At 34.6% G+C, this 63,880-nt stretch overlaps 1 protein-coding gene across 1 annotated transcript; it reads right to left on the bottom strand.

Moving 5' to 3' along the window:
* Positions 1-27,931: 27,931 nt before the first annotated feature.
* On the bottom strand, positions 27,932-31,982 carry LOC110457999 (uncharacterized PE-PGRS family protein PE_PGRS54-like). Its single transcript, XM_021509519.1, has 2 exons — positions 31,864-31,982; positions 27,932-28,661 (listed from the first exon to the last, which is right to left on the bottom strand). Exons 1-2 carry the CDS (start codon positions 31,980-31,982, stop codon positions 27,932-27,934), a joined length of 849 nt encoding a protein of 282 aa, XP_021365194.1.
* Between the last annotated feature and the right edge of the window lie 31,898 nt (positions 31,983-63,880).

The raw sequence follows: 63,880 nt of genomic DNA, 5'->3' as shown, positions 1-63,880 counted from the left end.
TTGTTAAGAGCTGTACTATGTTATATTTTGTTGTTGATTGGACGTCGACTGTTTCTCGCGTGTCGTTACGTGAAGAGTAACAGCTATAACACGTTACTGTACATATGCTAATATCAATAAAATCTGCTTTCGTTAAATATGATAAGGAGCTAAACACTACACGTTAACAACGTATGAGACACTATGCCTATCCCTACAGGCATAATCGTGTCTCATTTTGTTTCAATAGTTGATACAAAGATGAAACAGATTTTTTTGTCTTCTAATTTGTTTATTAATCTTTATTATACCACTCACACTGAAACTTCTTTATAGGTACATTTATAACTCTGATATTTGTTTTGACGTTTCTTTTGTTTGTTTTCTTTCTCATTTTTTCATATTGTCATATTTTTCGTACCGAATTGTTTGTGTAAGCGTGTATTCTCTGTGGTTTGTTTTGTCCAGAGGTATTGACGCTATTTTGTCATTTTGTGTGATGTTGTGATGTATTTTATACCTGTGAATGGACGATGTGCTGTATTTTATATTTGTGTATGGATGCTGTGCTTTAATTCATGTTTGTGTGTTGACGACGTGCTGTATTTTATACCTGGGAGTGGACGCTGTGCTGTTTTTTAAATATTTTTTTGTGGACACTGTGCTGTTTTTATATATTTGTGTGCTGACGCTGTGCTGTATTTCATAAATTTGTGTGTAGACGCTGTCGTATGTGCTATAATTTATATTTATATTTATGTGTTAACGCTGTGGTATATTTATACATATGTTTGGATGCTAAAGGATGCACTAACGCAATAAGAACTTGACCTGTATGTCATAAAAGCATAATTATCATTCGATTTGAACTAAACTTGTTAATAAAATTATACAAGCTAGCATACAATTGCGTAAATAATGCTTTTTATTTCAAAAAGAACTATTGTGTATTTAATATACTATTTTTAATATTTTAGTGAAAATGTGTACAAATGAATTAAAATTATTTAGATCAAAGCGAAAACCTTGATAAAGAAACCGTAGGATCACAATTACCATAGTTCGCACTGTTGTATGCTTAAATTGGTGAATAGAGTACGTACGTAACACTAAGGCGAATTCACCTAACGAGGCCATGCAAGCTGCCATCTTAGTATTCGGGAGAATGTCGTTAGAACGCTTGACGTTAAAGCCATTTGTAATGTTAGGTTGTTTGTCGTGAGGACGAGCTGTCGATGGTCGACGAGAGGGTGTGTAAGAGAGGTCCTTGAGAGGTTGTAGTGATGTATAGACTGTTATACTTATCACAGCTGTTGAGATCAAAGAAACAAGTCCAGGACAGACATCAAAATGACATAACTGTTACCGTAAACACACACGCGACACTCATCGCGGTCATTGTCCTCAGTCGTTAAATGTGCTGTGTAGGGCATTAAAAACCTTTCACATACCACAATGGGAAATACTTATGTCACTAAATGTGTGTCCTGTTACTGTAGCTACAAACACCAGAACCATATCGTCATCAGTCTGGTATACTGTTTTATTGTGTAAATATATCACTATATTAGTATATGAGTGCTCATAACTCATAATAAGCATGTTAGATATATTTATAGCCTATGATATGAATATTAATAAATCATGTTAGATGATTTAAAAAAATATGTTAAAAACATCTCTTACACATCTTTGATATAAAATATTTATAACTCATATATTAGTGCTTTTAAATATCGTGTTATGCTTATGTGAGTTATAATAAGATCACATACCAAATGCATTGTAGGGGCTACGAAGCATGTTCAAATAAAAGCTGTAATGGTACCAATTAGATGATTTTATATGGAGAATTAATTCAACATAGAGGAGTGATTCATCACAGAAAAGTGACTCGACATAGAAGAGTTATTCGACACAGACGAGTTATTCGATAAATGGAACTTATTTAGGATTGAAAAGTTCGACATTGAGAAGTGATTAAACACAAATGAAAAGTTCGATACATATAGAGATAGTCATTCCGCATAGGGGTTATATTTGAAATAGAGGATTGATTCGACAAAGGAAAGACATTCGAGATATCAAAGAACGCTAATATCAAGTTTGACCTAATATGTTTTTGTGATTGAAACTTTTCGTAATTTGTTTATATAATGTATCGGCTACAAGGATGCTTTTAGTCCTTTGTGAAACGTACTGCATCTGCTGGTGGAAGATCTCTCGTCACTTTTACCATGTTCATTCATGACCTGAAGGAAATATTTCGTCGCTTGTGACATGCATTGGCTCGGAAAGAAGAAAATATCTTGCCTCTTGGGACAAGTTCTCAATTTGCTTGAGGGAAACGTTTCGTAATTTTGAGGGTAGCTTGTGACATGTTTTCACACGTCTTAAAGGAAATATCTGATCACTTGTGACAGGCAAGGACTCAGAAAGAGGGAATCTTATACGTATTGCAAAGAAACCTTAGGTTTCATGGGGACCACATGACGGGCGCTACATGTGGTGTTTGACGTCATGAACCATTCATAAACAAAACACAGCCATTAAGAGTTAAAGTATTAAAATCCACCAACGGTCAGATTTGAGGTCTTGACGGTTTTCCAGGTTTTTAACTTCGCGATAAGTTTGCTTGCAGCCGCGCGTTCGACTAAATGTAGGGACATAAGGTGACGTTATGACGGTCCTTGACACAGCGTCTTAAAATAGCATACTGTTGATTTCTTGACAGTCTTCGGCAAAAATTTTAATTGACAGCTTTTTTGTTTCTTGATTTAAGACTGTATGGGAAATGAAATGAAATCTAAATATGTTCAAAAGATACTTTCGGAAGGTCACCATTGTTCCCTGTAAAAATGATCACTTAAATGGAAAACAGACTTTTTAACAGCAAACGTAATGTACAAATCGCTTGTTATTTTATCTACAAACAAATTTTCCTATTCCTGTAAAACATGTTATATGATATGTTTACTAAATAGACACCCAATCCTGATCTTGTTAAGAATTTGGCAGAAACAATGACGAAGGGGAAATCAGTTACTCGAAACATGCTAAGGATTGTTATAACTACCATGCTGGCTATAACAAGTACCATCAACTCGCCATTGCAGATAATTAATGCTCCCTCGTGCACGTGTAAAGACACATTTTATTGACGCACGGTCCTCCTTGAATCTCACGCATCCCTAGAAAACAGCAATTAAGAAGACAAAGAGCCCGACCCTATTTAATTCTAACTTCAGGTCATGTCTGTGTGTGCACTATTTCTGTTAGGCTTTGTTAAAGTTAGTAAATGTAAAACACATGCACCACAGTAGCATGACACGATCCTTACTTTACAGATTCAAACATACGCAAAATAATTCAATAAATAAAATATATGAAACTACATAAATTAAAATGAATAGTTTATCATTTGTCAAAGATTAGGCTTATTAATTCTAAAATGTTTGTCAAATGTGTTTTTTAGTTTGCAAAAATGTAAACAGTACACAAAACAACATATTTTTAAAGTAGCTTAAACGATTTATCCTGTCAGTGCCTAGTATGACGCAATACAGAAAACTAGATACCGAGGAAAGGGACAATACTTTGATGGAATGCGTTTAAGGTGTAATACTTCTGATATAATATCGATTTGAAAAATATAAAATGCATTTACTCGAAGACGCTTGTATCTGCTACAATCCTAGTATCATACGAATATAGAAATGCTTCACAGCAAATTAATTTATATTAGTAATTAATTATTCTGAATGAAAAAGATTTCATGAAGGTTTCATCATTTTGTTAATTGTAAAATAAAATGAAAAAATAAAAACAAATACACCAAACACACCAATCCTGCCTGAACCCATTAGAAAACATCCATAATAACTATATTTTGTACGATCCCAATACCGTCTAGATATTCAGTTTTTGCAAGTGTTAATGTTTTGGCATTTTTTAATTGTAAGATTTGGTTTGATTTTTTTTTCAATTTTCATTTTTGAATGTATTCCTTTCAGATTTTCAATATTTAGAGTTTTCAGGAAAAAGGTTGAAACAAGGTATGGTGTAGTTAATAATAGCTCGCTTTACATATTTTAAAGTATAACATCCATGTTACCTGGGTAAAAATACATATAAATATAATATATTAAAAACAGCCTGGATTGAAATAAAGGAGACATCCAATGGGAAATTGGGAGCTGGAATTTTGCGATTGATTTTGTTGATGCCATAATAAATCCACAAAAATGATAATAATTAATACCTAATAAAAAATCGCTAAATATACGGCTTCATGAAACAGTCATGGTAGCAATACACCAACAGTGTCTCAATGTCAGTAGACATCTTGTACACATGCATGACGCCCAGCACACATTACTGTCCCAGACAGGACAGGCGGACGTTTTGCTGTAGTACTGATTCACTCCACTAGAGATGAAAGGTTAGATTGGCAGGAACCACAAATAAGTTATAATGTGGCTACATCTTCACCGAAACATGATATCTTTAATATCACAAGATCGGCCATCCCCTACCCCCTCGCGCATTACACCCGCAACAGATGCTGTCATCATTCCTATTTGTTTTATTGTCAGACATAGCACTGTTAATCGTGTCAAATCAGATATAGGCGCGCTGATTGTGTTTGTGTTCAAGTGTTATTACATTAATTGTTTTTGATGTCGCGTGCTCAAAAGATGTAAATATACTCTTACCCACACATGCCGGACCACAGGTGATGCTTGTCAACTTTCACGCGAAACAGCGCGATAATGACGTCATTTATCGCTGACATTAACTCGAAAGCTCGCTATATCTGCATAGTGTATGAAGGATCATTTAGTGTCGTTGTTTGTCATTAGCGACTTAGATATGCTTTGATGTAGTTTGTTCAATATTCACCTTAATCATGATAATGGCTGTCCCCTTTACACTGTTAATACCCATTGTCTCTTTCAGGATAAATATTAATTTATAGCTCATATATGCGAACTAATTATATTATCTAAAATCTCACGCGACAGTCTACTTACACAAACCTCGTTAATATAATGTTGTAGCAAAATCTCGTTTCGGAATGCTTCGTTTGATAACAAAAGTATTATTATATAGTTTGGATTATGTTAACACTCCTGTTAGTTACATGATATAACATGTTAGATAATCAGTAAATCATATATACTTCTCCATGACAACCAGTAGTGCAGCAATATAGGTTTCTTTTACAATATATTTAAACATAATATTTCATTTCATTTATTACTATAATTATAATCATGCATATTTTTTATTTATATTGTTAACATAAACAAATTCTGTAAAATCATGTATACTTGCAGCTTTATCTACAATTTTTATAGAAGTTTCTACAATATATAAAACAATGACGAATAGTATCGAACTTTTTTTCTATGCGTATCACAATTAGCATAATCAGATATAATATAATAAGATATATTATTTTATCGGTTCGTAAAATAGGACAGTCAATGGAATTATATTTTTAACATAACGTGTATTTATCTTTCAACTGTGGATTCGTGTAATAAACAGATTTGTGAAATAAAGATATTAAACGTAGGTCGACACACTGATCAATTACCTCTTGGTTAACTTTTACCACGAAAGAAAAAATATGTCATACCAAAAATGAGATCACAGATGTTTTTTTATAAAGATGACTTCGAAAAATTAATTTACGATGTTGAAGTGACATGTATATGTCAGCTAAAAGATTATAGAAACATGTTTTATCACATAAGATGTAATATAAATGAGCATGGTGAAACATCAACAAACAAAGGGTGCGCATGTTTCTCGTGCAGCCTTCAGGGTTAGTAAATGTGCATAGCATGCATAACAGCATGTGTGCCTGCGCATGGCCTTTCGTCACCAGCTGTGATATGCTGTCATTTTCTGTTTTTAATCCACAGATATCTACTTGGAATGTTGGTAACTGATCAGACTTATGCAGAAAACATTTCTACTGATACATGTGTGTTCTATGGGTATTGTGTACTTTAGTCATTTTCAGGAAAGACGAAACAGAAATGTTTGGTTTATAATGCATGTCAAGCTTGTTAACGTGGACAATATGTGTCTGTGTACTAAATTTGCAATGTTTCGTTTTATCTGTCCTGTAAACAAAATTGTGATATTTTGTTGAAATAATCTTTTGTAATGACTTTGATATTTCTGAATGATTTATATATATTATTTTTCAATAGTGTTTTTGTTTGTTTTCCGTCCTTACTTTTTATATTTATTACACCATATTTCCAGTGTGATAACTTTGGTATATTTATTATACCATATTTCCCGTGTGATAACTTTGGTATATTTACTATCCAATATTTCTCGTGTGATAACTTTGGTATATTTATTATACCATATTTCCCGTGTGATAACTTTTGTATATTTACTCTACCATATTTCCCGTGTGATAACTTTGGTATATTTACTTTACCATATTTCCCGTTTGATAACTTTGGTATATTTATTATACCATATTTCCCGTGTGATAACTTTGGTATATTTATTATACCACATTTCCCGTGTGATAACTTTGGTATATTTTTTATATTTTGAGTACGATCTTTGTTAAGGGTTTTAATTTGGAATTATTTGTCTTGCGTACCTTTTTTATTCATGCGAACTATTTTGTAATGTTTTATTTTATCTGTCCAGCGGAATAACTTTGTTAGAATGTTTTCATCTCTCCCGTCTTGTGTCTATCATTTAATACGCTATGTTTAGTTCTACTTACTTATGGTAACGATTGACAAAACAACCGATACCTTTATCATTGTCTGTAAACACTATTACATAATACTGCTTGTAAACAAACCACTTACTTGATAACCAAGGAGAACATTTTTTACTTTATCCTTTTTGGGTTAGGGTTAGGGCTAATTACAACGTTATTATGCTTCTATATTATAACATGTCCACATACCTGATAATGATAGAAATAGTAAATTGTGGATTTTTTTAAGTGTTTCTGGAAACAGCTAGGGGGTTCATTGTTAGATCTATAAATTGTGGGTATAGGAAAGGTTTGATATCAGTAACACAAAGGCAAGGTATTATAACATGTATCCCCAAGGGAGATAAACCTAGGCAGTTCATAAAAAATTGGCGACCCATAACATTATTGAATATAGGAATATAGAATAATTAGAATTATGGATAGCAAAATAATGTCACCGAACTCAGCAAATATATGGTTGATTTTGGTGTGACAATATTTGTCTAGAGAACAATTAATTGACTCTGTTGATCGTATATACCGTCCGGAACTTGGAATAAAGGACACTACTGTTTCTTCAAAATGTGACACTTAGCCATACTCTACTAAATTTAACCAACAGCGACGCCTTAATAATGAGAAGTACGAAAAGCGTGTCGATTTCACAGTTCTGATCTTGTTTTAAAATCCCTGATATTCCCCGGCCAGCTGTGATTAATTGTCGCAGTTAATCTGAAAATCATAGGCTTTTGGAAACAAAATGAAAAGAATTGTGCGGAGATGTGTGTTGACGAAGACTAAAGCCAGTTGTTTTTTGATCGAAATCATGATTTGAAATCACTATTTTTGACTATACTCATTAGTGTGTCTTGAATTTTGTTGCCACTACCCATGTACTCTCTTTGAGAGCGTGGCATTTTTTGGATTTTATCTAGATTGACGTTGTCAATTAACTCGCAATAAGACGCTTTCCCTTCAAGGGATTCTGGTCGTATTCTCCTTGTATAGTTTCAAGGGTCTCCGTGTGAATTTTCTCTTTGTTCAAATTTTGTCCCGGTTTCATTGCTATTGAGCGGGAATAAGGCTTTTTACACGTTGATATTTTCTTGCTTTCTTTGTTTTATTATGTTTTATTTTCCTGTTCATCTGTCCTAAGTAGTTCTTTATCGTGTGTACCTTTTAGATGTGCTCACTTGATTTGTGTTTTTTTGTGTTATTTGTCATCTATTTGATAATATGGAATGTCCATTTGAAAGTATAATTTGCATAATTCACTCGATAAGATAATGGTGATTGCCCAAGATAAAATGTTAATGTTAATTATTTCCACGATGCCTATTTCATGCAAATTTAGTTACAAAATATGCATTGTTTTATGAGGTGAGATAAATAAGTAAGATACCAACTGAAGTCAAAACTTACAATTTATTTGAATGTATTCACTTTCGCAGGTTGACACTATAACATTTTAAGTTTAAAATTTATTCAAATTAGTTTTCTTACGCAAATACTGTTTATCGGAAACTTGCCAGTTAGATTTTGCCTTTTTCGCCTTCCATCACAAGGGAGAATTTATCCTGAGAGCTAGTATTAATAAATTACATAATTTATATTGTTATATGTAAAGGTGAAATAAACAATGGGCAAATATGGATTTTACCACTGAAAGGCGGAAGTGTGACTGGGCGGAAGTGTGACTGGGCGGAAGTGTGACTGGGCGAAACGTTTACGTCGTACAGTATCATTTTACGTGTTACACTCATTTTGCACTCTTTTCTTGACAAAGGAAACATACATTATCATAAGCTTCCAAAATAGGTATTTAATTACTAAATTTGTTCGAAATAAACTACGCATTTAGTATTCCACTCGTTGTTCCTTATTACATTGATATTTCGTATATGTATATTCATTTCAACATTTAACTCTGCCAAAACGAAAATAAAAACTCACTGATTGTAAAAATACATTATCGTTTTAATTATAATGCATCAAACTGTAGCAATGTTAATAGAAAGTATGCGTCATTTAGACAAGTGGTTTGTTATACAAGTCTAGTTAAATACCTAAGGTTGATCTTTTTCGAAATTGTATTGTGTATTGAAGATGCATTTGCATATTATAGACTGTCCTTTATTATACCGTTATAGAAGGGGAAGCGTATCTAGTACATAACATAATGGAATCTCCAAAACCGGTCCTACAAATAGTTTGTGTCTTATCTAAAATTCAGTATATAAACAATTAGTGTCACAGAGGTTCTCAAGTGTGAAAACCAAATATATATTTCGTGCAAGCATTGTCAACTGCACGCTTTGGTGTATAAATACTGCAAAACCCCTATTTATAGCGATAACGTTATGACAATTTGGTTATTTATCGTACTCAATAGGTCAACGATAGGCAGGGTAAGAACTAGTAATGCTGATGAGAAATATACTAGTGAGTTTTCATAAAATAAAAACACGAATTGGTAAGCCTAAATATACTTGAGTCTCAAAGATAAGTGTATGAGCAATGAGCGACGCACGAGAACCCGATTCTGACAGGCATGTACTTTACATATTAAAGGGTCACGTGACGGGTCTTGTTGACAATTCACTATTCTAACGGGACGCTGGGGCGGTGATAATGTCATCTAAATAAGAAAACCACTTAAAATCAGCTGAAAGATAACCGAAAGAACTCAAATAGAAACTCACAGACTATAAAAACAAAATTACCAGAACATCCGTTGTCAATACGAGTTTTATACCATATGTTCTTATATATCGCCTTTAGTTTGTCATTCTTTGCATTTTGCGGACAATTTAGGATCAAAGTAAAATAGTAAATTAAATCAGTGGTCCATTTACCTCGTCGTTTGACGATTCACTACCATTATAAACCACGTATAAATGGTCTGACTACAGATAATGAGCTACTTTCTCCTCCAATGTTTCTCAAATGAATCTATGGATTGTTATGCCAGTAGATTTTATCGTTAACATATACTGTTATGCTAGGAACTCGGATATCATTGGAACCCATTGCTTTTAACTTTGTGAGTTTATGAGAAAAATTGTGGCGAAATGTTTTCCATTTCTGGTTTAAATATATTCAGAATGTCTTCTACTATGACACTGTTCATACGTAAGAGAACATTATTACATCTGGCAAAAAGACAATTAGTAAAAGCCACGTGGGCACATAGCACATTATAGGGACATTAGGAGGGCGCAGTACGTAGAAAGGCGAGTCACATGCTATCTCTGTTGAAACCAACACAAGATTCAGATGCTCAATAATTAAGGAAGCTAATGCCTTTTATTGAAATATATGTTTTCTTGCATTGCATTATAAACATTGCGTCATCCATACATTTAAAATAGGATCATGGGTATTTTGTATACTAATAGAAAAATTATAAAAAATATAAACTTAAATAATTTAAAATTGTAAGATATATAATCATATATCATAGCCGATTCAGAAGAAAACTTGTAAAGATATATTTCTATCGAAAACTGTCAAAAAGCTTAGTTATTCAAACAGTAATCTAGCACTATTTTCTCCAAAAAAAAGGTATGACCGGACTGAAGGTTCTTTAAATAAAGTTGTGGTGTTCTGTCGTTTATACCAGTTATTTAATCTTATTTAATGTGTCTTTCCCCTGATATGTATGCATTGCACTTGCCCAAAAGTATAAAACGGCCTTAAGAGTTTTGGATTTAATTATTTTTTTATTGATAAACAAACGTAAAAAGCATCTTAAACATGTAATTTTTTATCAAATTTGAAACTACATTTTCAGATCAAGCATTGATCTTCTTATTTTATTTTAATATTTGGAGGTAATCATATTCTTTGTCAGAAGACTTTTTTGGTGATATTAATTTAAAAGACAATAAAAATTAATAATTACTAATAATATTGTTCATGCTTGTAGTGTAGAACTCTTTTGTAAACGAGGTACTTTTTACGCTCATGTGGTATATATCCTTAAAGCTGCTGAGAGCCGTAACATGCAGGGATGAGGCGGCTCCATCATCAGCACAGAACATGTATGGACAGTGACAGGGAAAACTACAAACACGGAATATATCAGGAGCATATTGAGTCGTATCAAGATTAAATCAAGATCGCATGGCTACGTATCGCAGCTAATGATTGTCCAAGCCACACAGACAGAATACCGCAAACTCTACGTCCGCCGCAGAAAGTAGGTCGCGCATTGTGAAACACTAACATACTCAACCAATCAACGTATCTGATGTGACGTGAGCTACCATCACTGTCATCCTAACAATGTTATTGGCTTAGAGCGAGGTCAAGTGTAAGGTCATGCACCATTTGTGTCACCTGGAATATCCGTCCGCCGAGATTGTTTACAGCGATACGGATGCCCGACGTTTTATATTTCATATTATCAGGGTTTCTCTAAAATAGAGTACGATTGAAATTGTTCCAAAGAATGCGTGAGACACAGGAAAGAGAATATACGTGTTTTCTTACAAATTCCTATGCTCCACATGTTCACTCTGGCCTCTCGGAAATTCAGACCCCATCAAGCGATTCCTAAAAGCTATGACTTATCAGTCGTTTCCAATGAAAGACAATGTTGCCGTGAGGAAAGCAACCTCAATAGTTGACGGATTAAATTGTCAAGTACAACTTTCCAGAATCATAGATGCATTTTTGGTCATATTCACTTGTCTTTTAATGAAACGCTATGTTGTCGAAAGTGCAGCAGCCTCCAAATTGACGGATTAAACGAGCAAGAACATTAATTCGGAATAATATTGTGCTTGTATTACTTTTCATCAGTATCTACACAAATGCTAGCATTTATTTATTTGTTAATAATGTATTTATTTTTCAAGCATTTGATATAATTATAAAATTCATGTAAACAACTTGAATTCTATAGATTTTGGTCATGTACTGTATCATTTATAAACTAGGTTACACGACATAATAAAATATTTTAAGTCCATATTTCTGTCCGTAGTTGTCCTATAATTATCCATTAAATATTAACGCATACATCACACAAACTATTCCTGGATGGTGCGTCATTGATGACTGGTTGATCTTGCTCATTACACATGTACTGAGAAACCTATATATCGTCCGTTGTAAAACGTGGTATTAAATTACAGTAATAAGTCTACATGTATATAATGCATATACTAAAAGTCCATTAATGCATCAACGAGTTACATAGAACTGTGTGATAATCAACCCACCAAACAGTAGGTTGTTACAATCCTACAGTAATATAAAGGGTTGTTAGAAGGTTGGTGTTTATATTGTTTAGACATTGGTAAAACTAGAACGGATCTCAAACATAGTGTGTTTCTACCGTAAATAACTACACAAAAGTGTGCACAGAAACAGAGATCGAACTGCCAATCCTAATTAAGCACGGCAGTTTTATCAACCAGCGATCTACTATACTTGCAAGTGACGCACGTGCTACACACATCGGCTCTGCGTATCTTTATTTGTATCACATGTTTTGTACAGATCATAGGAATTCCTAAAATTGTAAAACAATAACTTTCTCCAACGATGTTAGTATCTGTGGGCTTATGTAACGATAACGTGTCTGTTTATCTTTATCGTCGGAAAGGAATCCATTATTGTTTCTGGTAAACTTCAGTTGATTTGTCCAACTCTTCGTTATCATGAATGTTAAAGGTTATAGTTGTAGGGAGATCAGAATAAACATTGATAGATACCTGGACAAATGGTGTGATACCGTTGATATAATAGAGCATGGCATATTACTATTATCATGTTCTACTAATTCAGTCAACTAAAATCTACAGACTTGTTTATATTCTATAATAATAATAGGGATAACGCCGCACATATTTTTTAACTATATTTCAATCTCAGGTGCTTTTGTATTGTTTTACGGCCAATCGCAAATTTTAGTCTTTTGTGCTAAATAACAATGCAAATATTGACGTTCACAGGAAACATGAAACATCAACACTGTCAACTTCAACCCCCAAACAAAATATGACGTTATAACACTAAAGTATCTTTTACTGTTGTGCCGTGGTATGTAACAACGGTATAATGTCACAGCTGGGATTTTCTCCTAATTTTTCTAAATTTGATATTTTTTGGAGCATCCCTCTCATTGCTAAAATAGTGATATTATCATAGGAAATGCGTATCTTTGTGAAATATTATACCAGTGAGTTTTTATCTAACGAGATTAGAAACATATTTTTAAAATTACCCATAACACGAAATTTCATTCGCCTGTTTATTCCAAGGTGTTCAGCTGTAAACCAAAACATATCTTTTTTTTTGTGTATTTGAGTTTAATTTTGTTAGGTCACATATATGTTTTATGTCACTAAATCACAAACTGTTCGTTGTCGTTGATTACAAAATAGAATTATTAAATTGTTAAGTTGCCGTTCCTAAACGAATTTTTCAAATAAGTACCGATTAGAATAGCTCTTCACAAATATTATCGTTTATTTTATATACAAACGTCGTCTTTAGTTAGTAGCGGAATAGATAAAGGTTTCGAAATAACTTTCGTCACTGAAATAGACTTTTAAATCGATTGTATGCTGAAACAAATGTGGTATTTGTTTTGAGCTGAGCGCTAATAGTTTAAACGAAAAATAGATAAGATCCATTGTTTCAGTAGAATTGAGAGTCGGTATGGCAGCTACCATCCAGGTTTTACTAGGTATACCAAAATAACTTTTTTGACGTACGTATTTTGAAACATATGGGCTTTGCTTTTTCTTATCTACAGTTCTTTAGTTTAAGGTTTCAACACAAATGTACAACAAACATAAATTATAGCTTCTGTTTGGAACAAACATGTGCAAAAAATAATTTTACTTGGTTTCTGCGTCATAAAAATAATTGGGAACAAGTAAAGGGATCTTGGACACACGGTATCGAAGTTATCTGCCTTTTGTTAAAAGTGTTAAGTGTTTACTTTAGTCCCAAGCAGAATAAGCAATACGAGTATCTACTATGTTACTTTAAACATCATAAAACCAGCTCTGATAATCTTTTGTGGTTTATCGTTATCAGCACGTTATATCATTAACATGTAACAAATAATTAATGTTAGAGTTCCCGTATCAGAAAAAGATAGTCTTAAAAATGAATTCATTTAAAATAGTTAATAACTGAAAAATGAATTGTTCATCATTCAGGACTAATTATGGTCCATGACCTCCAATGAACAAAGAATAGAATCCGAGCAGAAAGAACTTTTTTCAAGTGCTTACGTTTGTGGATTGAGAAAAGTATTTTTTTCAACAACTTTTTTAATAATTTTAATAAGTGTGCATAAAATTGCTACAACAAGATATAGTAATGCTTATATTAAATCATGACTTAATTATCAAACAATGATAAAATGTATCAAATAATAATAATATTCTATTTTGGGAAAACTTGAGTATTGATTGAAGTTTCGTTGCGATACCAGCATTATTTATCTTCGTTATGAAAAGAGTTTTGTAAAACGAATTGTGACCGATACAAAAAGCATTTGCAAAAGGCGAGTTACTTAATCGTGTATGGATGATGGGATTATCTTTACCTATACATTCGACATGCGTTACAGTTTTCTACATTTTGGAGACAGTTTTTCCTGTTACAATATCACGTGACAATAAATATTATTTCAGTGCAAAGACACGCTTGTTTTGGTACAATAGCAGCTAAAATCACTATGTAAAAAACGTGACTGGCTTTTTTGGAAATATAATCATGATTAAAAATTGGTTACTGTATTAGAGCGAAATGAAATGTTACCTGCAGACAATTTCTCTCATATATGCAGAGAATTTCGATTTAAATATAAACGTAGCTGTCAGACATTTGCAGTAGTCATGTTCGTACTGTAGATATATATTTTCTCATTGTGTTTTATATAGATTATACAATGTTATCCTTGTTCGTGTTCTCTCTGGTTCATGATTTGAGTTGACTTATACGGCATTTTTTCGTCAATCGTATTTCAAGTAGAATAGTCACATGTTTGATGATTTCGGTTCTTATGATACCTAAACGAGTCACGTGATCCCTAACACGTGCTGTGTTAACAGCTACCCACGTTGATGTCAAACAGTGCGTGAAACCCCCGTATCAGTGGTCCATTTTAGGTTATGAGACATTGTTTTTTAATTACTCAAGTACAATTTTCACACATTTGAAAACACGTAATAGTTTAGGAGTAATTAGTAAGGACCCTCTGCACAAGGATCCATGTAGAGAGAATTCAAGAGGTGTGTTTAAAGAGCGCGCGGGGTGCGTTTGATAAACAAGTATAACTCTCTGGCCTAGTGGCTGGGGTATGGTACTGTGGAGAGAATCGCTTGACTTTGGAGTGTATGTGTAATGATACACCATATGTGACGGTATTTGTAGTTCTATAAACAGCACACCGTTTCATGTTTATTTGAAAAGTGATATATTTCTTATACTTTATATCAAAGGTTTTGAATTCCAGTTTTCGACGTGATACCACTTTGTTGTTTGTGATATTATGTAGAATGCTTGATGGATATTAGGTTTTAATTACATGTAACTCGAGTGGCCATACCGTGTAATAAAATATATTACATACATAACTGTTAGCCATTGGGTTCTATTTTCCTGAGAATGAAAAGTGGTTGAACATGTTGATGGATTACTCCGTTTGAAAAAATTTGAAAAAACGTTTTCTCGTTTCTTTGAAATGATTTTAATTTGTTGTGGGATGGAGATGTTACATATGTCGGCTGTAACGTTAATGGTATTTCATGATAGAAGATCGTTAGGTTTTCACATGCTAAATTCCTAAATAATCTCAAACAAAAGAATGGTTTTAGGAAGCATATGTTTTATCTATATCTTGACATTTCAAAGCAGACCTAATCACCAAATCAACGTAAGAGCTATTCAGAAGTTGCGTTGGGTATTTGTGTTAGAAATGGGAACTGAAATATAATAATTATTATTACTTAATCCAGTATGTTGAATGTGCTACACAATAAATGTTACGGATGCAAAGTTTCGCCAATTCTGTTTGGTGGTTTTCATAAGAGCGTGTCAAAGTGGAAGCATAAGCACTAATCAGATGAAAACATTTTTTATCGTTTATTCTTTTTGTATTCAGATAAAAAAGCAGATGTATATTATATATAGAACGCATGTCGGATGTTTTCTAAGCTTCAAAGCCTTATAAAAAAAACCGAAATATATTATAATAGTTTAATGTTTACAAAATACCATACCTAAATCTTCAGTAAGAGTGAACTTGTCGGCAAACTTTTATCCTTTTAGTGCTATTGTTTGATTTATTTCCTTCTGGTTTTTTAATGTTGGTTTTATTGTAAGTTGTGAAAATATGAAAGAGTTTGGTATTATTTTTTTTAATTTATGTTTGCAACAGTTTAATTTAGGGAATACTTTACATTGCGAAATAGATAACTTGGTATTACGTCAGCACACAAAGACAAGAATAGTAAAGTCGACACCAGAACTGAGGACACCAGACAAATTCGAAGACATCATCAAGACCACAAACAATAAAGACAAACAATGATGGAAACAGAAACATGCTCAGAAAACTCCAGGGGGCAAACACAGGTTCTTCTGAATGTTCAATTGTTGTAAAATGAATTTTATTCGAAAAAGACAAAACATAATGGGTGAAATTCATCAAACAGGTATCTGTTAGAGATAGAGGGCTTGGGGGAAAACCTTGTCGGATGAGAACACGTGTCACCTATATACCAATGTGTGTTGTGAACGTGTCACCCATATACCAATATGTGTTGTGAACGTGTCACCTATATACCAATATGTGTTGTGAACGTGTCACCTATATACCAATACGTGTTGTGAACGTGTCACCTATATACCAATACGTGTTGTGAACGTGTCACCTATATACCAATACGTGTTGTGAACGTGTCACCTATATACCAATACGTGTTGTGAACGTGTCACCTATATACCGATATGTGTTGTGAACGTATAACTTAAATACAAATATGTGTTGTGAACGTGTTACCTTTATACCAATATGTGTTGTGAACGTGTCACCTATATACCAATATATGTTGTTAATGTGTCACCTATATACCAATATGTGTTGTGAAAGTGTCACCTATATACCGATATGTGTTGTGAACGTGTCACCTATATATCGATATGTGTTGTGAACGTATAACTTAAATACAAAGATGTGTTGTGAACGTGTTACCTTTATACCATTATGTGTTGTGAACGTGTCACCTATATACCAATATTTGTTGTGAACGTGTCACCTATATACCGATATGCGTTGTGAACGTATAACTTAAATACAAATATGTATTGTGAACGTGTTACCTTTATACCAATATGTGTCGTGAACGTGTTACCTTTATACCAATATGTGTTGTGACCGTGTCACCTATATACCAATATGTGTTGTTAACGTGTCACCTATATACCAATATGTGTTTTGAACGTGTCACCTATATACCGATATGTGTTGTAAACGTGTTACCTTTATACCAACATGTGTTGTGAACGTGTCACCTATATACCAATACGTGTTGTGAACGTGTCACCTATATACCAATACGTGTTGTGAACGTGTCACCTATATACCAATAAGTGTTGTGAACATGTCACCTATATACCAAGATGTGTTGTGAACGTGTCACCTATATACCAATACGTGTTGTGAACGTGTCACCTATATACCAATACGTGTTGTGAACGTGTCACCTATATACCAATAAGTGTTGTGAACATGTCACCTATATACCAAGATGTGTTGTGAACGTGTCACCTATATACCAATATGTGTTATGAACGTGTCACCTATATACCGATATGTGTTGTGAACGTATAACCTAAATACAAATATGTGTTGTGAACGTGTTACCTATATACCAATATGTGTTGTAAACGTGTCACCTATATACCAATATATGTTGTGAACGTATCACCTAAATACCAATATGTGTTGTGAACGTGTCACCTTTATACCAATATGTGTTGTGAACGTCTCACCTATATACCAATATGTGTTGTGAACATGTCACCTATATACCGATATGTGTGGTAAACGTGTTACCTTTATACCAATATGTGTTGTGAACGTCTCACCTATATACCAATATGTGTTGTGAACATGTCACCTATATACCAAGATGTGTTGTGAACGTGTCACCTATATACCAATATGTGTTTTGAACGTGTCACCTATATACCGATATGTGTTGTAAACGTATAACTTAAATACAAATATGTGTTGTGCACGTGTTACCTTTATACCAATATGTGTTGTCAATATGTGTTGTGAACGTGTCACCTATAGACCAATATGTGTTGTGAACGTGTCACCTACATACCAATATGTGTTGTGAACGTGTCACCTAAATACCAATATGTGTTGTGAACGTGTCACCTGTATACCAATATGTGTTGTGAACGTGTCACATATATACCAATATGTGTTGTGAACGTGTCCCCTATATACCAATATGTGTTGTCAACGTGTCACCTATATACCAATATGTGTTATGAACGTGTCACCTATATACCGATATGTGTTGTAAACGTGTCACCTATATACTTATATGTGTTGTGAACGTGTCACCTATATACCAATATGTGTTGTGAACGTGTCACCTATATACCGATATGTGTTGTAAACGTGTCACCTATATACCAATATGTGTTGTGAACGTGTCACCTATATACCGATATGTGTTGTAAACGTGTCACCTATATACCAATATGTGTTGTGAACGTGTCACCTATATACCGATATGTGTTGTAAACGTGTCACCTATATACCAATATGTGTTGTGAACGTGTCACCTATATACCGATATGTGTTGTGAACGCAGCATAAGCTTGATATCTCACCCAGCTGAGAAATCGTGGCTTAGCATAGTCCTAATAATGGCTGTGGTTGTAATTTTTTATATGCGACTGACAAAAGTATGACAAATAAAGTAATGCAAGGAAAAACCATTACTTAAACTATTTGTTTGTTTGTTTGTTTGACTACGGAGTAGTCGGTTATCCTGAAGACGAAACAATTAAAATAACAGTTGAAATATAAAACACCTATGATAGTTCATCTAAGGTCGTCCCCGTTACGACATGTGTGATGTTAATTTGTTGTCATGTACTGGTTTAAAGGTCTAGCCGATATACGTGTCATATAAAGAAGATATTATGTTTACAACGTGTAAGTAAATATAACGTATTCTCTATAAAGTACCCTAACTAAACAGGTGAAGAAGTACAAATGTTAGGTCAATTAAATCCAGTTTCAACCTCCTTCCATCTTAATACAAACAAGTCTTTATTTCAAAAACATATTTCGCAAAGGGCAGAAATGTTTGAATGTACAGAGCACATGTCTAATTACCCGCGCGCTCCTACCGAGGTGGGCTTTGCTACATTTCACTCCAAAGGTTCGTGGCGACGTTTTTGTGTTGGGGAGGTAGACACGCGGATTGTATAACCAGCGGGGAGGTCTGTGTATACAGAAGTTTATACAAACAAATACAGGTAGACTTATCTTTCTGACATTCCGTAATTCTATTGTAAAATGACTGGTTAGCTTGACGCTTGTGTTTTTCTATCTATTCTCATCTAAAACATGAATTAAGAAAACTCACAATGTTGAACCAAAACACAGAACTAACATGATGGTGATACATTTATTGACGACATTAACATTATAATCATATTTTTTTCTATTGATATGTTTATTTCTTCTCATCTTTCCTTATAAAACGGTACAAACAATTCAACATTAAACATTAAGATAAAAACATCACAGTAAATAAAGTATAAAGTGCCAGAATGATTCAAATTACTTGCGATGTTTCATTCCTACAATATTGCTTTTCCACACGAATTGCGGCAAATCATACAACCAAACGTGACGGCTTCCTATGAACAAAAATTAATTATTTTAAAATTATCGTCTTTTGTTTATATTATATACAATACCCCTTGAGTCTTACACGCAATTTCCGTCAGTTCTTGCGGTTTTAGTGCGTGGTTCTTGATGACCCATGCTATCATGATAGCAGACAACTTAATATACAGCGCTGACGTTAACACAAATATAAATATAAAGGGCAAAAGGTGACACACTGGATTGATATTTGTCCTTTTAGATATACACGATCGAGTCTTTCTTTCATTGGTTTTCATACATTTTCTAAATTTGTATTAAGATATTATTTTCTCCATGTTATGAAAAACGTCAATGTATGACAGAAACTGGGGGAGTTAACAATGCTTACGACTATCAGTAGTTGAAAAAAAATTGTTTAGAAAATCATCTGTACCTTGCTACGTCCTTACACCCTTCAATACCTACGAATTGTTTACTAGCGGCCTGAAATGTCATTATAATGACGGTTTCCGTGCCGAGTTTCCCTAGTTTACCGTTCAATAAGTCATCCTGTACACTCCAATTAGTTTAAGACACCGTGGCAGTGTTTTGAGTTCCGTCCGGTAAACTCATCACATGTATACTTGAATGACACTTAAAAACGTTACCTTTCCTTCATGTAAGGTTCTTACCGTTTAACGCTTAACTGTCTAACAAGTACGCACAATCAAACGGTAGGACGTTTTCGAAATCCCGATCTCCGTTCATTTACAGAAAATTTTAAATACTTCAGTTGCTTTTGTTTATGCAAAACATGTACATGTATGTTAAATGTTTCATTATTTTAAAATTTAAATATTTTAGAATTTACATTTTTTAGTTTAACAATAATTACCAGTGTTAAGTAACCAGATTTGATATGTGTATCTGTGTCTATGCTGTGTTCACAAAAAAATATGATTGGTATAACCCTACCTGTAATTTATTTCATGCAGTGTGTATACGCTCCCTATCGATAGGTGAAACATCCCGGGTCGAGTGACTTAAACAATGTACGATTTCGTCACATCGTTGTACATGTAAACAATACAAAACAATGATATACAACAACGTTAATCTACAATAACAATTCTGACTTCCTCTGCTTTAGCCTTAGTATATCTGCCAACACTCTCAGTTACACGATCGTTACATTTTCTTGCGCAGCTTTAATGTAACAGCCCTTCCTCCGGTTACTTGAGTTTCTTGAAACTGTAGGTAAATGTGGAGTTATGAAACTGAAGAATGGAATTCTGGTAGATTCAATTTCACGATCGGAAAGATCAATGAAATGAAAGTGATTCTCTAAATTCTTCATATTCTAGGACAAAACGTAACATAAATGTATGTGTAAATACAGGATTGGACAAGCTGTTTGTTCTCTTTCAATAATAACCCTTGTATAAGGTCAATTCTTAACGATACAAAAACACAGTTCGCCTAGACGTTGTGCAAGATCGATTCTTATTGGAATAAAGAAAATCATTTCAAATAGTTTCTTCAACCGAATTTAACCAAAACCAAAAAGTTTTCTCCTCGTTTTTTTGTTTTGCAGGACGTTATTCACAGATTTCATTTCATTTTCGTTATTCACGACTTTGTGATTTGTTTTGTCCAAGCAGAAAACAAAATGTCACAAACTGACCATGAAGTTACTAACTGACCCCCTCTCAAACAACCAATAATTTCTGTATAAATACATATTTAAACGTATAATGAACAATAGAATGCCGCCTTCCCATAGTCCTGTCAGTTGGTATGCGCATGACCGGAAATACCGCATGTTTCCATTTAAAATGGTTGTAGGCTAATAATAATAATAGCAAAAACATATCTTGACTAGTCTCGATGAAGGTCGAGGATGGCTACGCTACTGAAGACTCAGTGGAGAGATGGGGGAGGATAAAATATGAAAAATCTGTAAACTTGTTACGTGTATCCGTCAGATGATTTGTCGTAGCGTAGCGTTCTAATCAGAGTTTTGTTCTTTTCTGTGTATATTTGCAAGTTCTAGTCCCATTCGTATTACAAGTTTTCCTAATAAGGTACTGTAGATATGTTAAACTTTCATATCAAATACCTGGCTTCATAAATAACTCTTCGATGACCCCCGTTAAGTTCTTTGAAATGCATGAAAACTGTTTAAGGCGTTGCATTGACGCAGTGTTCTTCGTGCAATGTAGAATTCGCGTCAACAGTTCAGCTTATACAGTGGGTTTTTTCGTTAACCTCAATTACTGTCTAAGCTATAGTTTAATATTAACATCCAAAGCTGGTTGCTATCTTTCGCGATATTTTCGCGTTCTTGGTGGTGTGGTATGAAACTTGAGTTCTAATTTGTCATTGTTTGTTAATGCTATGGTTTTCAGCTACATTTCAAACTTTAGTGTATTGACGCTGTGGTATTAATCCCGAACTCCAATCTGTTTTTGTATATTGATGCTGTGGTTTTCATTTCGAACTCCAATTTGTCCTTTGTGTTGAGGCTGTGGTATCCAATTCCATGTCCAATATGTCTTCAAGTGTAAGATTTGAGATCCGTTTGTCTTTTGTGTGTTGACGCTTTAGTGTAAGATTTGAGTTCCGTTTGTCTTTTGTGTGTTGACGCTTTAGTGTAAGATTTGAGATCCATTTGTCTTTTGTGTGTTGACGCTTAAGTGTAAGATTTGAGTTCCGTTTGTCTTTTGTGTGGTGACGCTTAAGTGTAAGATTTGAGTTCCGTTTGTCTTTTGTGTGTTGACGCTTTAGTGTAAGATTTGAGTTCCGTTTGTCTTTTGTGTGTTGACGCTTTAGTATAAGATTTGAGTTCCGTTTGTCTTTTGTGTGTTGACGCTGTGGAATTCAACTCGAGTTTCAATTTGTCTTTCTGTATTGCTGATTTGTCGGTCAATTAGTGTTTCAAATTGTCTCTGTGTGTTGACGCTGTGTTGTTCAGTTCGAGTTCCATTGTTTGTGTTTTGACGCTGTGGAATTCAATTCGAGTTCCAATTTGTCCTGATGTGTTGACGCTGTGGAATTCAATTCGAGTTCCAATTTGTCCTGATGTGTTGACGCTGTGGAATTCAATTCGACTTCCAAGTTTGCTTCATGGGTTGACACTGCAGTATCTAATTCGACTTCCTTCCAATTTGTATTCACGTGTTGATGTTTTGGTATTTGACCTGAATTCCAATTTGTCGTTTATTCGAGTTCCGATTTGTCTTTTACATCGATGTTGTTGTAATTAGTTATAGTTCAAATCTGTCGTTATGTGTTGACAATTTGGTATTCTATTCAAGACTGAGTTAGAGTTGTATGTGTTAACACTTTTGCATTCGATCTGAGTTATAATTTGCGTCTTGGTTTTGACGGCTGTGGTATTTTTATTTTAAAATTTTAAAAAGGCCTTTGATACGGTGTGGCGAGCAGGCTTGTGGAGAAAATTACAAAATAGTAACATTACGGGCAAAATATTTAAAGTCCTTTATAATTTATATCAAAATATCAAATCATACGTAATTAATGGTAATATACATCCGACTTTTTCATGTGCAATGTCGGGGTAAAACAAGGAGAAAACTTATCGCCATTTTTGTTTTCCCTCTTTCTTAACGATCTAGAGGATTTCCTCAATCAACGTAATGTTTCTTGTTTGAATGAAGTGTATGCTCTTAGTCATCAAAATTTAGGTTTGTACTTAAAATTGTTTATTATTTTATATGCTGATGATACAGTGCTTTTGTCAGAAACACCAGATGGCCTACAGAACGCATTGAATGAATTCCAAAATTATTATAATATATGGAAATTAACAGTTAATACCCAAAAAACTAAAGTTTTGATTTTTGAAAAAAGAAAAAGTAAAAGAGACCATCACTTTACGTTAAATAATGAGATTTTAGAAATACAAGATTCGTACACATATCTTGGAATAATATTAAACTACAATGGTGTTTTTACAAAAGCCAAAAGTAAACTACTAGAGCAAGCAGAAAAAGCTTTATATGCATTGTATATTAAGATTATAAATATTTCCATTCCTGTAGATCTTCAACTGAAACTATTTGATGCACTTGTGTCACCTATTTTATTATATGGATGTGAAATCTTGGGCTATGAAAATACAAAAAGTATCGAAAAAATACATTTACAGTTTTGTAAGGAAATTCTAAACATTCGGAAGAGCACCCCAAAGTATATGGTATATGGTGAGTTAGGAAGGTATCCCCTAGAAATTGAAATCAGTGTTAGAATGATTATGTTCTGGCATAAGCTTATAACAGGTGGATCGAAATTATCTAGTGCAATGTATAAGTTAATGTACAGTTTGCACCAGATTTCTTTATTAAGTTTTAAATGGTTAACGTATATACGAGATATCTTAAACAATACTAGACTTGATATTTTATGGACTTTCCAAATATCATGTACAATTAATAGACAATGCTTGAAAAATATCATTAAGCAGAGATTATGCGATCAATTCATTCAAAGTTGGTTTCATGATGTTGAAACCTCCTCGCGAGGATAAGTTTACTCCTTATTCAAATTTCAGTTTAATATTGAACCATATCTTTTAAAACTAAATCGTAATGAACGAAAAGTAATATGTAAATTTAGAACATCAAATGTAAAATTTCCTATAGAGACAGGAAGATGGAATAGAGTCCCACGCGAGGAAAGGTTATGTCCCCTATGTAATAACTGTGTTGGGGACGAATACCACTACTTATACCAATGTACTAATGTATCTGTTGTAGCTCTTAGACAACTTTATATACCAACTTATTATTATGTCAACCCGACTTATATCAAAATAAAAGGTAAGTTCTCAATTTGTAACACGGTACTCTTAACAAATGTAAGTAAATTTATACAAAGAGTAAGTAAGCTAAAAGAATGATTGAAATTGGTTGTTATTGTATAAATTGTATCATTTGTCATATTATGTGTGTACTATGTCCATCAATGTATACTATGTATTATGTGACCTCTTGTTACGCACGTATACATGTGGCGTGAGTGTAAAAAATAAAACTTGAAAAAAAACCTTGTATTACTATTTGACTTCTCACGTCACCAACAAGAGATATCATCGATCGCTCTCAACATTTTTTTTCTCTCAATAATTTTTCATTGTTTCATTTCTTTTAACACGATTTTAGTACCATTGCCTTTCCTTCAACAGAGATAGATTTACGATAGCTCAGTATTGCTATACAGTACGTTATCACAATACCGTAGAACAAGATTAAATATTGGCTAATCTTACAAATACTATTGATAAACTATAGTTGTTAGTGTTGCAGAACCAATCTTTAATATATAGTATCACGTATCAAATGAACCACTCTTGCATCCAAAAGAAATGCAACCTTTATATTTATCAAAATTCGTAACATTCGTATTAAAGTTCCCACTATTGTCTTCCTTGCTCAATACTGAAATAACAAATACGTAGGTAGTTAAATACAATAATGAAGGCTAAGTTTGTTTTTAACACAAACAGTACACGAAAACGGATTTTGCGAGCTTTCGAAAATGTATGTTACCTTTGCCGAGCAAAGAGTGAACTGGTGTCTCGAGGCTAAACCGTTGAAAACAGCTCACTAATTAAGCCTCACACTATTATTTGTACAAAACTGATGAATCTTATTACGAATATTAAATACGACAATGGTTGACTATACCACGTTGTCCAATACGAATATAGTAAAAACATTAAAATGAAATTGAAAATACTTGATTAATGTTGTTTGTTTACGATGCATCGCTTTAGTAAGTGCATTTCTGTACAAGTCACAAAAACAAAACCTGGAAATGTACATTAAATCAAAAACGAGAAAAAATTGAAACCATGCAATTACTTAGAATCTATTTGTCAGAGACATTCCAACTGTTCACTGATGTACTAAGATGTAAAGCAGCCAAACTAATTACATGTTTCATTTGAGAGTATTAACGGGACTTGGTCTGTATCAGGTAGCCGGTTGATGGACGAATCAGTGCCGTACTCACCACAGTGTACATACACGCCAACTGCTCCAGCCCATGGTTCTCTCATCTTCTCCCCAGCACCACTCACAAACTACTGTCATGGTAATTTGATGAGCATAGAGAAACTCACAAAGACACAGCATCAAAACCTGTTTTTTTCACAATGATTTTATGGTTTAGATTAATGTACTAAAGTTTCATATCAGGTCTGACTTTTTCATGTTTCTGAACCTTTGTGACACGGAGTGTTCGCGCGGGAGGTACGGTTTATATCTAACATCCTTCATGCTGGGATATTGCAGTTTTAAATGCATTTTAATTCATGAGATATTCTCTAAACGAACAAGCAGAATTGTCATAAGTATGATTAAACGATGTCCAGACAGACAGTAAAGATTATGAATTTACATAGAAAACAATTGTCTAAGTACAGCTAAGTGCAAATAAATATATAATAAAAAAGAACGTTTTTCTTAATATCAAACAAATATACTCGTTATTTAAATAAAGGGATTCGCAACCGATACATGTTCATACATATGATATTTTCTGTTAAGCTCCTCTGAAGAAGTATCATCCTTCGGATACCTTCTTCAATTCAATCCCATTGAAGAAGTACTCTGGATACTAGTTAACAATCTATTTACTTCGTAGGTAAAAGTGTTGCAAAATAAACTGCTTTAAAATGTGTTGATGGAAACTTTAAAGTCCAGAAATGTGTTTAATATAAGGATTGAATGACATGTTTTCAATAGTCATGCCGGTATGAAAGCAAATCGGTTGCATACATATTCCACGAAGCCCGAAAGGTAAATGTCTCTGTAACCGATTTGTGTTCAAATCGCTTTGCACATTGCAAAATGACATTCAATCCTTAAATTTACATGTACATTTAAAATTTTATTGGTATTATTAATCTTAATATAGGTAATCATTTTTGTTTTCGAAGTGTTTCTGTCGTCAGTGTATACGAGATTCCTGGAAAAGAGCTTAACATCTTCAAAATGTTTGTCTAACGTCTCTAAAATGTTTGATATTTACGATTGTCTCTCGTTATCCGAGGCGTGAGTAGAAGCTCCGAAATGACGCTGATCAATTTCCTTATGGTAACGTTTATAGAGGACCTTGCAGCCAAAATGTAACTTTGCGATGCATGCAAGGAATCAGATCTGAAACATTAAAATACGTAGCTTACTCACAGTGGATATTTCAACATTTATTCCACCTTTTCTGATGGCAACGTAACCATCAGCAAGCTGTTTCTACAGGGTTTTCTAAAAAAAAGGTTATTGAACATGTAAATCAATTTAACAGCGACATTATCCTCTTCTATAAGATCATTTAGGGATAGTTTAACTCCAACTATTATAGCAGTCTAGTGTTCTATATTTGTAATCAGAGTGAGAACTAATACCAAATATTTAAATGGCAGGTGTAGCCAAGAGATAATCTTTCGCCATATAACTAGACAAATCGTTTCATTCTGAAAAGATTTACACCTGAGTTTAAAGTTTAATTAAAACTTCATTTGGTATGTTTTTATACCTTTATCTGCCACTACCTTGAGTTATCCTCCTTTATCCAATACGGGTGTAAAACGGGTGGCTGTATACTACGAGTTGTTTCCCCTTCAGTACTCGACACGGATAGGGTTACAAGTATACAATATTTAAATAATTTTCTTCAGTTGCTTGTGTTCTCGTGTGTGTGTTAAAGGGAAAAAACTTGACACAATTGCATGTCAGTAAAACTGGTTTCACACTGTCTGAGTATTATGTTCACAATTTAACTTGGTATATTTCCAAATATAGATGATCAAACATCCTTTTATTGGGAATTAACGTTGTTTTAGGAATCAATGCTAAAAATGTTATTTATTTGTTAAAGGTGCAATTCATACATCTGATCGTAAAAGTAAGTAACACAGAAACAAATACGTCACCGTAAAGCATTATAATTAATTGAAATACAACCTCCCTCCCCCCCCCCACCACACACACGTATGTCCCTTGTAATCAGGGGTCCTACACACCCAGTACATGTATATGTAGCGGTGTATAACATGCGTTACTAAAAGTGTACCTAATACGATATTTAAAGATGATGTATAACCGATTTGTCAATCTGTCTCCTCGACCGATTCCACTAAACAATGTCCGTCTGTCAATTCCACTGATCCCACCATACACTGTCTGTCTGTCTATTACACCGATCAAACCATATTCTCTCCGTCTGATTATTCCACTGATTCCAACCAACGCTGTCTGTCTGTCTATTCAACCTATCCCACCATACAATGTCCGCCTGTCTACTCAATCAATCCCACCATACAATGTATGTATGCCTATTCCACCTTTATCACCTATCCCACCTTTATCCCCTTGTCCACCTTTATCACCACCTTTATCACCTATTCCACCTTTATCACCTATTCCACATTTATCACCTATTCCACATTTATCACCTATTCCACCTTTATCATATATTCCACCTTTATCACCACATTTATCACCACCTTTATCACCTATTCCACCTTTATCACCTATTCCACCTTTATTACCTATTTCACCTTTATCAGCTATTCCACATTTATCACCTATTCCCCATTTATCTCCTATTCCACATTTATCACCTATTGCACATTTATCACCTATTCCACCCTTATCACCTATTCCACCTTTATTACCTATTCCACCTTTATCACCTATTCCACCTTTATTACCTATTTCACCTTTATCACCTATTCCACATTTATCACCTATTCCACCTTTATCACCTATTCCACATTGATCACCTATTCGACCTTTATCACCTATTCCACCTTTATCACCTATTCCACCTTTATCACCTATTCCACATTTATCACCTATTCCACCTTTATCACCTATTCCACCTTTATCACCTATTCCACCTTTATCACCACCTTTATCACCTATTCCACCTTTAACACCTATTCCACCCTTATCACCTATTCCACCTTTATCACCACCTTCATCACCTATTCCACCTTTATCACCTATTCCACCTTTATCACCTATTCCACTTTTAACACAGGTAGCACAGTGTGAGTGGAGGTGATAACACAGAATTGGTGGTGTGATAACACAGAGTTGGTGGAGTGATAACACAGTGCGAGTGGAGGTGATAACACAGAGTTGGTGGAGTGATAACACAGAGTTGGTGGAGTAATAACACAGAGTTGGTGGAGTGATAATGCAGTGATAAAACAGTGTGAGTGGAGGTGATACCACAGTGTTGGTTGAGTGATAACACAGAGTTGGTGGAGTAATAACACAGAGTTGGTGGAGTGATAATGCAGTGATAAAACAGTGTGAGTGGAGGTGATACCACAGTGTTGGTGGAGTGATAACACAGAGTTGGTGGAGTGATAATGCAGTGCTAGTGGAGGTGATAACACAGAGTTTGTGGAGTAATAACACAGAGTTGGTGGAGTGATAATGCAGTGCGAGTGGGGTGATACCACAGAGTTGGTGGAGTGATAAAACAGTGTGAGTGGAGGTGATAACACAGAGTTGGTGGAGTGATAACACAGTGTGAGTGGAGGTGATAACACAGAGTTGGTGGAGTGATAACACAGAGTTGGTGGAGTGATAACACAGAGTTGGTTGAGTGATAATGCAGTGCGAGTGGGACTATAACAGAGATCTGGTTGGATGATAACACAGTGTGGGTTGGATGATAACACAGTGTGGGTGTGGTGGTAACACAGTGTGAGTGGGGTGATAATACAGTGTGAAAGGGTTTGATAACACAGTGTTGGTTGGATGATAACATAGGGTTGTTTGGGTGATAACACAGTGTGGTTGGGGTGGTAACACAGTGTGAATGGGATGATAACACAGCATAGTTGAGGTGATACGACAGGGTGAGTGGGGTGATAGCACAGTGTGGTATAGGTGATAACATAGGGTAAGTGGGTTGATAACACAGGTTGAGTGGGGTTATAACACAGTGTGAGGGGTTATAACACCGTGTGGTTGATGTGATAACACAGTGTGGTTGAAGTATTAACACATGGTGAGTGGGGTGACAACACAGGGTGAGTTGGGTTTTAACATATTGTGGTTGAGGTGATAAGACAGGGTGAGTGGGGTGATAACACAATGTGGTTGGGTGATAACACAGTGTGGTTGAAGTATTAACACAGTGTGAGTTGGGTGATAACACAGTGTGGTTGGGGTCATAACACAGTGTGGTTGTGGTGAAAAGACAGGGTGAGTGGGGTGATAACACAATGTGGTTGGGTGATAACACAGTGTGACGAGGTAATAACACAGTGTGGTTGAAGTATTAACACAGTGTGAGTTGGGTGATAGCACAGTGTGGTAAAGGTGATAACATAGGGTAAGTGGGGTTATAACACAGTGTGGTTGATGTGATAACACAGTGTAAGGGGTTATAACACAGTGTTGTTGAGGTGATAACACAGTATGGTTGGGGTGATAACAAAGTGTGGTTGAAGTATTACCACATGGTGAGTGGGATGACAACACAGGGTGAGTGGGGTGATAACACAGTGTGGTTGGGGTGATAACACAGAGTGGTTGATGTGATAACACAGGGTGAGTTGGGTTTTAACACAGTGTGGTTAAGGTGATAAGACAGGGTGAGTGGGGTGATAACACAGTGTGAGTGGTTAATAACACAGTGTGGTTGAAGTATTAACACAGTGTGATTTGGGTGATAACACAGTGTGGGTTGGGTCATAACACAGGGTGAGTAGGGTCGTAACACAATGCGAGTGGATTTGATGAAACGGTGTGAGTTAGTTGATAACACAATGTGGATTGGTTGATGACACAGTGTTGGGTATTAAGACAGTGTTGTTGGGGTTATAACACGGGGTTCGTCTGGTAAGTATGGACGAGTAAAAGAATACGAGAATTGTGTCGCCTGCAACGCGAAGCGACATCTATTTTTTGTCGGCGTCGTCGTCGGTTGCGTCGTCCGAAACAAGGTTTTCTTGCAATAACTATAGTTCCCCTGGGTTGATTGAGCTCAAACTCGGTTCACATCTTGCATACCAATATAGCTCGGATACGTACGTTGGTGGAGTCATGCCCCTTTTNGGAGTCATGCCCCTTTTTTTGCCAAAAAAAAAATTTTTTTTTTTTTTTTTTTTTTTTAATTAATTCCTTTCAAAGTTTTTACGGTAATGCTAGAAGCAATAATGTTCAACCTATATCACGGGTTTTTCTGTCGAGTTTCAACTTTCCACGTATTGGCATATCTGTTCACGCGATAACTCAAGCCAAAACACTTTTCTTACCAAAAGCGCTGAGCAGGCGACACATCCACTCCCGTGGAATTCTTATTTTTGGTTTAAATCGATGTTTTCATAAATTGTACATGTATCATATACATATAATATTACAATTAACAGTGCATTATCTTATTCTCAAACCCATGTGTTAAAATTGATTTTATGGATACCATTTTCTGACCGCAATGTACAGCACTCATATAACTATGAACGCAGGGAACTTATCTACCCCATACATAGGTATATCATACAAATATCTTGTTTCAACTGAAAAGATCAGTCGGAGATCCGTCTAATGGTTAACTACGTAGAAGGATAATTGATACGTCTACTTGAAAACAGTCGCGTATACTCAGTAATCGTTTTACATAATTGGTGACCGTCGTTAAACTAGAGGAAGATTCATATTAAATAGATAACGGCTGTCTATCAAAGAAATGTACATGGTGACGCAGGCGTGGAGTGATAACCCTTTGATTACAATATGCCTTTAAATTATCACACCTATTATATGAAACAGAAAAGAAGTAAGTTTATGGCCGTATTAGACTATTTCAATTACTCATATATCCTGTAATGAATAACTTTGATAATATAGTAATTGACAGGTTTTAACGTGTGCATTGTAAAATATATTTTTTTCCTATCTTTTTGACCGAACTGAACTTATTTTGAAGGACGTTTATCCTTGATCGTTTGTCTGCTAACCGCATGTAAGAGCACTACACTTATCTGTCGTACTGTCATCAGTAAATATTTGATCTCGTCGTTTCATGAATTCTATAATGAAAAGCGATATCCGGGAATAAAAAGAGAAGAATAATATATACGAAAGATATTATATAATGAAAACTTAAGGGAATATGTGTTTACCAACGATTAATACAAGCGCTAAAGTAACGATGGGGTAAACCAAACCTGACCCAGTCGACGCGTGCTTCTCATAAGCGCTGACCCTACCTGAACACCAAGTCACCTTCAGTGACGTATTTCTTTTGTTTAATTGTTTCCTCGGTTCCTGTTGCTATCTTTCGAGCTCCAATGTGTTTGACAATGAAGTAATTTTCCCTCCCTTTCATCGGTAGTAAAAAGGCAGAACATGGACATACATTTACATGTAAAATATCCACATCGTTGTACAAATCCTTCCAAATAGAATTTATAAAATTAAGCTATCAAAACCCATCCAACATGTAAACAGTCACCATACAGGTAAACAATTTCGCACGAGCTAATGTTCCTTATTTACCTGTATGCGACGTTAAATAAATTTTCTTGGATCACATAAAAAAATATATCAGATAATTTAACATTCTTACTATGAAAATATATATCATATAACAAACGCATTAATACAACCTTTCAATAACAATCGTGCAACTAGTTTTGAATAAACACAACACTATAAAACATTATCAGTTTACCAACTTTTGAGTATTAGGTCAACATATGCGACTACTTAAGTACTAATTAACTTTAACTGATCAATAGAAAGATACTTCACGACTAAAGATGTATTACAAAAACAACCTTCGGATTAATATCCTTCCATATACGAGATCAATCAAATTGTGATATAACTTATATAGTCAACAGTATCGGAAATTTAAATCGTTTACCTTATATAACGTGTTTGACCTTCGTATGACCTTACTTAGAAGATGAGAAAGTGATCACAAGATTATCAGATAAAAACTTGTTAATTATAACATTCAAAATACATCAAAGAATCTCTTTAAAAAGAACAGCATATTACTGTCACAGAGGACCGGGAGGGGATATTCTTTCTTGTATTCGGGAAAGCACTCCTACATCTATCTCAGTGTCTTAGTATTCATCTTTAACCCATTCATAAGGCATGATGACTGTGAAAGATAATGTATCCTGATAGACAATTTTACAACACACGATTTCCCGAGACGCAGGTTGATAAAAACTACGGTTTGCGCTTACAATCACATTGGGAAAAATTATATACTTTGCGAGATTTGAGGGTCGATACTTTTGATTAAGGTCATTTGCGTGACTAGTGGTGGCATTGTCGCTATCTCGGTTCTAAATTTGAGGACATGATATTATTTGGAATTTACCTGCAATTGCATGGTGTCTGTCGTCAATGAAGCAGATCACCATTTTGGAACACCTGGTCTGATTGCCTTGTTAAGTTTCGTCAAATGTCCGCGTGTATTTTGTTCTAGTTGCATTAATTATAAGTCCGGTTATGTATTCTTCATTAAGCAAAATTAAATCCTGTTTGCCGAGATAGTCAAAGTCTGTTCTGTCGTAAGCTGGAAGGACGCCCATTAATTACTTCCTAACATGCCGATTCTAATTGAGCAGCATGATAGTGGTAGATTATGGTCATTGTAAGGTGAAAAAGCGAGCACAGAAAAGATACAATGTTTACGTCTTCAAATAATGTTTGTATTAAGAAGGACCATGTCTGAAGCCGACGTCGTTAGGGAAAGGCAAAATCGGCCTCAAATGAAAAATAAAGGTTAACCAGGTGATGTTCAGGGTAAGGATTTCCCGCACTTAGTTCGCAACTGTTATAATATTACAAATTCCAGAAACAAATCCCCATGATTAATATAACGTTCGTTTCAGAACTCCTTATGGTGCCTCTAATGATAATATACGTCGATGAAAGGCAGTGGTTTGCAGAGCTATGCACACTGTGTCACCTTTATGTAAGACCATTTACGATTAAACGTATATAATGTGTAGGATAGCCCTCTAATACACTTAATCCATAAACGTAATGTGAGGGGGAAGCTTAATAATGAGGTCAAAGGGGGGCTCCATGATATACCATACAAAAGATCAAATGATGTCAAAATACCGTCCGTCCATTAAAAAATCTATAGCAGTTTTTTTAAAGGCAGTGAAATATCAAAAGAGCTGATGTTTAATCAAGGTTGAATTATATTTCCTACTTTTTTTCGTTTTGATCTCTTGTACACTAAACTATTCTGTGTTGTATTAAATTTTGTTTGAATTTGAAAATGCAAACCTATACTAAAAAGCACTGAATGTATACAGTGTGCCGGTACGTTTTGTAGTTAGTGTACAAAATGTAACCTCGTCTCTCCTATACGGTTTCTTTGGAATTCAGACTCAGACCTTCGTCGAGTTTGATCGAAATATACTATGGGAATCTTAATAGTATTTAAGTAATAAATCGAAGCGGCTAATCAACACAATAATTAAACAATGATTTAAGAAACGCAAACAAACAATAGAGAACATAACGAAAAATGCCAAAATGTGACTTTAAATAAATATATAAAAGAAGAGGATAAAATGATATTTGTTTTATTAGACATGAAAATCAAATACAAAAATCAACGTTCAAAACGATCAAAATTAATCTTTAAGAAGCAATCAAATATGACAGGTAAAGAACCCTGAGATCTTGCATGAGAGACCGGTAAAGGGTATACGCGAGCCTATACTCACGGGGTTAAAAACTTTATTTCAAGTTCCTTTGTAACCTGACTATATCGTCATCAGATTAAGTAGAACACAATATATCGAATAAGTAAAACTGTCAAACATTACCCTAAAATGTCGACAAATCAATATCATAACAAACGTATCTCATTTTACAAATTCTATCCATTGTAAAAATTGTCGCAATATAGATGTGAAACTAGGAAAGCTCCCAAAGTATAAAAAGGCATGTACAAGCAGAACAGATTCAAATATATTTTCAATATTTGCTCCATTTTCGTGTCTTATATACCCATTGTCTATGGCTACGTATCATTTCGAACAATTCATGTTATAACATGTTAAAAGGCCAATTAAAAAAAGTTCACAGGTGCAATTAATTGAAATCCGTCGTAATCCTCACTATTGAAGGATTATGCGATAATCTTTAAACATTCGGTGAGCGACCGTTAACGGTGCAGCTCTGTTTATCTCCTTATATAAGCTGACCTTCATTATATATTATCCCTGACCTCATGTACAGGTTAACGTGGTTGTCCACGTGCATCCTTTCTTTATAAATTATCAAATATTTTAGTTCCAACGATTGATTGTAATTAACTTTGCTACCCTTTTTATTTGGATTGACTTCATGAATGTCAACTTTGCTGTTGTTGTTCATAAACTCTGACAATGACAAATAAAAAAAAATATTTTAAAATGATAATTTATATTTTCTTATTGCAGATTGTGTGAAATGCAGCAAAGATGATCACAAAAAGGAAAACAGGTACGAAGCTTATGTGTTTGATATGGAGCTACATTTTGACGGTTAAATATACACATTCTGAAACGTTCCCGAGGTTTCACGGTATGTTGTTATCCTTGACATATGCTGATATAACATAATTAATATACATAAAGAGATAATTGCATAATTAGTAATAGGGGTGCACTATAGGGTATGAACTCAATCTAAGTATAACACCTTAAAGAAACGAAAACAATTATCATTGATAAATAATTACTGAAATTTAAAGGTTTCGAATAAAATTGACAACATTTGAATACAATTATTTTCTATTCTGAACTAAAGAATACGTAACAGAGACCCATATTTACCTCCTGGGGAAGAAGACGTATGGGACCACTATGGTTGTTAAGTTATACCCACAATTATACCCACAATGTGACTACAACACTTACCCATATTCATAACACATGTGCAAAGTTTGGCATGGGACACAGAGGTATATAATCTTTGTGTTCGTAAAACAGTATAAAGTCAGAAAATTTCTCGGAATACATTTCCACGTCCAACATGATGTTATTTTGTAATAAGATGGGCTCCGCATATGGAGCAAGAAATCTTGTATCTTAATCAAACATTGAACACAAGAAATCTGATATCTAAACCAAACATTGTACACAAGAAATCTTGTATCTTAACCAAACATTGTACACTAGAAATCTGATATCTGAACCAAACATTGTACACAAGAAATCTGGTATCTGAACCAAACATTGTACACTAGAAATCTGATATCTGAACCAAACATTGTACACAAGAAATCTGGTATTTGAACCAAACATTGTACACAAGAAATCTGGTATCTTAACCAAACCTTGTACACAAGAAATCTGGTGTCTTACCCAAACACTGTACACAAGAAATCTGGTGTCTTAACCAAACACTGTACACAAGATATCTGGTGTCTGAACCAAACACTGTACACAAGAAATCTGGTATTTGAACCAAACATTAAACACAAGAAATCTGGTATCTTAACCTAACATTGTACACAAGAAATCTGGTGCTTAAACCAAACATTGCACACAAGAAATAAGATATCTGAATAACACATTAAGCACAGGAAATATTGTACTTAAATCAGACAACATAATTTTAGATAAGAAATTTAGTATCTGAATAAGACATCATACATAAGAAAATGTCGACATTTCCAGCCTTACATTTTAGATGACAATACTTGCTCTACCTTCGCTAGATGGCTGTTGTTTAAGACATTATCTACAAGATGTCTTGAACAGTTTTCATTTCAAAAGACTCGACGCCTTTCCCTGTTCGGTAACTATATTGAAACATAAATTAGAGGACTATTTACAGTATTATACTTATTGATTAGCTGTGTTGATCTTCAAAAACTTTATACCATGGAAAACGTATAAAACGTTTTACTTTGCAAAAGAGTATAAATATTATAATATGTGTAGCAAAACTCGAGAACATTTTAGATGTTTCACAGAGTGATGTGGTAATTTTCGTTAACTACATTTATACACTTTCAACTCGTTTCTTAATCTGTATGTACAATGACGTTCTGTTTATATTGTTGGGCTATGCTAAATATATGGGCTATTGACTACACTTAATGCTTCTATACGTATCTTATGAAATAAAAAAGGGCGGGAAATCATTTTCAAATGGATTTTTAATAATGGTTTCTATGGCAATGTTCTTATAATGTACAGCAAATTTTACACAAATAAGAAGCATACAGAAAATGATTTAGGGGAATCAGGAGTATTTGGATACTTACGAAGGTACTGGTATCGCATCAATCTGACGATGTTTGATAATAAGTTTAATTGTACTGATAACAACGTACATTTCATGGCAGGGTATTTTTAAATGGGCATATTTTTTATATATATCTTGGCAACGGTAGTTTTTGCTTCCACTAGGAAATGCATGTCAGATACAAGTTCTATGTATGTAATAGTTCGTTGCTAATTATAGGGAGATTTATTTATGTTTATCAGAATGACGATAACCACTTGATATATCCTAACCAATGTATCACAGTGACCTCGCCCTCGGTTTGATGGATAACACTCGCCTTTCAGAGCCATGAATCGAAAAATGTTTTCTTATCGAAACTCCCTTGAATGGAGACTGGGTCAAATGCGGTCCCCGGTTCTCAGCGTTATTTATATCACAGGCAAGTGGGTAGTGCAGACGCCCTTTTATCTTTTCGCAGGTTGTCAGAAGTTGTACCAGACTATTCCTGAATGCAGAAGTCACATATCTCTACTATAAGGTCACAATCAGTATTATGTATGTACTGGTATAATAAACATGGGTAACATATTCCTGTATGAAGTACATCTATAGGATAGCTAATGTACACTTTAATTCACTTTCTGCTGATAACGGTTTTCTTGCCGGGATTGATTTGCTACCGTACACTATTTTTTTTCTTAGTATTAGAATTTTTGTGATAAACGCTTCTTGTCCATCATTATGTAATTCAATTCAGGGATTCTTTCTGAAATATGTCAATCTTTGTTAAAAGAATATGATATTGTTGTCATCTTGACCAGATAGCGATCAATTGAATTTCAGTTTCTGAATTGGTAAAAAAACGTGTTCACTTTGTCTTACAGTCATGGGTGCTGCCAAACACGTGGTTACACACCTGATAATATATTTCCGGTTTATGATGCGTTTTTGGTAACTCTGTGATTCCGGGTTATTTCTATATCGATTTTGTGTTGCAATTGTTTTTTTTAAATATATTGTATGATATTTCTCTGTTTACACGTTCCTGTTCGTGCATACATTATATTATGAACAGTAACGACTGAACAATACTTCTGTGTTATTCATATTTCTATTCCTATTCATATTTTCCATTAGGCATTTGACGTCATATAAGATCCAAACAAAAGATGATTTCCCAATGAACGCCCATGCAATGAATATATATATGTAGCGCTGATCAACTAAATTTGCCTTGTAGAGTTTTTCATTCTGCTTGAATATCTATAATTGTGTAATTTATTAATATTTAAACAGATTGTCGTCTTAATGTTTTACCCGACATAGCAGTCCTATATACTATGTCCTTTGACGCTTTGAGCTGATCAGGCTTATAAAAGCTCCTCACCTAACGGTTGTACAGGAAAGCTATCGTACTATTACTACGGACATTAGTATAAAACTGTATGTTGTTATTGCTACTACACTTAAAATCTCTTAATTGACAGAATTTCTCCAGAATCAAATCTTTCACATTGTAATTTAATACAAAAAGAAAATAATTGCTAATTTGTTGAAAAAACATAATCAAGTGTATTTGACGGTTTAGAGACATATTTGTTGATTATTCACAACAGAGTAGAACGTTTATATCACAATTGTTTACAAACGATTAAATGCATTTAAATATTTGTTTTGTTGTATTTATCTTTTATCGGAAAACAATGAAAATCCCAGACAAGTGCGTCATATACGAGTGGAAACCACAGACACGAGATTATATCTGCAGCTAATCCTCCTACAGCGCTATTTGATATATATCCCAGGTATATATAGTATGGCAATGTTTGGCGTTCCGGTGGTATATTGGCCAGATCGAATAACTCATGTGGAAACTGAGAAACATAATCCTTTACATGCGAGTCTTTCAAGTATGTTACATATTACTAATTTGTCCGATATTTAATACGATATGTTTCTGAAGACAAGTTAATCTGATTCCGGTAATAATGGTGTTATTTATTAATCGGATTAAGTTTTTGTCAACTAAAATTGTGAATAGCCATGATTATATCGGTGCCAATTGCCAAATGTGTTTACGAAAAAATATAATCAGATCCAAGATTATTATATTGGTAGAACAGTGTTAAGGGAACTAATCGTACTTGGTGTCAACTGTTTAAGGTATTCTCATGCGAACATCCGCGTTTGGGGTGATTTACAAACACGAGTACAAAAGTATCTTAGACTATTCTTATTGAGGAATTTAACTTCCCTTAAACCACAATAATCTGTTTTAGATTGCAGACGAAAAACGCCATTTATTGCTAACGAACAACGGGATGCTACGGATGGTATAATTACCATTGATTGCTGCATGATTGACGTATATTCGAGATGCATTCTCCTATTTCACATCTAATCAAATTGTCACAAAACATTGATAATTTCATTCAATTCATTGTTTTAATAAAGGATTCACGGGTAATAACATTAAAAATCGAAAACAAAAAAATATATATACAGAAAGGACTGTACTGGTCTTAATAGTGCAACATTAAATACGATATAAGTGACGGATGCCTAATATCACATTGCCTACCACCCCGCAGCACCAAGTCTAATATCTAACGTTTGCATGTGTATCCGATGAGGGTTTTGTTTTGCCACGAGTTACGTTGTTTTGGGAGGGGCTGGGGTGGGGGTGGGGGGTGGGGTACGTGTCGAGGTTGTTTGTGATATCTCTTTTTGATGATACTTTTAAAAGTGGTCCTTGTGAAGAGGCGCAATTAGCTATCAGAACCTAATACGTATTACCTAAGGTGTTGGGACAACGCCCTTAACAAACGTATTGACTCTGTGATATTATTTCATTTTTTGACTCATTTAGTATTCCAAAACGCGAATCTAATTGATCTACCATGAATTGATATGTGTACATTGGACACGTCCTTATACCCCCAACTATTCGCAACACACTTCACATAGGTTGAATTATAATGTGGTTCTCAGTTTGTTATTTGGTAAGCTACTTATTTGTATTTGTATTCCCTTGTTGATTATTTATATATGACATTGTAAAATGAAGTTCTCTTTTGAATTTAATATATATTATATATTTGCAAATTAAACGGTAGTGTAAATATATTTCTTTCAATTTAAACACTGGGTAACGAAGTTACTTGCTTGCGTTATGTGTAACGAAGGCTACTTCCGAAAACAAGATGATGTTTTTTCAAATGTTCTAAATTAAATTGAGAGTCTTTCCTAATCTGGTTTGAATTAGCTTCCCTGATGTTAGTTATAAATTATACACACGTGTCTTTCCATATATGTAGTATGTCGTTAAACCATTGACATTATATCAATACAATCATCATCTTATTAACGTATAACGCTACTATAAAGGCTAAATCAAAGTGCCACATCAAACATCATACAAAATCGAAACAAATCAATAAAAAAAGACGATGGGAACAGAGTCGAAACCGAAAGAATACAGAAACAGGACTTGAGGAAAAATCCTAGGAAAGACGATGACAGAACTCAGGGAGAAACCAAATAAAAAGCACCAGCAGAATCCAAAGACAAACCAAAGGAAAGGCACCAACAGAAACCGAGGAGAAACCAAAGGAAAGACAATAACCGAACGACAATAACAGAACCCGACAGCTCATACTATGGTGTAATCATCATTCAAATGTGTTTCTGTCATTGAAAATACCATACCATAATAGTTAATGCATCGCAGAATTCATGTAACATATTGTAGAAACACCAAGCCTATCGTATCAGAGAAAATACCATACCATAGTAGTTAATGCATCGCAGAATTCAGGTAAGATAACATATTGTAGAAACACCAAGCTTATCGTATCAGAGAAAATATCACAATCATCGTAGAAAAGGACTTTTCATTGTAAGTATATCAAAGTTCATAACACAAATCAAATAATATATCAAATGATACCCTAGTTAAAAAGGACTGTGTGGGGGATATTAACATCCATTATATTGATTTTGTGCAGTATTGTAATTTATAACGTATTGCTGTCCATTAACAGCCATGACATTGCTATACTGGGGAGTTAGATATTGATTACAATGTAAATCAAACGTACATGTACATAATTAGGTCATGTTATGATAGATATATCAAACATTGTGTAAATCATGTTACTTTGAAATGATAATGATAACTGACCAATTAGAACATATCTAATAATTGAAAAATTAATAAAATCTCTTTGGGAGATCCTAAATATATTCATATACGTTTTGAAGGATCATTGTAATTATTAATAAAACAATACAACAGAGGTCCTCTAATTGACGTTATCAGATCAATCTGATAAACGTTAATTTGATAATAGCCATGCAGGGGAGATCTTTACATTTATAACAGCAATTAACTTAATGGATAGATATACCTACATACGTATTAACATAAAACTTCTGAAACTATATTTAAGAGTGTAACATGTCGCTATTTTCAGTTATGTTAATCAAACATCTATTTTATTAAACTAACAGGGTATTTTTGAGATACATGCTGTAAAACTGTACAAACATTGATGTTATATTTTCGTGGCTCATTGTTTCATATTGGTCATGTTCTGCAGAAGAACGTATCACACACAGATGTGATTAATTGTATTTGTACCTAAAATGTCCACGTGCACTGTTTGTTAATATACTCCTTTTCTAGTTAAAAAATGTACGAAAACAATAACAAGTTATATTCCATTTATCCATGAAACTGAAACAGATGAACACTATTTGTATCAATGAAGATGATGTATGTTGTATGAATGAAGATGATTTATGTTGTATCAATGAAGATGATGTATGTTGTATCAATGAAGATGATACAACATACATCATCTTCATTCATACAACATACATCAGCTTCATTGATACAACATACATAATCTTTATTGATAAAACATACATCATCTTCATTCATATAACATACATCATCTTCATTGATGTATGTTGTATGAATGAAGAGATGATTTATGTTGTATCAAAGAAGATGATGTATGTTGTATGAATGAAGATGATGTATGTTGTATCAATGGATATGATGTGTGTTGTAAGAATGAAGATGATGTAGGTTGTATCAATGAAGATGATGTATGTTGTATCAATGAAGATGATGTATGTTGTATCAATGAAGATGATGTATGTTGTATCAATGAAGATGATGTATGTTGTATCAATGAAGATTATGTTTGTTGTATCACTGAAGATGATGTATGTTGTATGAATAAAGATGATGTATGTTGTATGAATGAAGATGATGTATGTTGTATCAATGAAGATGCTGTATGTTGTATCAATGAAGATGATGTATGTTGTATCAATGAAGAGGATGTATGCTGTACCAATAAAGGTGATGTATGTTGTATCAATAAAGGTGATGTATGTTGTATGAATGAAGATGATGTATGTTGTATGAATGAAGATGATGTATGTTGTAGCAATAAAGATGATGTATGTTGTAGCAATAAAGATGATGTATGTTGTATCAATAAAGATTATGTATGTTGTATCAATGAAGATGATGTATGTTGTATCAATGAAGATGATGTGTGTTGTAAGAATGAAGATGATGTAGGTTGTATGAATGAAGATGATGTATGTTGTATCAATGGATATGATGTGTGTTGTAAGAATGAAGATGATGTAGGTTGTATCAATGAAGATGATGTATGTTGTATTAATGAAGATGATGTAGGTTGTATCAATGAAGATGATGTATGTTGTATCGATGAAGAGGATGTATGCTGTACCAATAAAGGAGATGTATGTTGTATCAATAAAGGTGATGTATGTTGTATGAATGCAGATGATGTATGTTGTATGAATGAAGATGATGTATGTTGTATCAATGAAGATGATGTATCAATGAAGATTATGTATGTTGTATCAATGAAGATGATTTATGTTGTATCAATGAAGATGATGAATGTTGTATCAATGAAGATGATGTATGTTGTATCAATAAAGGTGATGTATGTTGTATCATTGAAGATGATGTATGTTGTATGAATGAAGATGATGTATGTTGTATGAATGAAGATGATGTATGTTGTATGAATGAAGATGATGTATGTTATATCAATGAAGATGATGTATGTTGTATTAATGAAGATGATGTATGTTGTATCAATGAAGATGATGTATGTTGTATGAATGAAGATGATGTATGTTGTATGAATGAAGATGATGTATGTTATATCAATGAAGATGATGTATGTTGTATTAATGAAGATGATGTATGTTGTATCAATGAAGATGATGTATGTTGTATCTATGAAGATGATGTATGTTGTATCAATGAAGATGATGTATGTTTTACCAATGAAAATGATGTATGTTGTATCAATGAAGATGCTGTAGGTTGTATCAATGAAGATGATGTATGTTGTATCATCTTCATTGATACAACATACCGCATCTTCATTGTACAACATACATCATATTCATTGATACAACAGACATCATCTTCATTGATACCACATACATCATCTTCATTGAGACAACATACATCATCTTCAATGATACAACATACATCACCTTTTTTGATACAACATGCATAATCTTCATTGATACAACATTCATCATCTTCATTGATACAACATTCATCATCTTCATTGATACACCATCTTCATTGATACAACATAAATCATCTTCATTGATACAAAATACAGCATCTTCATTGTACAACATACATCATATTCATTGATACAACAGACATCATCTTCATTGATACCACATACATCATCTTCATTGTTACAACATCCATCATCTTCATTTATACAACATACATCATTTTCATTGATCCAACATACATCATCTTCATTGTTACAACATCCATCATCTTCATTCATACAACATACATCATCTTCTTTGATACAACATACATCACTTTCATTGATTTAACATACATCATTTTGATTGATACAACATACATCATATTCATTGATACAACAGACATCATCTTCATTGATACCACATACATCATCTTCATTGAAACAACATACATCATCTTCAGTGATACAACAAACATAATCTTCATTGATACAACATATATCATCTTCATTGATTCAACATACATCATCGTCATTGATACAACATACATAATCTTTATTGATACAACATACATCATCTTCGTTGATATAACATACATCATCTTCATTAATACAACATACATCATCTTCGTTGATATAACATACATCATCTTCATTGATGTATGTTGTATTAATGAAGATGATGTGTGTTGTATCAATGAAGATGATATATGTTGTATCAATGAAGAAAGATGATGTATGTTGTATCTATGAAGATGATGTATGTTGCATCTATGAAGATGATGTATGTTTTACCAATGAATATGATGTATGTTGTATCAACGAAGATGCTGTAGGTTGTATCAATGAAGATGATTTATGTTGTATCAATGAAGAAAGATGATGTATGTTGTATAAATGAAGATGATGGATGTTGTATCAATGAAGATGGTGTATCAATGAAGATGATGGATGTTGTAACAATGAAGTTGATGTATGTTGTATCAATGAAAATGATGTATGTTAAATCAATGAAAATGATGTATGTTGTATCAATGAAGATGATGTATGTTGGATCAATGAAAATGATGTATGTTGTATCCATGAAGATGATGTATGTTGTATCAATGGAGATGATGTATGTTGTATCAATGAAGATGGTGTTTCAATGAAGATGATGTAGGTTGTATCAATAAAGATGATGTATGTTGTATCAATGAAGGTGATGTATGTTGTATCAATGAAGATGACGTATGTTGTATCAATGAAGATGATGTACGTTGTATCAATGAAGATGATGTATGTTATATCAATGAAGATAATGTATGTTGTATCAATGAAGATGATGGTGTGTTGTATCAATGAAGATGATGTATGTCGTATCAATGAAAATGATGTATGTTGTATCAATGAAAATGATATATGTTGTATCAATGAAGATGATGTATTTTGTATCAATGAAGATGATGTATGTTGGATCAATGAAAATGATGTATGTTGTATCCATGAAGATGATGTATGTTGTATCAATGGAGATGATGTATGTTGTATCAATGAAGATAATGTATGTTGTATCAATGAAGATGATGGTGTGTTGTATCAATGAAGATGATGTATGTTCTATCAATGAAGATGATGTATGTTGTATAAATGAAGATTATGCATGTTGTATCAAAAAAGGTGATGTATGTTGTATCAATGAAGATGACGTATGTTGTATCAATGAAGATGATGTAAGTTGTATCAATGAAGATGGGGTATGTTGTAGCAATGAAGATGATGTATGTTGTACCAATGAAGATGATGCATGTTGTATCAATGAAGTTGATGTATGTTGTATCAATGAAGATGAGGTATGTTGTATCAATGAAGATGATGTAAGTTGTATCAATGAAGATGGTGTATGTTGTATCAATGAAGATGATGTACCCCGCATCAATGAAAATGATGTATGTTGTATCCATGAAGATGATGGATGTTGTAACAATGAAGTTGATGTATGTTGTATCAATGAAGATGGTGTATGCTGTATCAATGAAGATGAAGTATGTTGTATCAATGAAGATGATGTACCCCGCATCAATGAAAATGATGTATGTTGTATCAATGAAGATGTTGTATGTTGTATCAATGAAGATGATGTGTGTTGTAAGAATGAAGATGATGTAGGTTGTATCAATGAAGATGATGTATATTGTATCAATGAAGATGATGTATGTTGGATCAATGAAAATGATGTATGTTGTATCCATGAAGATGATGGATGTTGTAACAATGAAGTTGATGTATGTTGTATTAATGAAAATGCTGTAGGTTAAATCAATGAAAATGATGTATGTTGTATCCATGAAGATGATGGATGTTGTAACAATGAAGTTGATGTATGTTGTATTAATGAAAATGATGTAGTTTAAATCAATGAAAATGATGTATGTTGTAGCAATGAAGAGGATGTATGCTGTATCAATAAAGGTGATGTATGTTGTATCAATGAAGATGAAGTATGTTGTATCAATGAAGATGATGTACCCCGCATCAATGAAAATGATGTATGTTGTATCAATGAAGATGAGGTATGTTGTATCAATGAAGATGATGTATCTTGTATCAATGAAGATGATGTATGTTGGATCAATGAAAATGATGTATGTTGTATCCATGAAGATGATGGATGTTGTAACAATGAAGTTGATGTATGTTGTATCAATGAAGATGGTGTTTCAATGAAGATGATGTAGGTTGTATCAATGAAGATGGTGTATGTTGTAGCAATGAAGATTATGTATGTTGTATCAAAAAAGGTGATGTCTGTTGTATCAATGAAGATGATGTATGTTTTATCAATGAAGATGATATATGTTGTATGAATGAAGATGATGTATGTTATATCAATGAAGATAATGTATGTTGTATCAATGAAAATGATGTATGTTATATCAATGAAGATGATGTATGTTGTATTAATGAAGATTATGTATGTTGTATCAATGAAGGTGATGTATGTTGTATCAATGAAAATGACGTATGTTAAATCAATGAAAATGATGTATGTATGTTGTATTAATGAAGATGATGTAGGTTGTATCAATAAAGATGATGTATGTTGTATCAATGAAGTTGATGTATGTTGTATGAATGAAAATGATGTATGTTGTATGAATAAAGATGATGTATGTTGTATGAATGAAGAGGATGTATGTTGTATCAATGAAGATGATTTATGTTGTATCAATGAAAATTATGTATGTTGTATCAATGAAGATGATGCATGTTGTATCAATGAAGATGATGAATGTTGTATCAATGAAGATAATGTATGTTGTATCAATAAAGGTGATGTATGTTGTATCAATGAAAATGACGTATGTTGTATCAATGAAGATGATGTACGTTGTATCAATGAAAATGATGTATGTTATATCAATGAAGATGATGTATGTTGTATCGATGAAGATGATGTATGTTGTATCAATGGAGATGATGTATGTTGTATCAATGAAGATGGTGTTTCAATGAAGATGATGTAGGTTGTATCAATGAAGATGGTGTATGTTGTAGCAATGAAGATGATGTATGTTGTATCGGGGGGGATGATGCATGTTGTATCAATGAAGATGATGTATATTGTATCAATGAAGATGATGTATGTTGGATCAATGAAAATGATGTATGTTGTATCAACGAAGATGATGTATGTTGTATCAATGAAAATAATGTATGTTGTATCAATGAAGATGATGCATGTTGTATCAATGAAGTTGATGTATGTTGTATCAATCAAAATGATGTATGTTAAATCAATGAAAATGATGTATGTTGTATCCATGAAGATGATGGATGTTGTAACAATGAAGTTGATGTATGTTGTATCAATGAAGATGACGTATGTTGTATCAATGAAGATGATGTAAGTTGTATCAATGAAGATGGTGTATGTTGTAGCAATGAAGATGATGTATGTTGTATCAATGAAGATGATGCATGTTGTATCAATGAAGATGATGTATGTTGTATCAATGAAGATGATGTATGTTGTATCAATGAAGATGATGTATGCTGTATGAATGAAGATGATGTATGTTGTATGAATGAAAATGATGTATGTTGTGAAGATGATGTATGTTGTATCAATGAAGATGATGTATGGTGTATCAATGAAGATGATGTATGTTGTATCGATGAAGATGATGTATGTTGTATCAATGAAGATAATGTATGCTGTATGAATGAAGATGATGTATGTTGTATGAATAAAGATGATGGATGTTGTATGAATGAAGATGATGTATGTTGTATGAATAAAGTTGATGTATGTTGTATGAATGAAGATGATGGATGTTGTATCAATGAAGATGATGTATGTTGTATCAATCAAGATCATGTGTGTTGTATCAATGAAGATGATGTGTTTTGTATCAATGAAGATGATGTATGTTGTATGAATGAAAATGATGTATGTTGTATGAATGAAGATGATGTATGTTGTATCAATGAAAGTTTTCAATGTTGTTGTTATGGAGTTGAACAAGGTTTGTTTCAAAGAAGATGAACAATGTCAGCGTTAATGAAGATAAACAATGTTTGTTTGAATTTTACTCAAGTAAACTATGACCCTTCGTGGACCATCGGGACCATGAGTTAACGCTATTTTATACGGTTACAAGTGATGGGTGGGTTAAGCCGGCTTTTAACTTAACCTTGCAATCTTACTAATGACGGATGAATCAAATTGCGAGTTATAGACGTGCAAAGTTAACACATTGTTCATTTTCATTTCAACAAATTGTATTGACAAGGATGCTATATTGTCAAAGGGGGTGGTCAACAGGCACATCCTATGTAATCCGTCTCAAAACATAAATGATAAACAGGTGGCAATAGATGTATAGATAGTTACATTATAATTATGACTTAAAGTAATCAAATAATTAAGACGTCAATGCATCTGATGCTTATGAACAACATTATGAATGAAACTTATATGTTGAATTGAAAGTTACAACAATCATAAATACATATCAATTTAGTATGGAGGTATAAACATTCTTTGAATTAAATTCATTCCTTTTGTACAATAGATAATTCTGGACCAGTCAGGCGGCACAGAGAGTAGGCCCCACAGTCCATGGTTACGCTTAGGGGGTGACTTAAGGACAGGAGTGAGAAATTTGGCGGAACTGCTTTACCACATACTAACGTTACAAGAACCATACACTAATAAAATACATGAGTTAATTAAACCTGCTGTAAACACATAGTGTTTAAGAGTTAGATATTGTGAAGTCTGTATCATCTAAAAGCATGTTCATAACATTTGAGTCATCTGGGGTTCATAATATTTTTATTTTTTTATATAATTCTAACCGATCTTTATTTTATATGTATTTGTGTCAAGTACTTATCGTATAACCCAATTAAGTTCAATTAAAAAAAATCATTATCAATTTAATAACACGTGGAATATATCAATTAAGATAATTTATTGATATTTGTTAATTTTAAACCATGCTGGAAGAGACATTACAAGTACATACATTGTTACAATGAAATAATTACAGACGTTTTGATAGGAGACCTTGATCGTGACGACAGAAGAGTCACAGGAACGAACACGGTAACGACACGAGATAAGGTTACACTGTTCGACTTCGGTAGGCTTAAACGACTGGAAAATTGAGTATTAAACCACAAAGGTGGAATAACAATGACACTTTGTCATTCGCCAGTTATTTGTTTATTTTCCAAAACGGACAATTTAATCGTGAAGATGCCTCGTGAGTTATTGATCAGAGATGCTATCATACAGACACACTAAGCGATTTGTTACCAGTTTTCAATACAAAGCTGGGGTCACTCTTTCAGTGAATGATTTGTATGAATACAGGAAGGTCTCTACAGGGGACATCCACATTCATCCGAGTCCATCTTAACGGAGATCAGGGGCGATAACCCTTCATTAGAGATCCCTTGTTCAAAGCAGGTGTCCGTTAGGTAAAAAACATTTAGATGACGCAGATTTGAAATATCAAATTGAAATCACCTATCTATTGTTACCATCAGTTATTGTGGTGCTCAGTCTTTGTCTTTCTCACGCTTTGAGGAATGATACATCACAATCTAACAACACCGAGACAAAACTACAAAACGCCGTCTCAAATACAATAACCTATGCTGTCATTGTTTTTGAATTGGTGTCTATGTTAAAAACAATAGTATCAGTTCCAACCGTTTAATCTATTTAACGAAAAAACAAATATCCCGATAACATCAGTGTAATATAGGATCTGTGAGGTATAGTACGTGAAAGACAAACGCATGGCCTAAATAGATACTGAGACACGCCACACCATGGACATATTCTGACATTTGCAAAACAATTCAATCATTGATTTTATTGTTTCTGATCTTACCCTGTTATCAAATATATATGTATATATATATCAGAATGTATATATATAATATTCACTGTATCATATTCTTGATCATATTGCACAGAAATATATTGTTTTGTACTAAACACACTGGTGTGTGAGACAAACGATGGCATAGGCTACTGTAACCAATTCAGAAGTTCACCGATGACTATCTGCGCGTGTTTGAACCTGACCAAGGACGAATACCATGGCAAATGTACCTTTACCTGGATTCTTTTCAGGCCCGTTAATTAGTATTCAAAACTGTAAAAGCATGTTTCATCAAACTGTATATAATTTAGAATAATTTATAATAATTTATGTTTTACTCATATCTTTGAGTTGTGTATGTATTCTTTCAGTGATAGTATGATAGGTCTGCTATTCAATATATATATTAGTTAGACTATTTTCATGGAAATAAAACCAATATCAAAAGATGAAAAGGACTACGGTACTAAAAGCAAATAGGAAAACAAATACCACATCATAAATTGATGAACAAACACCAATCTAGTAGATACACAACAATAAAACAAGTAGATTCACAACACTAACCTCGATACACATTACTATCACATATAAAATTAACGATACCACACAGTAATATACATAACATTAACATATATAACAGAGGTCTAGCGCAGGGATCCTATAAGGAACATTTTATAATAAACACCAATTGCCACTCTGAATCTAAGCTTTGGAATTCCTAACGAAGGTCTAAACCCGAAAGTTTGGATCTAGAGTCACACATAGGTACTCAACCCTTAAACTAATTAATACACTAACAATATAGTAGCACATAGGTACTCAACCCTTAAACCAATTAATCCACTAACACATGTAGTAACACATAGGTACTCGACCCTTAAACCAATTAATACACTAACAATGTAGGAACACATAGGTACTCAACCCTTAAAAAAATTAAGGTACTCAACCCTTAAACCAATTAATATGCTAACACATGTAGTAACACCTAGATCTAGAGTCACACATAGGTACTCAACCCTTAAACTAATTAATACACTAACACATGTAGTAACAAATAGGAACTCAACCCTTACACAAATTAAGGTACTCAATCCTTAAACCAATTAATACACTAACAATGGAGTAACACATAGGTACTCAACCCTTAAAACAATTAATACCCTAACACATGTAGTAACAAATAGGTACTCAACCCTTAAAAAAATTAAGGTACTCAACCCTTAAACCAATTAATCTAATAACAATGTAGTAACACATAGGAACTCAACCCTTAAACCAATTAATACACTAACAATGGAGTAACACATAGGTACTCAACCCTTAGACCAATTAATACACTAACAATGTAGGAACACATAGGTACTCAACCCTTAAACTAATTAATACACTAACACATGTAGTAACAAATAGGTATTCGACCCTTAAACAAATTAAGGTACTCAACCCTTAAACCAATTAATCTAATAACAATGTAGTAACACATAGGAACTCAACCCTTAAACCAATTAATCCACTAACACATGTAGTAACACATAGGTACTCGACCCTTAAACCAATTAATACACTAACAAATGTAGTAACACATAGGTACTCAACCCTTAGACCAATTAATACACTAACAATGTAGGAACACATAGGTACTCAACCCTTAAAAAAATTAAGGTACTCAACCCTTAAACTAATTAATACACTAACACATGTAGTAACAAATAGGTATTCAACCCTTAAACAAATTAAGCTACTCAACCCTTAAACAAATTAATACACTAACAATGTAGTACCACATAGGTACTCAACCCTTAAACCAATTAATACACTAACACATGTAGTAACAAATAGGTATTCAGCCCTTAAACAAATTAAGGTACTCAACCCTTAAACCAATTAATATAATAACAATGTAGTAACACATAGGAACTCAACCCTTAAACCAATTAATCCACTAACACATGTAGTAACACATAGGTACTCAACCCTTAAACTAATTAATACACTAACAATATAGTAGCACATAGGTACTCAACCCTTAAACTAATTAATACACTAAAAATATAGTAGCACATAGGTGCTCAACCCTTAAACCAATTAATACACTAACACATGTAGTAACACATAGGTACTCGACCCTTAAACCAATTAATACACTAACAATGTAGGAACACATAGGTACTCAACCCTTAAAAAAATTAAGGTACTCAACCCTTAAACAATTTAATACACTAACAATGTAGTAACTCATAGGTACTCAACCCTTAAACCAATTAATACACTAACACATGTAGTAACAAATAGGTATTCAACCCTTAAACAAATTAAGGTACTCAACCCTTAAACAAATTAATACACTAACAATGTAGTAACACATAGGTACTCAACCCTTAAACCAATTAATATGCTAACACATGTAGTAACACCTAGGTACTCAACCATTAAACAAATTAATACACTAACACATGCAGTAACACAGCACTAATCTAAACGAGATATACAACATTTATACCGATTAACAGCACTTATACAGATACACGGCAGTTATACCGATAAACAGCACTGATACAGGCACACAACATTTATACCGATAAACAGCACTTAGAAAGATTCACAACACTTATATAAATACAAAACCTTATAGAGATGCACAACCTTATACAGATGCACAACACGTATACAAATGCTTAACACTTACACAGATACACAAACACTTTTATAGATACACAATATTTATATAGATACACAATATTTATATAGATACACAATATATATACAGATGCACAACACTTAATCTTTAAAAGAACAGCATGTTGTAGTAAATCGTTTTTCCACTTGGTGTCAGTGATAAAATTTTATCATGTATTTAAAAATTAGCAGCAAGTAACCCTACAAAATTAAGACCAATAGGAACTATATCAAGGTCTTATTTATGTCTTATATAATGATATATTCTAGTTTATATGGTACATACACTCACATAACCTAATATAGTTTATTGAAAATTCATTGTTTATCAGTACAATATCCTTTTGATGAAATTGTGATCTAAAAAACGTCATTTTGGAAAAGACACTTCGCCGAATGTCAATTGTATTCTTAGTGAACAATTGCTTTATAGATATGTAAAGGTTAAGTAACTAAATATGACATGAATCCTTCACAAGTGACACGAATACTCATTTGTACATAATCGATCGAAACTCTGACTTTAAGACTTATCGAGACAATGAAAATATCCGACCTCTGGTTAAAGAACAATAATTTCATATAGTATTTCAAATGCTACTGATTATAATATGTTATAGCTTTTCGCATACTATCGTTGGTTTCAATTCAAGAAAATATTTCTTGTAAAATATGGATTAATGTTTACATCGCAAATATAAATATTCTGGCTTGCTTTTAGACAAAATTAGAAATATAATAACCTTAAACATTTAGAAAAATCGATTTACCTATCCCACGGGTTGTTTGAGGAGATTGAAATACTGCAAAGCGGTATTTTTTAGCGGGTGTAATTTTTTGTTTTTTTTTTACTTTGGAGAGAAGCTTTTTTCGCAATATTCAGTTCATGTGTATAAGTGATAGCGTGCATTTTAACGTTTAACAACATTTCAATAACTACAGATAGCATGTCTACTTGTTAAAGACAGCGGTGCTGTTGCTGACTTGGGGGAGGCTCCGTGTCTCAAAAAATAGATTAATATCATTTCGATCAAATTATCACAGAGGTGAACGGTACACGAACTATCTACACTTTCAGAGTACCACACTCTTTTCCGGTTGATAATAAAAGGCTAGGGATGTTGATCGAAGGCCATTATTATTGTAACCCCTTCGATTCCAGTACTTGTTTTACAAGTCGATCATGACATCCTAATGTGGCTTGTTTTTTGACGGTATGGTATATGCATATATATTTTAATTTAACCGATTTTTTCGTAACATTACCAAACTTGTTGTCAAATTAAAAGTCTCGTCAGCATGATCTATTTTAAATCTAAGATTTGTTAGATATGTTTTACCAGGTACATCCATAGTACCTGTTTGTATAGCGTTACTACAATATGTACCTAAGACACATGGGACTGCGCCTTTGAAATCAAGAGTAATAGATATAGTATGATAAATATCAATTAAACTTCATCATACAGCTGTGTCCCCCTTCTAGGATTCATCGGTGATGGTAGGGGCCGAAAAGTTAGAAATCCTCATTGGTCTTTACTTCTGTTGAAACAGAGGGGAAGGTGCGTAAATCCCCTTAATTATATGAAATTCAATTATATGGTAGAAGTACATGGTTAATTTTAAGTAATAACAACGAGTAAAGTGTGTATATTAAGAATCGTTCCACTACTCAAAATACAATAATTTTCCAAATATTCTTTGTATAAAGACATAATGATTTATACCCTGAGCAGCTCCTGATCTGAACACTTAGTGCGGTCACATTTTACTTTATTACCAGGAAAATGTCATGTTTTTATAACAATATTGCTTTTGTTCTTTTTGTTGACGTGTTTAGTTGAACCTTTCGGAGTTTTCCTCCTTATGGTATGTGTACTTTCGTTGCAAGAGGCTGTAGAATGATATATTTGAATAATAAGAAAATGCATCTAAATATCAAATTGAAACATGATAATGCAGTTAAGAAGTGGATCATATTTATTACCCTAGTAAAAGACATATATATATATAAACCGTTTTAAATCACAGAACTTTTTATCAAAAATGAAGATAAACATTGGAGGAACATCAAATAATGTTTAAAAATAATTTATTTAAAGAATTGATTAGGAAGGAGGATTGCATTCCAGCCTCTTTTCAATGTCCTTTATGTAATAAATCATGTGTAGCCAAGACCACAATTGCACTAGAGCACTTTTGCCTAATTAATATTTTATAAGTGTATTGTGCACTGATTTAGTCTCGACAGTTTTTTACTGTCAGTAGCGCCGTGACAAATAAACTCCAATAAGTTTTCTTTAAACATAGCTCATCTGAAACTGGACTGGTACACAGTATACTGTCAAACCAAAAACATTTTTAATATAATGTAAAAATTTCAGTAAATAATTCAAATTTCATGCATTGCTTAATATGTATTACCTTTTCTCTAAATATAAATTATGAAATTTATGTAGATGGACTGTTTACAGTAAAAGATCCTACAGCGTCTATACTAAAAACATATATGAATGTATAATGCATATATACCATAGCGTCAATACAAAAAGACAAAATAGGAAATTTACTTCAGTAGAAAAGGGCAATTCGAACGCGTTTAGACTTCAAAACAACAGAAAAATCTTCATTCACACTCACAAACAAACTTCGGAACTATGTAAATATAATTTCATTTTTGTTTTTGTTTTTTTGTTGTTTTTTTTCTTTCTTCATAATGTCTTTTCTGTAGTATGTTTTAGTGTATACATCTTTGTTATTTTGGTGTTAATGCCTTTTTGTGTTTTGTTTTTGTTTTTTGTATTATGCTATGTTTATTTTGGCGTTTGATGCTCAAAATAATGATAGTGCTCCAATTTCATTGAGCAAACGCCAATCAGCATTAGACTATTTCAAACGTAGTAAAATGTGCCGAATTAACATCATCAACGCGATATTAATCATTAACATCTACAATGACACAAACTCTATCTGTGACAGGAATGAATATTTGGGAAATAGACGCGGTAGTTTTGCTTCTCGCCGATTTCAAACTCGACAAAACTTTTGAAACGAATGCATTACAATGTGTTCCAAAACATGAAGTTATATGATTACAATTGACAATTTTCACACTGAAGTAAAACAGTTCTGTTATATTTCCCAAATATTTCATGTAAATTTGAGTTTTTCTTGCAAGTTTCAGTTGTTTTGGTATGTATTCTTTGTTTTCCTACGTTTTTGTTGTGTTCGTGTATGTTTTCGTTGTTTTAGCGTTGTTTTCATGTTCTGGTATGGGATTTTTGAAAGATGAAATTGAAACATTGCACACACACGCTCAAATGAAATCGTAAATATTAGTCAAACAAAATAAAACCATAAAACCCACTCCACTTTTAATCACGGCATATTCTTACTTACAGTTTCTCAATTAAAATCCATTTAATAGATTTTTAAGATTACATTGCATATTAAATTTGCTATTCTTCCTTCTGGTTTAAATCCGCTGTAAAGCAATCCATCGTGTTGTTCAATGAACAAATTTGTTTTCGAAATGCTAATTTGGTTTTAAGATTAATGTAATTATTTCAATTACTGTTTTTGAATTGTGCTAATAAATATTAAGATAGCATACTATCGTTTTAAAAAAGTGATATCTCTATACGTTTGTTCGCCTGAAGAACACCATCCGTCTGGTGCTGGAGAGACTTGCAGCTGTAAGTAACAGGTGCGTACAAATTCGTAGGTAGAGTGACATCCTGAGTGATGCGATGTGTAAGTAAAGACAATCCGTTACTGAAGGCAGGGAGGTGTAAGTCAGTATGTCTTAAGAGTGAACATGCTCGGAAGGGGACACAAGAATCGAGACAATGTCATTTACCCGGGCAATGATATTGTGTTTGAACATGCCTTCGTTTAGATATGGTATCTCTCTCATCTGTCCGGGGTACCAATGGTGGTTAATGCCAGAGATCCAATCTACAGATAGCCAAAATTCATGACATTTATGTTCAGGCTGATGGTTGATCGGTTATTGTCCGTTCCAGACATGTTTGTCTCGTGTTTTGATCTAAACACACGTGTTATAGGTCAACGTAGGAATTATTTATTTTGGATAACATCGAAGCAATTTTGTAACAAATGACTACCGAACAAACGTATTTTGGGCTTCAAGAATAAACCATTAGTTAACTTAACTTCCATCGAGGTACATATATTGTTTGCACTCGCAGGATATCAGTTTGTGACTTGTTGGCTTATATAGTAATAATAAGGCATACAAATTAAATTGTCTCAGAGAAAACCAATCACTGTTCTCTTATATGTGATTTAATAGGTTTATTGTCTATACATGTAATTGTAATAAATGTATGTGTTTTGAAAAGCGTCTCTAATCCGTAAAATCTTCATCACTACCATAACCGATGGCGGAAAATTAAGTGTTTTCTCATAGACGGTTTTTTTAAATGTGTTACATAAAAATCGCAATACTTGATGCATTCTCCCCTTGTCCTCACCTGCAGTATTGTCTGAATGTACGTGAAAGCACGTGCGTAGATCATCAACATCACCATAGGGATTGGCTTGGAGCGTCGTTGGCCTGTGTTTGACACTTAACCGTACGTTTGGTTGTGACAGCAATACCTCTTTGCATTCTTTTGACTTGATTTTTGTTAGCTTTACAATCGCAGTCACAACATTTCACCATTTATTGTACTTTGACATCTAACCCAAACTACACAACATTGTTGTTGTGAGATTGTTTATGTTTGTTTTGGCGAATCACACATGCACCCTACAGAGGCGACCAATGGGTTAATCCCTGCAGAACATATTTTTTCTTTTCCCCTGCATCCTCCTCTGTGTAAGTGACATAACTGGGTCTGCTGCTTTCGTTGTGATATCTGAACTCTGTATAATAATGGATAATCCCCTGCAAGCTCCGAAAAAGCATAGACCTTCATTATCCTAGTGCATGTTATCACAAGAGGGGATCAAAGTGATATCCAATCCTCCCTAGAAGAATTTAGAGTTTGTTTTGTGTTCTTAAAGCCACTCCAGTAACAAAAATGCATCTGCCCCTTCATTGCATCACTTTGGACTTCTATCTTTTTCTTCTCCTGGATAATTCCTTGGTAACCATCTTCACTTGCCTTTAGCTGCTACGGGGTGTTTAATCCTGAAAAAACCCGAAACACAACACACAGGACAATTTGCCAGTATTTAATCAGAAATTATTCGAGGACGCAATATGCAGATTTCGTTTATAAAATATCAACAAAAATGATTAAAGGGTTTTTACGGTCGCTTGAAAACTGTCTCAACAGAAAAGATTATTTTACGAGTTTTAACGTTTCTTTTCGTCAGCAACAAAACGTTTTAACAAAAAGCATAAAATCATGTGAGAGGTTAATTAGGTGATCTCTCTAAAAACCAAAACCATGATTTTAACACTGTGATTTTCCATGAACCTAATCGGGTTTTTTTCGTTGAAAGCATGATGCTACATATTTAATTAACAAAGAACTCCATTTTATTTCTGTCTTAAAATACATTAGCAATAAAAATACATTAGCGATAAAAATATATTAGCAATAAAAATACATTATCAATAAAACTTAATCATTACTCTCCTCCTTTACATTTATTCATTCTTACCCATTCATTCATATTCATACGTCCATTTCATTCTTTCGTAGTTTTTTAAATAAACACATTATTTTTCGTTAACCTTATAAGGTCAGACTTTATTCATAAAATATATTAGTCCTTGTTTTTGCGATAGTGTTATAGCTATTGTGGGATTCATTTAACTCTGTAAATAAAGGTATACTATTGTATTATACATAATATAACCTGCAGGTTTGGGTTTGCTTGTATGGAGTCTAATGTCACAACAGCCAGGGTCATATGCCTTGAGTAACGCCGTCGGGAATAGAACAAAACCGATTCTGCAGGTGGTCCCACGTTAGTCGCCTCTTACGATACACATGCTGTCTGATACAACAGGTCTATTCTTGGTTTCTTAAGTATCTCCTAAACAGAAGACAAGGAAATAGACAATACACGAGTCTGCAGTGGCCCCAATATCAGCCGCTTCCTACGATCATGCAGTGTGATACAGAAGGCTTTCTTTTCCCGAACCTACACGGCTTCTTCTTGAGCGTAACATGCGACAAATTGTGTATGCCTGCAGACTTCGGGGTTTCATTTTATGTGACTAAAAAGATGCAGAAAATATAACCGGTCTGCTTCCCCAAACAACACATGGACATCTGGTTATGCCGTTTTCAGAATGCTAATGTGTCCAGACCTATGACAAGTCAGTGAAGTGGTACAAATCATAAACGCAGTCACATGTTGATTCCGCCATCACGTGATCATAGTTATCTACAAGACGGAACTGCCAATTTAGGCCGTAGTGTAAGATTTCCGCTAACACTTGTTAGATAAAGGTATTCATAAAATGTTACCCACATCACAATAGAATTGGTTTTCCACTGAAAAGAGTGACATGTGACGTAAAATGTCTTATTTTCGTCTGCTCAGCTGTTTGTAAAATACTTGTAGCCAGTTTGTGTCAGGAATTAGGTGAAATATACATCACTTGTGACATATTTCTTTAAGAGAACGACTAAGCTACATACTGGAAAATGAAAATGGTCTCTGCCAAAAAAGGTTTCTGCATGTGTCCAACACGTGTGGTTAGGCTATATACGTTGTTAGCAAAATGTTTTGTTCCGTACAGAAAATCACATATTACATAGTTTTCGAGGAGGTTTTGTTATTTTTTTACTGAAAACATTTTGTTGAACAAATGTAAACAAAGTCTATCTAAAACTACAAAAAGTAAAATTAAATCAGCCTTTCCCGTTGTGACATATATTGACTGAGGTATTGTGGATCACAGTGTGTATCTCGGTGGTTATTTGTTGGTGATGAAACTATAAATGGTAGTGACCGCCGAAGGTGAGATTTTAGTGGTTAGTGTGTTTGGTGTATGTGATGGTGTAAGTGGAAGTGGTGATGAAGTTGTGTTTGTGTTAGTTGCAATTGTCAGTGGCGATGGAGTGGTTGGTATGTTTGGTGTAGATGGTAGTGTAAGTTGTTGGTGTGTTTGGTGGTAGTGGTAGTGGCGTTTGAATGGTTGGTATGTTTGGTGTAGATGGTAGTGTAAGTTGTTGGTGTGTTTGGTGGTAGTGGTAGTGGCGTTTGAATGGTTGGTATGTTTGGTGTAGATGGTAGTGTAAGTTGTTGGTGTGTTTGGTGGTAGTGGTTGTGGCGTTTGAATGGTTGGTATGTTTGGTGTAGATGGTAGTGTAAGTTGTTGGTGTGTTTGGTGGTAGTGGTAGTGGCGTTTGAATGGTTGGTATGTTTGGTGTAGATGGTAGTGTAAGTTGTTGGTGTGTTTGGTGGTAGTGGTTGTGGCGTTTGAATGGTTGGTATGTTTGGTGTAGATGGTAGTGTAAGTTGTTGGTGTGTTTGGTGGTAGTGGTAGTGGCGTTTGAATGGTTGGTATGTTTGGTGTAGATGGTAGTGTAAGTTGTTGGTGTGTTTGGTGGTAGTGGTTGTGGCGTTTGAATGGTTGGTATGTTTGGTGTAGATGGTAGTGTAAGTTGTTGGTGTGTTTGGTGGTAGTGGTAGTGGCGTTTGAATGGTTGGTATGTTTGGTGTAGATGGTAGTGTAAGTTGTTGGTGTGTTTGGTGGTAGTGGTTGTGGCGTTTGAATGGTTGGTATGTTTGGTGTAGATGGTAGTGTAAGTTGTTGGTGTGTTTGGTGGTAGTGGTTGTGGCGTTTGAATGGTTGGTATGTTTGGTGTAGATGGTAGTGTAAGTTGTTGGTGTGTTTGGTGGTAGTGGTTGTGGCGTTTGAATGGTTGTTTGTTTGTTGTAAATGGTTGTTATAGTGTTCGTATTGGTGTTAGTGGTAGTAGCGATGAAGTGGTTGGTGGAAGTATAAAGTGTGGTGTTTGTGGTAGTGGCATTGGAGTGGTTAGTTTGTTTCGTAGTTAGTGGTCGTTTCAATGCAGTTGATCGTTGATATATTATATTATGTCACACTCTTTTCATCGAATATGTAGCATGAATATTTTTATTTTCAATCTTTTATGTGTTCTTAGATAGTGTCTAACATCATCAGACTAAACCTATGTTTACAGATGCGTGTAATAAAAGCTTCAATAAATTAAATTCTCTACAGTAATTTGCATACTTGTATATCGGCTGAGTTTTATCGAAGGATTCCTATTCTACTCCAGGCAAAACACGAGATAATTTGTACATGCAGTGCAGAAACATCCCCGAACTTCGTTTTAGATACAACCGTAACGCAACTAGGCCACGGTACAACCGTAACTAGGCCACGGTACAACCGTAACACAACTAGGCCACGGTACAACCGTAACGTAACTAGGGCACAGTACAACCGTAAGACAACTAGGCCAAGGTACACCCGTAACGAAACTAGGCCACAGTACACCCGTAACACAACTAGGCCACGGTACAGACGTAACTCAACTAGGCCACGGTACAACCGTAACACACTAGGCCACAGTACAACCGTAACACAACTAGGCCACGGTACGACCGTAACGCAACTAGGCCACGGTACAACCGTACCACAACTAGGCCATGGTACAGACGTAACGCAACTAGGCAACGGTACAACCGTACCGTAACTAGGGCACGGTACAACCGTAAGACAACTAGGCCAAGGTACAACCGTAACGAAACTAGGCCACAGTACAACCGTAACACAACTAGGCAACGGTACAGACGTAACTCAACTAGGCAACGGTACAACCGTAACACAACTAGGCCACGGTACAACCATAACGCAACTAGGCCACGGTACAACCGTAACGCAACTAGGCCACGGTACAACCGTAAGACAACTAGGCCACGGTACAACCGTAACGCAACTAGGCCACGGTACAACCGTAACACAACTAGGCCACGGTACAACCGTAACGCAACTAGGCCACGGTACAACCGTAACGCAACTAGGCCACGGTACAACCGTAACGCAACTAGGCCACGGTACAACCGTAACGCAACTAGGCCACGGTACAACCGTAACGCAACTAGGCCACGGTACAACCGTAACGCAACTAGGCCACGGTACAACCGTAACGCAACTAGGCCACGGTACAACCGTAACGCAACTAGGCCACGGTACAACCGTAACACAACTAGGCCACGGTACAACCGTAACACAACTAGGCCACGGTACAACCGTAACACAACTAGGCCACGGTACAACCGTAACACAACTAGGCCACGGTACAACCGTAACACAACTAGGCCACGGTACAACCGTAACACAACTAGGCCACGGTACAACCGTAACACAACTAGGCCACGGTACAACCGTAACACAACTAGGCCACGGTACAACCGTAACACAACTAGGCCACGGTACAACCGTAACACAACTAGGCCACGGTACAACCGTAACACAACTAGGCCACGGTACAACCGTAACACAACTAGGCCACGGTACAACCGTAACACAACTAGGCCACGGTACAACCGTAACACAACTAGGCCACGGTACAACCGTAACACAACTAGGCCACGGTACAACCGTAACACAACTAGGCCACGGTACAACCGTAACACAACTAGGCCACGGTACAACCGTAACACAACTAGGCCACGGTACAACCGTAACACAACTAGGCCACGGTACAACCGTAACACAACTAGGCCACGGTACAACCGTAACACAACTAGGCCACGGTACAACCGTAACACAACTAGGCCACGGTACAACCGTAACACAACTAGGCCACGGTACAACCGTAACACAACTAGGCCACGGTACAACCGTAACACAACTAGGCCACGGTACAACCGTAACACAACTAGGCCACGGTACAACCGTAACACAACTAGGCCACGGTACAACCGTAACACAACTAGGCCACGGTACAACCGTAACACAACTAGGCCACGGTACAACCGTAACACAACTAGGCCACGGTACAACCGTAACACAACTAGGCCACGGTACAACCGTAACACAACTAGGCCACGGTACAACCGTAACACAACTAGGCCACGGTACAACCGTAACACAACTAGGCCACGGTACAACCGTAACACAACTAGGCCACGGTACAACCGTAACACAACTAGGCCACGGTACAACCGTAACACAACTAGGCCACGGTACAACCGTAACACAACTAGGCCACGGTACAACCGTAACACAACTAGGCCACGGTACAACCGTAACACAACTAGGCCACGGTACAACCGTAACACAACTAGGCCACGGTACAACCGTAACACAACTAGGCCACGGTACAACCGTAACACAACTAGGCCACGGTACAACCGTAACACAACTAGGCCACGGTACAACCGTAACACAACTAGGCCACGGTACAACCGTAACACAACTAGGCCACGGTACAACCGTAACACAACTAGGCCACGGTACAACCGTAACACAACTAGGCCACGGTACAACCGTAACACAACTAGGCCACGGTACAACCGTAACACAACTAGGCCACGGTACAACCGTAACACAACTAGGCCACGGTACAACCGTAACACAACTAGGCCACGGTACAACCGTAACACAACTAGGCCACGGTACAACCGTAACACAACTAGGCCACGGTACAACCGTAACACAACTAGGCCACGGTACAACCGTAACACAACTAGGCCACGGTACAACCGTAACACAACTAGGCCACGGTACAACCGTAACACAACTAGGCCACGGTACAACCGTAACACAACTAGGCCACGGTACAACCGTAACACAACTAGGCCACGGTACAACCGTAACACAACTAGGCCACGGTACAACCGTAACACAACTAGGCCACGGTACAACCGTAACACAACTAGGCCACGGTACAACCGTAACACAACTAGGCCACAGTACATCCGTAACACAACTAGGTCACGGTACAACCGTAACGCAACTAGGCCACGGTACAACCGTAACGCAACTAGGCCACAGTACAACCGTAACACAACTAGGCCACAGTACAACCGTAACTAGGCCACGGTACAACCGTAACTAGGCCACGGTACAACCGTAACGCAACTAGGCCACGGTACAACCGTTGACAAGGTAGCTCAGATGGTTAGAGCAATATTTTAATGATTGTTGGTCTAGGGCTCAGCCCCTTGTCTGACCCCGTTGTATTTTTACACCCAGAACACTGTTGTGTTGTTCGTATATATATTATATCTTTATTCTTTTAATACAGTTCCACAATGTATGATTTTCCTTTCAGAAACGATTGATCAAAGTTTTAATCATGGTATCTGTACTAAGTTTACAGTTTCTGGCAGTGGTACGAGGATCCTTAAGAAAACAGTGTAAAATGTTTCACGTTTCCAGTATTTCAGAGTGCTATAGAATATTGATATAT

Source organism: Mizuhopecten yessoensis, unplaced genomic scaffold, assembly GCF_002113885.1.
Source record: "Mizuhopecten yessoensis strain PY_sf001 unplaced genomic scaffold, ASM211388v2 scaffold9399, whole genome shotgun sequence".
Lineage (NCBI taxonomy): Eukaryota > Metazoa > Mollusca > Bivalvia > Pectinida > Pectinidae > Mizuhopecten > Mizuhopecten yessoensis.
This window is presented reverse-complemented; position numbering and strand designations above follow the sequence as displayed.

Excerpts from the sequence above, each read along its gene's own strand:
- LOC110457999 (XM_021509519.1), bottom strand. The coding sequence starts at position 31,982 with ATGAAAGGGAGGGAAAATTACTTCATTGTCAAACACATTGGAGCTCGA. Across the intron at positions 28,662-31,863 it reads GAAGGTGACTTGGTGTTCAG|TGGAATAGGTGATAAAGGTG; the intron begins GTAGGGTCAGCG and ends CTGTGTTAAAAG.